Here is a 72,089-nt window from a genome sequence, read left to right as displayed (position 1 = left end):
GATGTTTCAAGGTCCTTTCTAGCCTCTTGGAATTTTTCTAAGTCTTGTGCACAGCTCAAAGTAGGGTTTAAAGGCCAATAATCGACCAAAATGGAGTTTACGGCCATTGAAGGGTCTACGGCCGTACACATGGGTTTACGGCCGTAAAACCATTTCGTGTTCATGATTTGGGTCGATTTGTAGTTGAAAAACCATTATTTACTAGTAGATATCAAACATAGATGGTAGTTACTTATTGTAAGAGGCTTGAAATGAGGTTTTTAGCCACCAAACACTAGTGTGTGTTCTTGGTGTTCTTGGTGAGAGATAAAATCTAGAACAATATGAAATTCATGAGATGAAACATGGATTCATCACTAGAAAAGGGATTAAAACACAATCAAAGTGAAGACTCACTTACATTTTTTATGGTTCTTGAGCAATTTCGAAAATTGTAGAGAGAGAAAGAGTAGAGAAAAGGTCCTTAGAGTGTGTAAATGGTGGAATGAAGGCCACTCATCCCTTATATAGGGGTGAGTTTACGGCCAAGGGGTGGGGTGGGGGTGTGTGACAACCGTCAAATTCAAGTCAAAGTCAAAGTCAACAGGTCAAATTCAAAGTCAACAAGTCAAAGTCAAGTCAACAAGTCAAACCGGTCAATCTTATATAGTACTTGTTTGATTAAAAGTTATTCTATGAAAATGTACATTTGTATGTCAAGAATTCGAGTGTCTCGGTGAATCTATGTGTTTATACGTGAAACCCTAAGTAGGGAGTTAAACGCATCAAAACACCACTATGGATCCTTTTGGGGACTTAAAATAATCATAAACGAAGCATAACGGGGTTCACGGACCTTGCTTTGCAAGATTATACGATTATAATGGCTAAAAATGAATCTCTCTCAAATCTCTCCCAAATCTCTCTCAACTTTTTATAGTCATCCGGCCATCCCGACCCTTAACTAGGCCAAAAACCGCTCAAATCGGGGAGTTATATCGAAAAACAGCTAAATAGGGTCGAACCTCTTAGGAACCGAACCCTTCTCTTAGAGCCAAAGCCTCTCAGAACCGAGCTTGTCAGAAGCGAGCATGTCAGAACCGAACGTCGCACTCTCGGACCGAACCTCGCAGACAGAAGCACCTTGGGCTCCTCTCTTCGCACCTTGGGCTCCTTCTCCCCTCCTCTCGGCTCCTTCCCTACTTTCGGTCCTCAGCACTTCCAAGAGCCGAACCTCGCAGGTCCGACCCATAATGTCCGGTTTTCGACTATTTTCGCCTCCTAAGCCCGTTTTTGACGGGGATTTTTCACCAAATTAATATTTTTACCATCTTAAACCCCAAAACTCGTATTTTATTTATTTCTCAAGAATTTATTAATTAAAAATCATTACTTTATATTAAGACGATATTTTAACCCATAAGTGGGTCAAGTGTGCCCACTTGCCTTCCATGTGTCACTTCCTCAATAGTCCAACCCTATCCACATCACACTAACCAAGGCAAACATCCCTTCAACCTTGGAAGTTGTTCCAGCAACATCTATATAAAGAAATCCCTAGAGGATTTCGTTGTTCACTTTGATCAAATCATTCACTTACACACTTCTCAAACCATCAAAAGAGCCTCTTTTTCCCTCTACTTCCAGCCACTTTTTGGATGTGTTCTTGAGCTATTACTTCACTTTTTGGTAAGTATTTCATCTCAACTCAAGTGTGACTCCATGTTTTCACAACACTCTTGAAACATCTACACACATTTTAACACCAAAAATCATTCTTAGGATCATCCAAGCCTCCACGTGTTCATCAAGTGTTCTTGACTTGATACTCCTCGTCTTCGACCTTCCACTCTTCACAGAATCATTCAAGGTGAGTTCATACCCCTACATTTTCTAGTTTTCTTTAGTTTTAAAGGGGGGAATACAAGTTGAAACACCAAAACATATTTGAAACTTAACTTGACAGCTTACAACAGAAAAGTTGTCACCTGTTCACGAACTGTTTTACCCAACTTAAACTTAATATTTTTCAAAACTGTTCAATATGAAAATAGTTCTGGTCTATACCTTTTAAATGACTACTTGCAGACCTCCATAAGATTTTCCTACAATTTATGGTTATTTTTACAAAACTGCCAATCACAGTAGCAACAAAATCGGACCAGGTTGTGAAGATGAAAATTTTCACACTGGTTTGAGACCACCAAAAATTATAGAAATATTTATGAACACAGTAGACTCTTTTTACAAACTCTCCGAGTTTACGGATTCAGTTTTCGACTTATGATGATTTCTCTATAAATATTCTAAAATAGTGACAGCTAAGAGTAAATCTGTTAAAACGAGTCTAAGAATTATTCACACCTTGTAACATGCTGAGCAAGGTGTGTAAGATTTTATACTTAGAATTTTCAATATCATTTTATTGAAATACAAAGCCATGCATAACAAGGTTTCATTTACAACATAAAACATTCTTGATAAACTACAATAGGTATAGTTTGGGCACCTCATTTAACAAAGAAACGGTAATACGATCGATTTACAAAACGAGTATTTCATTACAAACTACGTGAACATGTTAATGAATAAATTTGTGAGACATTCACCTTCAGAGTACTCTTAAGTACAATAGAAAATGCTTGTAGTTATAGCCAGAATCTCTTGTAGGGAGAGCGTGATAGTTGTGTATAGATCTATATTGGTTTTGACAACCCGCACCTAAGCTGCTTGCAACAGCTAGACCGGCAAGTCTGAGGTGACAAGTGTCATAACATTCCGACGCTTGAAGAACGTCGAATACGAGGTCTTCGAGTCTTAGCATGGTTATAACAATTCACATGGGGAATTAAAAAAACACACAGTTCACGGGAATTTAATGATTTCACAAAAAGGAGTTTTATTTAAATATAAAACCACACATAAGTATGACAAATTTACTAACATATACTAAGTCTTGGTTCAGTTAAGACTATAATAAACCTTTTAGAAAATATTGGATTTTGTGGAAACAAACTTGTAACAAACTTTAAGGAACAACATTCATTTTTCATTCATAAATTGCTTATGAACTCACCAGCTTTAATGCTGATACTCTTTCAAAAGCAACTTGTATTCTCAGGTATTCAGTAATACAGGTAACCACAAGATTTTTGAAGGCAAGACGCTAAGGCGCAAATTTCTTTTCAACTATTTTGACATCATATGTAATTTATTTGGAAACATGTATTTTTGTAACGTTGTAACCTTTTAAATTATATTTATGATGGTTGGATTTACTTTCTTTACTATGGTTATGATATTGAGCATAACGTCCTCCGCCCCGAACGTTTCCGCCGTTCCGGTTTGGGGGTGTGACAGATTGGTATCAGAGATTTGTTTATAGTGAACTAAGTATATCGAACCACGTAAGATATACAAACTATAAATACAACGGGACAAAATTCTCTGACATAGATTTTCTAAAATACTTTTAAAAATAAAAAATTAGTATTTTTATAAAAGTATTCTTACAATCGCACTCATTAGTTCAGTATCACAATGGCAATAACATAAAAGTATTGAGGCAAGTTGGACACCATGATCCAGCTTCGGGGTATGAATTCATATCTTGCATGAATATAGCCTGATCAACTATATTTAGCCAGGATATGACCAACATATGCCGAAGAAGAATCATGATGAGCAACAAGACTTCAACTTACCAACAACCTTGAGAACCAAACATAAAAATACTATAGGAGTATTTGTGATAACTAACGTTTATAGCAAAAATTGTCAAGACATCCTTTCTTATCCCTATTCTCGTACAACGCAATGGCAGGATTTCACTTGACGGGTGACCCCTATTTCCCCAACCAAGGGAATGCCGGTTGGATCGAGGAAGACCCCGAGGAGAATTCCGAAGAAGAGCCCATGGAGGATGAAGAACCCATGGAGGATGAAGAGCCCATAGAAGAGGAAGAGACAGTAGACGGTGAAGAGGAAGACGACTCAGATGAAACCGAATCTGAACCTGAAGTTTACGATCCACACCCTGCCCCTATCCCTCCGCAACACTTCCAAGACCCGACGCCCCAATGGGCCAAAACTATACATAGATGGAGCCGAGAGCAAGGCCAACGACCTCCCTACGGCATGGAACGAAGTTTCTACGACCTCAGCGGAGGAGGGTCAGCCGACCGAGCCTTCCCTATCATGGTTCACCGTGTCGCACGCCACGGAGAACAAACCAGGATAAACATCCGCCACCTCATGGAAATTGGAGCAACCAGCCAAGTGAACTCCGTTCGCATTCGCCGGTTGGATGATGACCACGATCGAACTCGAGACTGCACCGAAGTTCTTCGACGGGAAATGGCCGCAACCTGAGCTGAAGTGCAAGAACTCCGAGAACAATGAGCCACATTAGAAGGACGCCTGGCGGAGGCAGAGTGCCAAGCGGCAGAATCTAAAGCCGAATTGAGAGTGACCAGGAATTTCGTATCTTCACTGCGTGATCCTCAGGGCTTCAACCCCCGCAAGTAATGTTTGCACTGCTCGCTTCAGTTTAACCAAGCTTTGCGGATAAATATTACTATTACTTTCTAGTGTTTTATGTCCGATCTTGCGATTAAAGTGTTTACACTTCCGGGATCTGTTAGGTGGTCAAAAATTTTCCATACATTGATGTAGCATAGACCCCTCATAGGGTCAAATTTTCCCAATATTGTAAACTAAGTTATATCAATGAAATTGAGACGCTATTTACTTATTACATCAAATTCATAACATGGGTTATTTTCAGATTAAATTACCGGTGGCCAATTTATGATTGTTTGATGTATAAAGGTTATATATAATTAAGTCCATATCGACCTAGAAATGGTGGTTCCGCCTAGGATCCTATTCCTTGTTTGGTTGTGGGTCCAGGGCAGACCCATTAGATTCGAAAGTTTAATTATCCTTAATTATATATAATTATTATACTTCAAACGATCGATGGATGGGCCCGGTATGGATCCTATTATAGACATTTCGTGTGAATCAAAAACTATCAGCATTTATAAATCTATATTTCATTATCTATAGACCTCTATTATGAAAGGATTCATACAAAACCATTACAAGTCGGAATCATGATACATATAAAGAACTGCTAATGTTTTGTTTTAACTCTCGACTTGTGAGTGTTATCAAAGACTTATTGTCTTTTCATTCTTTATATGGCAGAAAATGCCAACTTGTAGAAATCCTAGACGCGGCTGTGCCACAGGAACTGCAGCGCCACCACCCCCTTAGTTCGACACGGTAATGTTCCAGGCGGCTGTAACAGCCGCAGTAGCAGCCGCAATATCCCAAATAAGCACCAACAATGCGGGTGGTGCAAGTAATGGCGCCACAAATTCTAACAACAGGGACAGTCAGGGACGCTCGAGAGAGTGTACCTACAAAGACTTTACTAATGCCAAGCCCAAAACTTTCAATGGGAGCAGAGGTGTCATAGCATTGTTGCAATGGTTCGAGAAAACCGAATCTGTCTTTGAAATATGTCCATGCCCTGAAGCAAACAAGGTCAAGTTTGCAGCATGCACATTCTCTGAAAGGGCACTCACCTGGTGGAATGGCCACGTCAAGACATTGACACTTCCGGTGGCGAACTCGATAACATGGGAAGACCTGAAAACCATGTTGATGAAGGAGTACTGCCTAAGGGGCGAGATACAAAAGTTGGAAGAGGAACTTTGGGGTCTCAAAATGACAGGCTCCGACATCTTGTCTTATACCTCAAGGTTTAGTGATGTAGCCATACTGTGTCCAGGGATGGTTCCGTCGGAAAGCAAGAAGGTGGAGAGATACATATGGGGACTATCTTCCCAGCTTCAAGGGAACGTATTGGCCTCAAGGCCAACTACCTTTGACAGTGCCAAAGAACTGGCACAGCAACTCATCGACCATAAAGCCAGCCAAGGCACTGTGACAACCACCTCCGAGCAAGCTAAAGGGGGAAACAACAAAAGGAAGTTCTGGAACAAGAAGAAGGGTCAATCTGCTCAAGACCCTGCCAAAAACCAACAAGTGGTTGCTGTGAACGCCGCCAAAACTACTGCCAACCCAACTCCGATAAAGCAATATGTCGGGAACCTACCAAAGTACAACAAGTGCAACTTTCACCACAACGGCGCATGCCATGAAATGCATTTCACCAACTGTAACAAAAAGGGGCACACCGTAGATTTTGTAAGGTTCCATTCCAACAAAACGCACAAGCTGCCAACGCCGGAGTAAGTCGAACCAGCTATGGTTGTGGAGAGGCAGGACACTTAAAGCGGAACTGCCCGAAGGCAAGAAACCCCAACCCGGGTAAAGTGGGCAGAGTTCTGGCGATAGGTCATGAGGAAGCAGTTGCAGACCCAACTGTGGTCACCGGTACGTTTCTCCTCAATAATACATACGCATGCATTCTTTTCGATAGTGGCGCGGAGAAAAGCTTCGTGAGCCATCAATTTAAACGCTTGCTTAAACAAAAACCACAAACACTAAAAGAAATATTCACCGTAGAAATGGCTAACGGAAAAACAGAGAACACTAACGACAGTTATACCGGGTGTACCCTCACCTTAAACAATCACACTTTCCAAATCGACTTTATGCCAGTCACCATAAAAAGCTTTGATGTCATCATTGGCATGGATTGGTTGTGCCCTCACCATGCTGAAATCCTATTTCACGAAAAGGCCGTTCGCCTTAATCTGCCAAGTGGCGAAACTCTCGTCGTCTATGGCGACAAGCCTAGCTCAAACTTTCAGATCATTTCGTGTGTCAAGGCACAAAAGTATCTCCGCAAGGAGTACCACGCCTTCCTAGCCCACGTCGTAGACGAGAAGCAAAAAGCGAAAAACATAAAGACATTTCGTAGGTCTGTAACTTCCCTGACGTATTCCCGGAAGATCTTCCCAGAGTGCCCCCTGCTAGACAAGTCGAATTCCGAATCGACATAATTCCTGGAGCAACCCCCGTAGCCAAATCGCCATACCGTCTAGCCCCAGCCGAAATGTAGGAATTTTCTAGTCAATTGAATGAACTACTAAGCAAAGGCTTCGTAAGGCCAAGCTTCTCGCCATGGGGAGCACCAGTCTTATTCGTCAAGAAGAAGGATGGAACGTTCCGTATGTGCATTGACTACCGTGAATTAAACAAACTCACCATTAAAAACTGATACCCTTTGCCTCGGATCGATGACCTCTTCGACCAGCTACAAGGAGCAAGTTTCTTCTCAAAGATTGACCTTAGATCAGGGTACCATCAACTACGAGTTCAAGAGGAGGATATTCCCAAGACAGCTTTCAGAATGCGCTATGGTCACTACGAGTTTGTAGTGATGCCTTTTGGCTTAACAAATGCACCCGCAATATTTATGGACCTGGTGACTAGGGTGTGTCGACCTTACTTAGACAAATTCGTGATTGTTTTCATCGATGATATACTAGTCTACTCCCGAAGTGAGGAAGAACACATTTGGCATTTACGTCAAGTCCTGGAGACACTGAGGGCGGAGAAATTGTACGCAAAATTCTCAAAGTGCGAGTTCTGGATTCGAGAAGTGGATTTCCTCGGACATGTAGTCAGCAAGGAAGGAATACATGTGGACTCTTCAAAGATCAAGGCAATTGAAAGTTGGGCAGTGCCAAGAACACCCACAGAGATCCGTCAATTTTTAGGGCTCGCCGGTTACTATCAAAGATTCATCCAAAACTTCTCCAAAATCGCAAAACCACTCACCACCTTGACTAAAAAAGGAGTGACCTTCGTCTGGGGGGATAAGCAAGAGGCTGCGTTCCAAACGCTGAAATGAGCCCTGTGCAGTGCTCCGATCTTGTCCCTACCAGAAGGAACAAAGGACTTTGTGGTTTATTGCGATGCATCAAACCAAGGACTGGGATGTGTGTTAATGTAACGAGGAAAGGACATTGCCTACGCCTCAAGACAGCTGAAGACCCACAAGGTAAACTATACGACGCATGATCTCGAACTGGGAGTGGTAGTTTTCGCCCTAAAAATCTGGAGGCATTACCTCTAAAGCACCAAGTGCACTATCTTCATTGATCACAAAAGCCTTCAGCATATCCTCAATCAAAAAGAACTCAACATGAGACAAATACAATGGGTAGAATTGCTAAACAATTACGAATGCGAGTTTCGTTATCACCCAGGAAAAGCCAACGTGGTTGCAGACGCTTTAAGCAGAAAGGAATACACTGGCCGCCGAGTAAAGGCATTAACCATGACCATCCATTCACACCTATCCACACAAATCAAGGAGGCACAAGAAGAAGCCTTCAAACCAGAGAACGTGGCAGGTGAAGCGTTGAGAGGAATGGACAAAAATCTTGAAGTCAGGGATGACGGAGTTCGTTGTCTCATGAACCGGATGTGGACACCGAAATGTGGTGGATTCAGGGACATTGTCATGAAAAATCTCACAAAACTCGTTACTCAGTGCATCCCGGCTCAGACAAGATGTATTTAGACCTCAAGAAGCAATATTGGTGGCCGAACATGAAAGCCGAAATAGCTACCTTTGTGGGCAAGTGCCTGACTTGCGCCAAGGTTAAGGTGGAGTATCTGAAGCCCTCAGGACTACTTCAACAGCCAGTGATACCCGAATGGAAGTGGGAGCGGATTACAATGGATTTCATTACCAAGTTACGTAAGACAGCGGGTAGACTTGACACCATTTGGGTAATTGTCAACAGATTAACCAAATCCGCTCACTTCCTACCAATAAAGGAAACCGACAAAATGGAGAAACTGACAAGGATCTACATTAAAGAAGTTGTGCGATTCACGTCATGATTCTCGCAGTTACTGTAGAAAGCTATGGGAACTAGGTTGGACATGAGTACAGCCTACCATCCATAGACCGACGGGCAGAGTGAAAGGACCATTCAAACGTTAGAGGACATGCTAAGAGCTTGTGTGATGGACTTTGGTAAATCTTAGGATGCTCATTTACCCCTTATCGAATTCTCATACAATAATAGTTATCACACTAGCATCAAAGTGATGGGTTTACAGCATTCTAACACTTCCTAAGTGTCCATGCAACCCTAATAACCTTGGATCTATGTTTATCTAAATACATGCAAAAATTTGGTTTCCAAGGTTCATAATCCTATCTAGCATACATGGGGAACTTTAATCCTAAAAGAATAGCTAGAAATACATACCTTGTAGTTGATTTTGATTCCTTGAAACCTTGAGAGCCTAACACCCCAAGTGTGATGCCTCAAATGCTTCACACAACACCAAATGCTTTTGGAATGACTTTTGAGAGAATACAAACACTCTAAAAATCGGCCTAGCCCTCACTTCTCTTTAGGTAGCCGATTTTGGTGGAGAAAGTGTTACTTATATAGTGTTGACACATCTAGGGTTACACCATGTAAACCCTAATGTGTCATGACTCTTCATTTCCATGACCCATGGGTTTGTAACTCCCACGGAGCATCCATGGAGCATACAATGGGTTTAACCCAAATTGATAATCCATGGAGCCTTTTAGCCCACTATACAAGTTATGGATGATTTACATAATCAACCCATATATTTAATTAGTTATCTTTTGATCAATTACTTAATTCCAAATTAATTCTTGATCAATACTAATTAAGTAATACTAATAATATATTAGAACTTATAATATATTAACAAACCACAAGTGTTATTTCTCTCATTTAGTCTATCCAAATGCATGGTGCCATGCAACCCAAATGGACCATGCCGGGTCGGGTCAAGTACATACCAGAAATAGTTATGGACTTAGACACCTTATCCAACAGTCTCCCACTTGGATAAGTCTAATAACTATAACTACAAGTATGACTTCCGGAACCGATCAGCAATCGTAGCTCTTTCAAGGTCTCTCGGAACTGAGAAGATGATGATACGCCATTTAAGATAAGTGATCATATAATCCTCTGTTCTAGATATCAGCCGGTCAAATACATGGAACAATGTCTTACTTATTGTCCAGCGGTTTGTTTCCCGATTTCCGATTTGTTTGACAAAGAACTTAATTGAACACATCAACTTAGTTCTGACTGGGCCCGATACATAGGTCAAAACAAAATCATCGAGGGGCCCAGATATCAGCTTCTAATCCAAGAAGGAACATATAAACTTCGACTCATATATTTGTTCTACTACTCATTGAATTATACACAAGAGCACGTTTTATAGCATCGAGTTACCGATGCGTTTACGTACAATCAATGCATAACCAACTCATAAGTAACAAATCATATCTCTAGGTTTGAAGACTTATATGATATTACCGTCTCACAATCACTCGAGATGAATTCCATTAAGTGATTCCAGTGAGCGTGGGTTGAGTCCAATGCTCAGAACTTATGAGCACTCATGATTGTTGTAGCCATGTCCAACAACTTAGACCTCTGCAACCAATCATGACAGTCTTGATTCATACCTACTTCCGACATATGACCGACTGTGGAGGTTCGAATAATATGATATACCAAACATAATTATTCTGGAAGTCAAAACATGCAAAAGAAATATAGTAAACGATCGACAAGAGATAGCAACACTTTACTCTTAAATAAAACGCCTTTTATTCATCATCTAATGTCAATTACACTTTACAAATTTCGAGGTTATCTAACTACTAAATCTAATATCATCCTTCAGCCCTATGCTCCGAGCTTGCTGGAGATGCTTAACCCGAGTCAGTCCCTTCGTGAGGGGATCTGCTGGATTCTCATCCGATGATACCCTCTTTGCCACGAGGAGTCCTTCTTCTATTCGATGTCTGATGAAATGGTATTTTCTGTCTATGTGTCTGGATCTCCCGTGATCCCTTGGTTCCTTGGCTAAGGCAACGACACTTTCACTATCACAGAAAATTTCCATTGGCTCCTTAATAGCTGGTACAACTCCAAGGTCTCCAATGAAGTTCTTCATCCATATCACCTCCTTTGGTGCCTCGCTCGCTGCTATATACTCTGATTAGCAAGTTGAATCAGCCACTGTTTCTTGCTTGGAACTCTTCGAATAAATTGCTCCTCCGTTTAAGGTAAAGAACCAGCCTGACTGAGAGCGGAAATTATCCCTATCAGTCTGAAAGCTAGTATCACTATACCCTACAACTCTCAAGTCATCACTCCCAGCGAGGGTAAGGACCCAGTCCTTAGTCCTCCGTAGGTACTTGAGGATATTCTTAACCGCAGTCCAGTGTGCCTTGCCAGGGTTCCCCTGATACCTGCTAACCATGCTCAAGGCAAAGGCTACATCAGGTCGAGTACACGTCATAGCATACATGATCGATCCTACAGCGGACGCATAAGGTATTCGAATCATTTCTGCTATCTCAGCCTCAGTACTAGGGCTTTGTGTCTTACTCAATCTGGTGTTACTCTGGATGGGTAACTCTCCTTTCTTCGAGTCCTGGATGCCGAATCTCTTTAGCACCTTATCCAAGTAGGTACTCTGACTAAGTCCAATTAGTCTTTTACTCTTGTCTCTCAAGACCCTTATCCCTAGAATATAGGCAGCTTCTCCTAGGTCCTTCATAGAGAAACACTTCCCAAGCCAAGACTTAACTTCCTGCAGAGTTGGGATGTCATTTCCTATGAGTATTATGTCATGCACATACAATACCAAAAAGCTAACTATACTCCCACTAGCCTTGACATATACACAGGATTCATCTTCACTCCTAGAAAAGCCAAATTCTTTGACCTTCTCATCAAAGCAAAGATTCCATCTGCGAGGTGCTTGCTTTAATCCATAAATGGATTTATCAAGCTTACACACTCTATTAGGGTACTCTATATTGACAAAACCCTCTGGCTGACTCATGTAAACATCCTCAGCCAACTTTCCATTAAGGAAAGCGGTTTTGATATCCATTTGCCATATTTCATAGTCATGAAATGCATCTATGGCTAACAGAACCCTAATAGACTTAATCTTGGCCACTGGAGAAAAAGTCTCATCATAATCAACTCTCGGAGTTTGTGAGAAACCCTTTGCAACCAGTCGTGCCTTATAAGTGTGTACATTACCATCCATGTCGGTCTTCTTCTTGAAGATCCAATTGCACCATACAGTCTTACGACCTGGTACATTCTCAACCAAGTTCCAAACTTGATTGTCATACATGGACTGTATCTCGCTGTCCATTGCCTCTTTCCATTTGGCTTACTCAGGGCCTGCCATGGCTTCCGCGTAACTGTTAGGTTCATCCAGACGTATCAGTGTCTCATCACTGATAAGTGTATCACCTTCCGCAGTAATATGGAATCCATAGTAATGCTCAGGTGCATTCCTAACCCTTGTGGATCGCCTCAGAGGTACATACTTGTCAATTGGCTCAACAGGAGTTTCCTCCTCAAGTTGAGCACTAGGGTTTGAAGTTCCTTCACCACTTGACTCTTGAATTTCTTCAAGTTCAACTTGCCTCCCACTGTTTCCTTGGCTTATGAACTCTCTCTCTCGAAAGCCAGCCCTCCTAGCTACAAAGACCACATTTTCACTAGGTCTGTAGAAGATGTAACCAAAGGATTTTTGTGGGTAGCCGATGAAAATACACCTCTCACTTCGAGGTTCGAGCTTATCATGAGTCTCGCGTCTCACGAAAGCCTCGCAACCCCAAATCTTGATGTGGTCTAGTTTGGGTACTTTACCAGTCCACATCTCATGAGGAGTTTTGGCAACTTTCTTTATAGGGACCATATTAAGGATATGGGCGACAGTCTCTAAGGCATACCCCCAAAATGAGATTGGTAGCGAAGCTCGACTCATCATGGAACGAACCATATCCAAAAAGGTTCGATTACGCCTCTCAGCTACACCATTCAACTGCGGTGTCCTGGGAAGTGTCAAGTGTGAGACAATCCTACATTCCCTAAGATAGTCGAGGAACTCTAAACTAAGATACTCACCACCTCGATCAGATCGAAGCATCTTAATGTTCCTGCCCAATTGATTCTCGACTTCCTGTTTAAATTCTTTAAACCTTTCAAAAGTCTCTGACTTATGCTTGATTAAGTAGACATATCCATATCTACTTTAATCATCAGTAAAAGTCAAATAATAATGATTAGCATCCCTTGTGGCATGTTTGAAGGGTCCACACACATCCGTGTGTACGAGATCCAACAAAAATTCACCCCTCTCACAAGAACTTGTGAAGGGTGACTTTGTCATTTTTCCAAGTAAGCATGATTCACAACTATCATCTGACCTTAGGTCAAATGACTCCAACACTCCATCCTTTTGGAGTTGGCCTATGCGTTTCTTGCTTATATGTCCAAGACGACAATGCCATAATGACGCTTTATCCAAGTTATTATCATTAATAGAATCAATACACAATACATTATTTCCTAAGTTATCAACCATAGATACAGTTTCATACACACCATCACAAGGTAATGCTTTAAAATAAAGAACATTATTAAAGAACGCATTAATCGAACCAACTTCATTATCAAATGAAAAGGTAAAACCTTGTTTATACAATGCATGAAAGGAAATAATATTTCTTGCCATTTCTGGCGAATAACAACATTTATTCAAATCTAAATTAAACCCACTGCTTAGCGATAAAGTATAAACTCCAATCTTGGTGACAGGTAAAGCTTTCCTATTCCCCATGATTAAGTTTATTCTTCCATGCTCCACATTCTCACTTCTTCTTAGTCCCTGCAAATCAGAACAGATATGAATACCGCAACCGGTATCAAGGACCCAAGAGTTAGAATGGGGTGAGTTATTAGATAAGATGGTGTAAATACCTACATGGTTGGGTTTAACTTTCCCATCCTTCACATCTTGCTGGTACTTTGGGCAGTTCCGCTTCCAATGAGACTTTTCATGACAATAGAAGCATTCAGTCTCTTTTGGTTCAGAAGAAGGAGTAACGAAACCTCTCTTGGTTCCACTTGAAGAAGAGCCATCAAGGGTCCTAGCCTTGGTACCCTTTGAAGAGCTCTTTCTCTTCTTCCCTCTACCTTTCCCGATTGCCAAGACAGGGGCGGAGTTTGGAGTAGGAGTGTTAACAACCGACTTACCTTTAAGACCTGTTTCTGCAGTCTTGAGGAGTCCCTGAAGTTTGCTGAGTGTGACCTCTTCCTTATTCATGTGATATGTCATGCGGAATTGATCATAGCACGATGTTAAGGAGTGAAAAACGATATCTATTCCAAAGGCATGTTTCAATCTCGAGTGTGCCCTCCAAGTTTTGTGACTGGGATACCGAAGATCACAAAACGAGGTGTGAAGTAACCATGCAAATCACTTGGTACCCTTAAATTTTATCACTCAATTGATGTGCCGACAAACCACACACGCTCCACCGATACTATGATAAACCTTAAGTCATCCTTTACCTACCTTGTCAAGTCAAAGTTAGTGTGCCGGTTAACCACACACGCTCCACCAACGACTTAAACAAAGTGTAAAGTGTAATTTCATGGATTAGCACCTTATTCACATTTTTCCTAAAGTAACTAAGATTGGGAATTTAATAAAAGCATTTAGTTACATTATAATATTCATCATACTTTTAATGAGAATTTATAAGTCCTTGTCCTACCCGTTCGGCTAACGACCCTCCACCGATCAAGGAAGCGGTGGGTGAGAGTGGACACCCATTAAGTTGTCATTTTATAGGCAACAACCTTATACCCCCTTATAGACCGGCTTCGTGAATGAGGCGTACTAGCGGTAAGACGACTTGATCTTATACATATATATATTATTAACTTATAATATTATAAAGTATAAGGGTTGATTTTTAACTTTTAAAAATCTATGGGTTGGAACTAAAGTTTATTAAGTGACTTTACTTGTTCCAAAACTTGAGGGCAAGTTTTGTAACTTTACAAAACTTTTCACATTCATAACTTATGAGTCATTAAAATGAAGACTCTTCATTTTATAACTTATGTGTTCTTTTAATGGCTTTTAACACAAAGAGACTTTTGGTTATCAATAACTTGAGGACAAGTTATGGACTCCATTAAAACACATAAAGATCATGAATTAATCATATAAACAAGTAACTCCTATGATCTATCAACAACTCATAAGAACATGAACATTCATATCAAAATTTCAAGAACATATCAACACATATAATCATGAAAAATTGATATTAGCCATTGTAAATGGATTAGAACAACCATTACACCATCTAAAACAAGTTTTATAACACCAAAACAGTTTAGGGTAATGTTTCTAGTCCATTTCCAGCAGCACAAATCGAATTTCTGCATTCTGCATGGCCAACTCGTCGAGTACATGAACAAACTCGCCGAGTTGGTTGCATTTTCACTTCGACTCGTTGAGTCCTCCCCATGGACTCGTTGAGTCCTCCCCATGGACTCGTCGAGTCCCCAGTGCAGACAGCAAAAAATCGATTTTTCAACACTATTTGCATCAAGTATTCACAAACAAGCCTAGGCTCTGATACCACTGATGGGTTTAGAGCATTCTAACACTTCCTAAGTGTACATGCAACCCTAATAACCTTGGATCTATGTTTGTCTAAATACATGCAAAAATTTAGTTTCCAAGGTTCATAATCCTATCTAGCATACATGGGGAACTTTAATCCTAAAAGAATAGCTAGAAATACATACCTTGTAGTTGATTTTGATTCCTTGAAACCTTTAGAGCCTAGCACCCCAAGTGTGATGCCTCCAATGCTTCACACAACACCAAATTCTTTTGGAATGACTTTTAAGAGAATACAAACACTCTAAAAATCAGACTAGCCCTCACTTCTCTTTGTGTAGCCGATTTTGGTGGAGAAAGTGTTACTTATATAGTGTTGACACATCTAGGGTTACACCATGTAAACCCTAATGTGTCATGACTCTTCATTTCCATGACCCATGGGTTTGTAACTCCCATGGAGCATCCATGGAGCATCCAATGGGTTTAACCCAACTTGATAATCCATGGAGCCTTTTAGCCCACTATACAAGTTATGGATGATTTACATAATCAACCCATATATTTAATTAGTTATCTTTTGATCACTTAATTAATTCCAAATTAATTCTTGATCAATGCTAATTAAGTAATACTATTAATATACTAGAACTTATAATATATTAACAAACCACAAGTGTTATTTCTCTCATTTAGTCTATCCAAATGCATGGTGCCATGCAACCCAAATAGACCATGACGGGTCGGGTCAAGTACATACCAAAAATAGTTATGGACTTAGACACCTTATCCAATATAAAGTTGCTCCGTTCGAAGCCCTCTACGGCCGTAAGTGCAGATCACCCCTGTGTTGGCCTGAGGTGGGCGATACGCAACTAGCAAAAGGTAAATTTCCTAACAACATAATCACTGGCCCAAAGACCATAAGGGAAACAACAGAAAAGATCGTCCAAATTCGTGAACGGATAAAGGCTTCGCAGGACCGACAAAAGATTTATGTGGATAAGAGACGGAAGCCTTTGGAGTTCCAAGTTGGGGATCGAGTGCTACTGAAAGTATCACCTTGGAAGGGATTAATACGTTTTTGAAAACATGGGAAATTTAATCCAAGGTATATCGGACCATTCGAAATCCTCGCCAGGATTGGCCCGGTGGCATACAAACTACGATTACCACAGGAACTCAACAACGTTCATCCTACCTTTCATGTGTCGAACTTAAAGAAATGCTTGTCTGATGAGACTCTTGTCATTCCTTTGGAAGAAATTCAGATCAATGAGAACCTCCACTTCTTAGAGGAACCTGTTGAAATCATGGATTGAGAGGTCAAATCGAAGAAACAAAACCGCATCCCCATCGTAAAGGTCCGCTGGAACGCCAAGCGAGGACCCAAATTTACATGGGAACGTGAGGATCAAATGAAGCAAAAGTATCCACATCTATTCCCCAACCCTTAAAGTCCCTCTCAAAATGCAAATTTCGGGACAAAATTCCTTCTAACGGGGGGAAAATGTGACAACCGTCAAATTCAAGTCAAAGTCAAAGTCAACAAGTCAAAGTCAAGTCAACAAGTCAAACCGGTCAATCTTATATAGTATTTGTTTGATTAAAAGTTATTCTGTGAAAATGTACATTTGTATGTCAAGAATAAAAGTGTCTCGGTGAATCTATGTGTTTATCAATGTGAAACCCTAAGGAGGGAGTTAAATGCATCAAAACACGACTATAGACCCTTTTGGGGACTTAAAATAATCATAAACGAAGTATAACGGGGTTCACGGACCTTGCATTGCAAGATTATACGATAATAATGGCTAAAAATGAATCTCTCTCAACTTTTTATAGTCATTCGGGTCATCCCGACCCTTAACTAGGCCAAAAACCGCTCAAATCGGGGAGTTATATCGAAAAACATCTAAATAGGGCCGAACCTCTTAGGAACCGAACCTTTCTCTTAGAGTCGAAGCCTCTCAGAACCGAGCTTGTCAGAAGCGAGCATATCAGAACCGAACGTCGCACTCTCGGACCGAACCTCACAGACATAAGCCGAGCTTCGCTTTCGGTTCCCCCTCCTCACACCTTCGGTTCCCCTCTTCGTACCTTCGTCTCCTCCTTCCCTCCTCTCGGTTCCTTCCCTACTTTCGGTCGTCAGCACTTCCAAGAGCCGAACCTCGCAGGTCCGGCCCATAATGTCCGGTTTTCGACTACTTTCGCCTCCTAAGCCCGTTTTTGATGGGGATTTTTCACCAAATTCATATTTTTACCATCATAAACCCCAAAACTCGTATTTTATTTATTTCTCAAGGATTTATTAATTAAAAATTATTATTTTATATTAAGAGGATATTTTACGCCATAAGTGGGTCAAGTGTGCCCACTTGCCTTCCATGTGTCACTTCCTCAATAGTCCAACCCTATTGACGTCACACTAACCAAAGCAAACATCCCTTCAACCTTTCATGTTGTTCTAGCAACATCTATATAAAGAAATCCCTGGAGGATTTCTTTGTTCACTTTGATCAAATCCTTCACTTACACACTTCTCAAACCATCAAAAGAGCCTCTTTTTTCTCTCTACTTCCAGCCACTTTTTGGAAGTGTTCTTGAGCTATTACTTCACTTTTTGGTAAGTATTTCATCTCAACTCAAGTGTGACTCCATGTTTTCACAACACTCTTGAATCATCTACACACATTTTAACACCAAAAATCGTTCTTAGGATCATCCAAGCCTCCGCGTGTTCATCAAGTGTTCATGACTTGATACTCCTCGTCTTCGACCTTCCACTCTTCAAAGAATCACACAAGGTGAGTTCATACACCTAAAGTTTCTAGTTTTCTTTATTTTTCATGGGGGGGGGGGGGGAATACAAGTTAAAACACCAAAACATATTGGAAACTTAACTTGACAGCTTACAACATAAACGTTGTGACCTGTTCACGAACTGTTTTACCCAACATAAACTTAATATTTTTCAAAACTGTTCGATATGAAAATAGTTCAGGTCTATACCTTTAAAATGACTACTTGCACATTTCCATACGATTTTCCTACAATTAATGGTGATTTTTACAAAACTGCCTATCATAGTAGCAACAAAATCGAACCACGTTATGAAGATGAGCATTTTCACACTGGTTTGAGACCACCAAAACATATAGAAAAATTTATGAACGTAGTAGACTCTTTTTCCAAACTCTACGAGTTTATGGATTCAGTTTTCGACTTACAATGATTTCTCTATAAATATTCTAAAACAGTGACAGCTAAAAATAAATCTGTTAAAACGAGTCTAAGAGTTATTCACACCTTGTAACATGCTGAGCAAGGTGTGTAAGATTTTATACTTAGAATTTTCAATATCATTTTATTGAAATACAAATCCATGCATAACAAGGTTTCATTTACAATATAAAACTTTCTTGATAAACTATAATAGGTATAGTTTGGGCACCTCGTTTAGCAAAGAAACGGTAATACGATCGATTTACAAAACGAGTATTTCATTACAAACTACGTGAACATGTTAATGAATAAATTTGTGAGACATTCACTTCGGAGTACTCTTAAGTACAACAGAAAAGTCTTGTAGTTATAGGCAGAATCTCTTTTAGGGAGAGCGTGATAGTTGTGTATAGATCTATATTGGGTTTGACAGCCCGCAACTAAGCTGCTTGCAACAGCTAGACCGACAGGTCTGAGGTGACAAGTGTCATAACATTCCGACGCTTGAAGAACGTCGAGTACGAGGTCTTCGAGTCTTAGCATGGTTATAACAACTCACATGGGGAATTAACAAAACACACAGTTCACGGGAACCAACTTGGTTATTGCCTTTAGTCCTCAAGTATTTGAGTCCTTTTGGATTCTTATCAAGTTCCTGAGTCCCTAAGGACTCTTTAATCCGTAAATGGCTTCCAAGTTGACTAAGAGTTAATTCCTCTTTGTTATGTTTTAGATTATGTTTAAAATATTTCCAAGAAGGAGGCAGTTTGTCAATGATCAGAGCCAAATAAGTGGCTTCATCCATTTTCAAATTGTGTTGAGCAAACTGTCCCACGATCCATAACATTTCAATGAAATGTTCCAAAATAGTACTGAAGTCAATCTTCTTATAACCCACAAAGTTACTGACTAGAAACGTTTTGCTTGAAGCATCTTCAGTCATGTACAAGGATTCAAGAGAATCCTATATTTCTTTTGCAGTTTCAACATTTTGATAGATATCAAACAGAGAATCAGAAATACCATGGAGAATATGACCACGACAGATGTAGTCATCATTATCCCACTTAGATCATCTCTTTGTTGCCTCTAAAGTTTCATCTTCAGCAAATCCTGGCATGGGTGTACTCAAGACATACACCACTTAAGAGTAGTAAAGAGAAAGTTCATCTGATTCTTCGATCTATGAAAATCTAGCCCTTCAAACTTGTTCAATTTGTCTAACCTGTTTGTCATGTCCTTCACAGAATCACCACTTGCCATGATCAACAGATACTTTAATCTTTCTTAGTAATTTGAGGTATAGAAAGGATGCGAAATTCTGAGCATTGTGATATAACTTTCAAATTAAAGTAGTTGGTAGTACTCCTAATCTTTAATCAAATAAGACTCAGGATATAAGAGGAATAACAGAGAATATAATTGCTATGAATTTCGTGAGTACCAGAAAATGAGAGCAAAACTGATATATGATCTCCGTCTGAAAACTATCATACGGAAGTCTCAAACATTCATAAAACTACCAAAACTGACACAAAAAATTGGTATCTGATAAGGGTCAAACCAAGGGTCAATTCTCTGAAAAAACTGAATTTCTGATGCATTTTTAATATAGCAACATAACATATAAAAAACATTTCCATGCTGCCCCTTGGACCCACCAAGGCCTGCCGCCCTTTGGACCCCCGTTCGTTCAAGGGCTTCGCCCATAAATGACAGTGAAAACATGATCAAACTTAAACAAGTGTGCATTCCACACGTCCCTTACTTGTTTAATGTTTATCAAGTTCATTTTCGATCAACAAATTACTCCATCTACACTTAAATAACATTGATGATAACAAATCACCAACAAACCTCCCACATTTAAGTGTAATCTTGATTAACTTAAAACAAAATCTAACAACAACTAACTAATGCATAAATGAAATGTCATGATTATTGAATTTCTCATTAGTATATTATTCTTTCCAAATATTTGAATACTAGGGTATCACTAAGGATTGAACCCTTTCTATTCATAGTAAATACATGAAAATAATACTCACAACAATTTACATTCCCACAAGTTCTATCATGACACTATGTTTTACTAGCTTGTGTCCCATCCTACAATAAGCATATCAAAGCCAATTCCTAACTTCTTAAAGCAGCTAAACTTCATGCTTATATAGGTAGTCCTTTTATTCTTGCACCTACAAATGCAATTTTTCAAAAGAAACTATTAAGAATATAAATGCAACCTCCTTTACTTGCAGTACTGAACACATACCTTGGGATGAGGATAATAACATGTTCCAACTGGCATCAATATAACCTTCCAAAACAGATGGAAATCCACTATAAGTTAAACCACAATGCATGGCCCCTTTTAAGTACTTGATTACTCTACTCAGAGCCTGCCAATGATGTGTACTAGGATTACTAGTATATCTATTAAGCCTTCCCATAACATATGTTATATGAGGCCTATTACTAATCATGGCATACATTCGACAACCAATATCCCTTTAATATTCAATTTTTGACACTAGAGATCCTTTATTAGGTAGAAGCTTGAGACTAGGATCTATAGGGTGCTAACAGGAGAACAATTGGAAAAGTTAATGTTTTTCAATATCTTCTCAATGTAATAAGAATGAGAAATTGAAATCCCATTATTTCCTTGTTTAATTCTTATACCAAGAGTTACCTCAGCCTCCCCTGAATCTTTCATTTCAAAACTAGATGATAAGAATTTATTGGTTTTATCAACTACTTCTAAATCAATACCAGAAATCAACATATCATCCACTTATAGAAAAATTATAAATCCTTTACTAGAAGTATTAAATATGCTACATACACACTTGTCATCGTGGTTTAATCCAAAACCACTAGACAAGACAACATCATCAAACTTTTAATGCCATTGTTTTGGTTCTTGTTTCAGACCAGATAATGATTTCTTTACCTTTCACACGTTTTCTTCATTTCCAGGTATCACAAACCCTTTAGGTTGTTTCATATATACTTCCTCATCCAAGTCACCATTGAAGAATGCAGTTTTCATATCCATTTGGTGAATCACAAGATTATGTATAGCTACAAGAGCTAATAATAATCTAATAGTAAAAATTATGGAAACATGAGCATAAGTATCAAAGATATCAATGCCTTCATTTTTTCTAAAGCCTTGCATAACCAATCCCACTTTATGATTATCAATTGTTCCATCCACCTTCATTTTTGTTTTGAGGATCCATTTACATCCTAATGCCATGCAACGAGGAGGTAAATCAGATAATACCTAAGTATTGATATCCATGATAGAATCAATATCATCTTAAATTACCTCTTTCCATAAATGAACATCCCTAGAAGCCATAGCTTCACTAAAAGTCTTTGGTTCCTCCTAAATATCAAAACAGTATTGATGTTGAGACACAGTCTCATCCCTTGTCCCTTCAACTAAATATAGTTGAAAATCAGATATAAAAGATTTTGCTTTTCTAGCTCCAGTACTCTTTCTAAGTTCAGGCACAAAACTTCTATTACCGGAAACGTCTTCAGCTTAAGTTTTGTTCTTGCTGAAAGATTGTCGAATCATGTCCCTTAGTCTAGGTATAAATGTAAATCTTTCTTCATCGAAGATAACATCTATGGACTCTATAATAGTTTTCACATATACATAGTCGTTAGATTTTAAAACATAGAATCTACATGCTTTTGAATGCTCAACATATCCAATAAAAATACAATTTGTAGCTCTTTCACCCAATGTTTTCCTTTTGGGTTCAGCGAGCCTGACAACTGCTCGAGAACCCTAATCATTGAGATAACTCAAATTTGGTACCTTTTTACACAAAAGTTCATAAGGAGTATTCTTACTCCTTTTGTTTAGAGTTCTATTCAAAATATAACATGCAGTTAACATAGCCTCACCCCAGAAACCTTCACTTCAACCTGAATAGGACAACATGGAATTAAGCATTTCTTTTAAAGCCCTAACTTTCAGCTACACCATTTTGTTGTGTTGTATAAGGAGCCATGGTTTAAAGTATTATTCCAGTTGATTCAAAATAAACTGGATCATAATAGTCACCACCTCTATCAGTATGTAAAACTTTTATTAATTCACTTTTATAAAGTTCAACTTCTTGTTTATAAATTAAATTTATCAAGAGCGACATCTTTGGAATGTAGCAAATAGAAAAAACAATATCTAGATGCATCATCAATAAAAGAAACAACATACTTTTTGTTTCCAATGGAAGGTGTTGCATGGAAATCACATAAATCACTATGTATATGTTCCAACACCTTGCTTTCCCTAAAAACATGTTTAAAAGGTTGTCTTGTGATTTTTGTTAACATGCATGTTTTACAATTTTTCATTGTTTATATCAAAAGTAGGAATTAAACTCATTTTTGACATGTATTTTAATCTCTTGTAATGAAAGTGTCCTAGTCTAGCCTGCCATAAAGATGATTTACTAAAGTTATTGCTAGTACTAGAAGAATATATTCAAATAGAATTATCATAACTAGGATAATGAATATTATCCTAACCATTCCATTACATGCATATCCAAAACCCATAAAAGAACCATGTCTTGACTAGATATACTTGTCACTTTGTAATACTTGTTTGTAACCACAATTATTTAAAAAAATTTCAGACAGAAGGTTCTTTCGAATCCCAAATACAAATTAAACATTGTTCAGACACAAACAGTTTCCAGAAGTAAAGTAAATTAAAACAAATCCTAAACCCTTGATTGGTTCAGTCGTAACATTTCCCATTTTCACCACATATCCATCTTTAATAGGTTGACCTTCCTTTAACCAAAAGATCTTTGCATATATGGCTTGTTGCTCCCGAATCAATCCACCAAGAAACATCATCTTGCACATAAAAGTCTTTAGAAATCACAAAAATATAATTCTGAACATATTTAGAATTCTGCATGAAAATAGAAATTTGACGTTGTTGCTTTTCCGTATCCTTGGATCCAGTAGGTCCAACACCATCTTTGTTCACTTTACGAAGATGACAATATTTCTTGAAGTGACCCAATTTGTTACAATTCCAACAAACCAACTTAGACTTCTTGTTGGAAGACTTTTCATCCTTTTCTTTAAACTTCCTCTTTCCATTAGACTTCGTAGGATTCTTTGAACTTTTTCCTTCCACCATGTTCATAAAAGAAGAACCAACTTCATTTTTGCCTTTAGTCCTTAAGGACTTGAGTCATTTTGGATTGCTATCAAGTTCTTGAGTCCTCATGGACTCTTCAATATGTAAATGGCTTCTAAGTTGATTCAGATGTTATTTCCTATTTGCTATATTTCAGATTATGTTTAAAATCTTTCCAAGAAGGGGGCAGTTTGTCAATGATCACAACCACAAAAATACATACATCCATTTTCAGATTGTCTTAAGCATGCTGTCCTAGGATACGTAACATTTCATAGAATTTTTCTATAACAGGCCTGTAGTCATTCATCTTGTAACATATAAAGTTACTGACTAAAAACTTTTTCCTTAAAGCATCTTCAGTCATGTACTTGGATTCAAGAGGATCCCAAAGTTCTTTTTCAGTTTCAACATTTTGATAGATGTCAAACAGGGAATGAGCCATACGACTGAAAATATGACCATGACAATGTAGTCATCATTGTCCCACTTAGATCTTCTCCTAGTTGCCACCAAAGTTTCATCTTCAATGAATTCTGACTTGGGTGTAATCAAGACATACAAAACTTTTAGAGTAATAAGGAGAAAGTGCATCTTCTTCTTCCGTGTCTGAAAATCTTTCCCTTCAAACTTGTCCAATTTGTCAAACTTGTTTGTCACGTCCTTCGCCAAATCACCACTTGGTGGTACTCCCAATCTTTAGTCGGATAAGACTTAGAATATGAGAGCAAGAAAGAGAATGTAATTGTTAGGAATTTCCTGAGTACCAGAAAGTGAGACCAAAAACTAATTTATGATCTTTGTCTGAAAAATGTCATATGACAGTTTCAAACCATCTTAAAACTACCAAAATTGACACCAAAAATGGGTATTTGATGAGGGTCAAACCAAGGGTCAGTTCTCTAAAAAACAGAATTTCTGATGCATTTTTAGTATAGCAACATAACCTATATAAATAATTTATATGATGCTCCTTGGACCTTGTCAAGGGCTACCACCCCTTGGACGCCGTTCCTAGGAGCTCTACCCCCGAACCTTCGTTCGTTCAGGGCTTCGCCCCTCAATGACAATGTATTTTGAAAACTTGATCAAACTTAAACAAGTTTGTGCTCCACACATCCCTTACTTGTTTAATATTTATCAAGATCATTTTTGGTCAACAAATTAATCATTCTATGCTTAAATAACATTTTTTATAACAAATCACCAACATTACATGGTATTTACACATGGCCCATAATCATATATATTACCATGTAAGTTGGTGACACATCGAGATTAAATTCATGTATATCAGATTTCTATAGACCATTAAATTGTGTAAAAAAAATTTACATAATTCTATATGCTATCAGATGGTTGGAGATACAAACCACCTTTTAAGGAAAACTTGAATTCCAGGCACTACCATCCATGCTTAGTAGCACATGATCATATTTAATCCTTGTCCACATCAGACTTACCATTATCTTTCAACATGGGCTCAAATATATCCAAACTATTTAAAACAATAGTTACATCATAGTAACTACACTTCACATAAGATTTTTGTAAAATGAATAACTATTTTATACTTTTCTAATTTTTCATAGCAGATTGGATAGAATCACTACCACCAAATATATCAGGTAGTAGGCTTTTACCATTGTTCTAATAAGTGAATTACAACATAATTGAAAACCTAGTATTATATATCATACAAAATTCAAAAAGTTAAAAAATTAGGGAAACATACTCACATTCTATCTTTCATTTGTGCCAAAAGACGTGAATACCATCTCCATTCTTATCACCGAAAAGGTTTGTGGGGTCTTATCCAGTCTACACATGTCATGTGTAACAAACAAGCACATCCTAACCATAGCTAAAGAGTCATGTAGAAAGTAACTGTGGAAAATAAAGAGACGTATATAAACTAAGTTTGAAATATAACAAGCCTCTCAAAACTGACCAAGATTTTCTTGATTCCTTTTAGTCTTGTCATTATTTAGAACCTCGAATGACTGGAGGTTATACAATAACTGAGCAATCTAAATGTTCTCAGACTGGAATTGAGCTTCCATCTAAAACCTGCACATAAGTTCCATTTTTTAATATTTAAAAAAAATGAGAGAAGAGAAAATGAACATCAATATTCAAATCAGATTTTAATTTGTAATCTATTGTCATACAAAAAAGTAACATAAATTAAGTAGAAGCTAGATTTCTAAGTTTAGGGGTTAACAAAAAAAAAAAAACTTCAAGAAAAACCCCAGGTTATAGAGCTAAGGATATTACATCATGGGTTAACGCCTCATTTACAATCCTAGATGTTCACATTCCAATGAGGTACAGGTGCCTTCAGATAATGTAAAAATGCAAATATGGTTCATCGGTTCATCGTTCTAAATTTAACTAAATATTAAAAAATTTAAAAAAAATACTGAAAAAAGTGCAGCCAAACCACAACGAAAAAGAGGATCAATATATTGACCTTCATTGTTGTTATTGTTCTAAGGCTAGTATGATCATTTCAATAATCAGGTTCTTTCAAACACTAATACAAATCAAAACAAAACAATATTATATCAAAAAGTAGAAGCAAATCATCTGAAATTAGTGCAACTTAAATACTCAAAATAACAAAATCATAATTTAACCATTTTGTCATTGATAAGTATTATACATAAATCAAACCAAAAATATAATAATCATGAAATTTGGAAACATAAGTGAAATATCTCAGAGAAACTATCCCAACAGTAACTAAAAGTCATTTACAACTTGAGAACCCATAAACATATTGGGGTATAGTTGTCGGATATGGGGGTTTAGTGGTTGCACTACAAGAACATAAAAGTAAGGAGGAAGAAGCACATTGTTCAGATATATCTTTTACCTCGCAAATACATGATCAAGTAAGAAGGGGGCAAGTGAAAACTTGAATCGATGCAAACCAACAAGCACCTGTTTGCAAAAAAAAATCTTGAACGACACATGTTCTTGTACCTTGCTTTCATTTTTTAGCATTTTGTTGATCAAACATGGAAATAAAACAAAACCCTAAAATGAGAAAAGAAAGAGAATGATCAGTGATCAAAACTCCTAGGTGTGTGCATCTGATATATCGACTTTGAGGCATTGGAAGCTTAAAAAATTAGAGAATGTAGGTTTTAGTCTTTTTCGAGGGTTATGCTGATGGAAGCATAGTCACATAATTTGTGGTACGCTTTGGTACGGGTACGGGTACGCGGTACACAATTCGCTATGTCCCTGAAACGAGGGGGGTAGACTCATTTCGGTACGCTTCGGGACGCTCCGGTACGATGTACCAAATATTGTACCAAATTTCAAAACATATTAGATAAACTTAAAACTTGCAATCAAACAAACATTAAAAGTTCAAAACAGATTACATCAAAAGTCAAAACAAAACACATAAACTTAAACATAAAACTCAAACATGTTACTTAATCCACTACTCCACCCTTTGTTTTTTTCCATTACCATTATCTTCGTCTTCCTCGAGATCTTCCCATTCTATGTCTTCTAGCTTTGATCCTTCCAATTCTGTAGATTCGGGATCCATATCCCACTTTTTGTGTGGCCGTTCTTTATATTCTTCAGTAAACCTTGAACTCAAACGAATATTTGAATGTACAAAAACAAGTTTGTCAGCCGTTTTACAGCTTAGTCGGTTTCTCTTCCCACTGTGAATATATGAATAAGTGCTCCAGTTTCTTTCGGCTAAAGAGCTACTTATAGGTTGTGACTATACTTTTTTTGCCACATCAGCTAACTCCCGTGTTTCCGCGCCATAAGTAGACCACCAGTCAATTGCTTCCATAGTAACCGCATCCATTTGAGCCGCCGACAGTGAATAACGACCCTTCTTCATGTTAAACGTGGCAAATTGTTCTCGCAACAATCGTTCTTCGTCTCTGTTTTCAGAAATGCGATTAAATGCTTCCATTACACCTTGTATAACTTCTTAATCAAGGTTTGGCGCCTTTCTACGAGTTCCACCCGGTGCTAATGTTTCAAAATAGAGGCTATCGTAAAACTGTGGAGTTAAAGCGAATCCTAAACAGTGTAACGGGATGCTCATTTTCTCCCACCTGTTCAATACAATTTGTTGCACTTGAGGGAAATACGATGCATACATATTTTCCTTCATCACATCTTGTATTTCCCCCAACATATTATCCATCTTTTCATAAATTTCTCACATTTTCAGGCCTTCACCGTCGTAAAATTTGATCAACCGATAAATTGGCTTCGTGATACGTAAAATATTTTCAACTTCGACCCAAAAGTCATCATCTCTTATATGATTAGCAATAAGTTATCCAGTTGTTCTAGTGTGTTCATCCCCGTGTTTCACCCAATCTCTCCACGAATTACGAGCAATTGTTGTAAATAGTGCCTCTCTACAAATGAATAACCTCTTCAACAAAACATAGTGAGAAGCAAATCGGGTTTTTGCAACCTTTAAAAGCTCCAACTTTGAAGTCTCCCTAAAAATGGACAAAGCTTGTCCATGATTCAGAAAATACTTGACAATCGCTTTCCCCTTTTTATATGTGTCCTGTAACCAAATAAACTCGCTTGCAAAATCTTTAAAAACCAGGTTTAAGGTATGAACACAACATGGCGACCAGAAAATATGTTTGTACATATTTTCCACTTCCTTTCTAGCAGCTTTACAATTGGCGGCATTGTCCGTCACAACACTGAGAACATTACTTGGGCCGACGGAATCAATCGCTTGGCTTAGAAATTGAGCAATTGCTTTACCTGTTTTCTCCACTCCAGAAAATTCAGTGGCATACATAAACATGGAACCTCGATTGTTTACAGCAAGCACATTGAGCAATGGTTTATGTTTTATGTTTGACCACCCATCAGACACAATAGAAATAGCGTGGAATACCATGTTTCTTTAAACGGTATAAGGTCTTTCTCAACATCTCTAACACATTCGTTTAGTAAAACAGTTCTTGCTTTCTCACTTGATGGCGCTTTATAACCTTCGAGTGCCTTTCTTAATGCGTTTACCATGTCACGAAATTGAGGATTCCGCAAAACGTTAAATGGAATCCCATTAGCACATAAGGCCCTCATAATTTTCAAATCAACTGCACTTCTCTCCATTATTGCAAAAGATTGCTCTATCGATTTCTTAGAGCTCAAAGTTGGTTTTTTTGTTAAAGCAGAACTTCTTAGGGATTTAAAACAGACTGTGATTGCTGTCCTCCATCATCTTCCTCACAGCTATTAGTTCCTCTTTTCTTTCCAAAAACCATGATACAATATTCTCTACTGTTACTATAATAGTATAATGACTATAATCGGTAATCGCTATTCAAGAATATCAATAACCAAACTATAAAATCTGAAATTAGATGTTCTGGAATACAATTGAATGAAAAATATGATGGAATGGAAGTCTAATATAGGCCTAATTACAGAATGTGAATTCAATTTTGAAGAGTCGCTACTTAATTGTTCAGTTACAAAAAATCGTTCGTGAGTCGATCGACTCTTGAAATTCTGACCGATGTTTCCAATTGACTACAGACGCGTATTGTAATCAGGAAAATCACGATCTCTATAGCTTCTGGTATGTTCGAATTGAAGATATGGATCGCCAATTTCTGGTTTTTAGTCGCGACCCGGAGCGTTCCTGGTACACGTTCGTACCGCGTTTTGGTACGAACGAACTGGATCGCAGATCGTGCTTCACCAAGCGATTTCTGTGACTATGGATGGAAGATACAATGACAGATAGAATGGTGAACCATGAACCTTACACCCTGTTCCCGAGTTCAACTTAAGGAGAGAAAAGAAAGGAAATGAGTGGAAATGAGAAGAAAGTAAAAAAAAATTAGTGTTTCTGAGTTTCATTAAAGGAAGGAAATGGAATGATCGTTTTCCCTCCTAACTTTCATTCTGATTTGAAAGGATTTGGAAAAAAGAACAAAGTGATTAAATTTTCTTCCACTTCTCTCCAACTCGGAAATACAAAAAAAAAAAAGTCTTTTTCTTATTGTTCTCTTCTTTTCACTCTTTACCTTCTTTTCTTTCTTTTCTTTTCTTTGTTTAAACTTCGGAACTAGGTGTTAGCATACCTAGAGCAAAAAAGTAATAAGTCCTAAGTTATAATTTCTAAACACTGAAAATGAAGAGAATTCAACATGAAGCTGACGAAGAAATAAGAAAGAGAAACACCCCATAAACTTTTCCAATTCCAGACCCGATTTTATGCTTCGACAATCGTTAATGAGATGGTTTTGGTTTAATTAGGAATCTACACATAACCTTCTATGACACCATTATAAAACACAACAGAGGAATGGTTAGAATGTAGGAATTTGTAAGAGGAGCATTGTCTCAAGAATTGAGGACTCATTCAGTTTTATTCATAAAAGAGGAGATCAATTCAAATTTCCTAAAAAACGGAGGAAGAGGCGGATACAAGGATGATCAATAGATAACATGTTAAAGATTTAAAGATACGTGATTTAAAATTTTAATATTATTTTATTCATAGTTTGTTGTACTTTGAGCTTAGAGATTTGAACGTCTTAAATAAATATTATTATTATACTAAATCTATTTTTAGAAATAGTTTGATTTCTTTTATAATGTTGTGTGTGTGTGTGTATATATATATATATATATATATATATATATATATATATATATAGGGCTGAGTTATTGTACAAAACAAAAAAAAATCATCTGAATTTGCGAACTCATAATCCACACATCATTTTTCAACACCAAAAAACATCAATCTTCTCCGAATGGTGCGTCTAAGCCATATCTAGACACAAAAAAAGATTTGAAATTTTTTATTTATTTTTGAAATTTGCATGTATGCAGAATCAGCAGCTGTACGGACTGCTGATGAGTACAACCAGCAGTTATATGGACTGCTGATTTGCAATTATTAGTCCATATGACTGCTGATTGTGCTCATCAGTTGTTATACAAAAAATTCAAAAAAAAAATTTGTCAAATCTTTTTTTAAGCATAGATATGGCTGTAGACACTACGTTTAGAGAATATTTGTGTTTTTATTGCTGAAAAATGATGAAACGATTATGAGTTCGCAAGTTCTCACAAATATTTTGGTTCTCAAAAGAACCTGGCTCTCTCTCTCTCTATCTATCTCTCTCTCTCTCTCTCTCTCTCTCTCTCTATATATATATATATATATATATATATATATATATATATATATATATATATATATATATATATATATATATATATATATATATATATATAGGGAGAGAGAGAGAGAGACATAGAAAAAAAGTTCAATAGAGAACCATTATTAATAAAGGAACCAAGGAACCAATCCAAAGCGTCAAAATTTAAAGCGATCAACGGCATAATGAAGGGTTGTGAACTTTTGTAATGGACGCACATGTACCTGATTATAACAAAACTCACTTCCTTTTTTTAATTTAATTTTTTAGGTAGTGTTTTTTATTAAAAAAAAAAAAACCGAATATACCATTGTTCGTGATTTTCCGTCCTCTTTCCATAGAGATCTATATTGATATATAAAAAACGATTTTTTTTTAAAAAAAAAAACTCACTTCATTTTCTTTGTTTGTTGAAAAGTATGTCTATTTTTTTATAGAAAAAAATTAATAAATATATCAAAATTCATACTTTTTGGTACTCTTTAAACATACATTCACATTGTGAACCTTCTCAGATTCACAGTATACTTAATAGTAAGTCAGATTCACAATGTGAATCTGAACTAATCAAGCTTTTTCACATTGTAAATGTTAAATATTTAAATATTTACTGTTTAGATTCACAATGTGAATTTACACTGATCGAGACATTTTTTTTGTTGGTGTTCATGTTTATTAATAGAGTACAAAAAATTAATATTTTTGGTATAATTAGTTTTTTTTATAAAAATAAACTTAAATATTGAAAAAACTAACAAAATGAAGTGGTTTTTTTGGGAAAAAAAATCATTTTTTTGTATATCAACATGGATCTCTATAGATAGATGACGAAAAATCAAGAACAATGGTATATTCAGTTTCTTTTTGTGATAAAAAAATGTGGCCTAAAAATTTTTTTAACGGAAAAAAGATGTGAGATTTTTGGTAAGGTGGTGGATTTTTTTGGTATAATCCGGTGTGTGTGCATCCAATGTACAAATGTACATCCATTTCCTTGGCCGTTGATCATCATGATTTCCGACGCTAACGATTGGTTCATTGCTTCATTCTTAATTGTGGTTCTCTATTGAACCTTATCATATATATATATATATATATATATATATATATATATATATATATATATATATATATATATATATATATATATATATATATATATATATCTGAAACCTTTTTAATCTCGTGCCTCCAAAACGAATTTCACCCGACTTATTTGATGCCACATCATCTACCAGGAAACCGACGCAATGAGCATTAACATTGAATCATATCCGTTGTGACGTATCGACATTCTGTTATGTCGTATCGGCTTTATCTTCCAAAATTCTTGATTCACACACACTTCCCTCTCCATTCATCCACCGTTATTCGCTCCCCATTACCACAACTCCAGCTTCCTCTTCAAGAAAACCTCCGAAAACAATCTTCACAGGAAAAAAAACTATACTTGTATTAATCTTCGTCTCTTGGGGATCGATTGAAATTCTTAGATTCCTTAACATAGGTTACAAAATAAAGTCGATGATGTATATAGTTCTTGGTCTTCGTAAGTTAACCAACACGTTGCCTTCTCTGCTTCGCACCAATTCAGGAAGACGATGCATCGAATCAACATACACTATGCTTTCTCTGTCGTCTTCGTTCCCTGCTTCCACACCTTTCTCTCCCCAATTTGTTGAGATTCATTCTTATGAGATCGTACTGTGCTCAAGCGGAATCCTCTTCTCTACTATCGTTCCTTTCTCTCTCCCCCTCCCCGTATTATGTCGTGAACTTTCTCTTCTGCTTCCATCGATGGCCCAAATCTTATGGTAAAATTTGTATACTTGATGATGTATCTACTTTCCCCATATGGTTTTGTGCAATAAGAGATTTCTTCCGGCGATACCTTCACATCTTTTCTTCGTTACCATCATCCCAAAACCGGTTTCCAAGATTCCCACTAAAAGTAGTCTGTCGTCTTTGTTTTGGAGTTTTTATTGTCTTCGTCTTCTTCGTCCGGGTAGGAGCCGAGAAACATAGGTATCATGTTCATCCCTTTTTCTTTTATTGTTAATTTTGATTTTGTTTATCTTTTTATAGATTTTCTATGTTCCATCTCTCTTTTATATGTTTCTTTATTTTACGTGTCTACTTATTCACATCTCTCTTTTATATGTTTCTTTATTTTACGTGTCTTTTAATTCACAAATATCTCATAAAGAAATAGTTATAGGCTACTAGCAACTAATCACAAGGTTATTGTGTACACTATTCAAAGCAAGATTAGGGAGTCCAATGCAATTAAAGTTGGACTTGTTCGAAATTACAAAGAGGCAACCAGTTTCCTCTGTTGCATATTTTCTATCCATATATAATGGTGTCAAGATCTGCTTAGTTTCACCAGAGTTTGTAAAAATGAAGGTACGCAATTAAACCTTATATCGATCCCTATAAATGTTTGTGTGTTCTATGTGTGACATTTGTTGTTGAAACCACACGCACAACACAACATAAATTAATAATGTAATAATAATTTAATCACTTTCGTTTAATTAAATAACACATCAGTTACCTTTTTGATGTTAATATTAGCACCAACTATGTTTATGACTGATGCAAGAGCTAAAAAAAGTTTTTAAAGTCCTAAATCTTTCTAACTCATACTTAACTATGTTTATCACCGTCCGAATTCAGATTCACACTGTGAAACTGAATAGATTTACACTGTAAATTTGACTAAAAAAAATATATTTTTTATCGAATTTGATATCATTGGAAAAATGATAAAAATTTATGAATTTCTGTATTTTGAGTTTTTTTTTCTTTTTTTGATAAAAGATAAGCTCTAAAAGTGGAAAAAAAAATATTGGTTCATTGGTTCCATGATTAATAATGATTATTTATTGAACCTCATCCTCTATATATATATATATATATATATATATATATATATATATATATATATATATATATATATATATATATATATATATATATATATATATATATATATATATAAGTAGTATCAAATGAGAACACCAAAAACGTTGAGTACGCGAGAACAAAGTATATTCATTTGTGATTCCGTGTATTCATTTTTGGAGAAATGATAAATTTTTACGCCTTTAATTTCAATTGAAGAGAAAAAACATATTCATATTGATTGTGCGTAAAAATTTATCATATCTCCACAAATGAATATATGTGATCACAAATGAATATACTTGTTCTCACGTTCTCAACCTTTTAGGTGTTCTCATTTGATCATTTCCATCTATATATATATATAGCTAGATGATAATATGGATGGAAAACTATTGTGTGGATGTGTGGACAATGTTATTCTATAATAATTACTAAGAAAATATGTTGTTTAGTAATGTGAATGCGTTCAACCTCACATAACTATTGTCATTTTCGTGGATTCTCACTAATTGTTATTCATTTTTGTTCTCACACGTCGTTTTTCACTCATTTTCATTCTCATAGAATATGAGTCGATAAGCATTTTAACAACATTCTAACAGAAGGAGAATATTAATAAAAATCTATAATAACCTTATAAAAGTTTAATTAGTGAGAATGTGTGATAATGACAATACTTATGTAAGATTGAATGTATTCACATTAACAAACAACATATTTTCATTATCATTCTCACAAAATAACGTTGTCCACACATCCGCACACTAGATGTCAATCCACATTTGAACCTCTCTCTCTCTCTCTATATATATATATATATATATATATATATATATATATATATATATATATATATATATATATGTGTGTGTGTGTGTGTGTGTGGGGGTTAGGTTCATGTGAGACGGTCTAATTTTGTGAGACCGTAAGACCACTTTTTTCTAGTGAAATATTCTAATATTCTAGTGTTAAAAAAACTTAAATTTGTGTAATATTCTAATATTCTACGCCAATAATTTGAACATATATACATTGAAATATTCTAAAACATATAATGTTAGAATATACTGCATATTGTATTTGTAACACCCAAAAATTTCAAACCAATTTAAACTTTTTATACATATCAAGTTCATCAAAAACATTACAACTTTGTTTTCAAAATATTGATTATCAGAGTTTTTCCCAGAAACATAAATATAATAGGAGGAGTTGTACGACCACGCCTTCGCCTTGTCGTGATCCTCTGATGTACCTGAAACAATGTACTGAAACTGTAAGCCCGAAAGCTTAGTGAGTTACCCCCAAAATACCGATACACATACAGTCTACATAACAATATCAACATTAACATATCATATCAATCAAAACAGGACAACATGCACTGGGTCCAAAGCTTTACAAGCTGGACTACCCCTGGGCCCTCAATACGAGTCTGGAATGCCTACCGGGCCCTCAGCTCGTATCTGGTATGCCATCGAGCCCTTAGTACGAGTCTGGAATGCCTACCGGGCCCTCAGCTCGTATCTGGAATGCTCCCGAGTCATCAGTATGAGTCTGGAATGCCTACCAGGCCCTCAGCTCATATCTTGAATACTCTCGGGTTTGTTGGCTACCGCACGGAGCAGTACAACCTCAACCCACCCCACGTAACATGTCGACATGTAACAGATAAATGCACATACAGGTAATCAATCAGTATCACAGGCAGTCCTACAGATCTACCCGACTAGCATCTCAACTGGCATACATTACTGACTCAACTCAACATATCAATAACTACTAGGATATCAAATCTAATGGGCCGGCCTTGGTGCCTTAGACCCCTTAGTATAGTGAGAATAACTCACCTCACAGATGTCCGCTCGGTAAATAATCAAAGCTCTCCGATTACTTGTCAAAGACTCCACCACCTATTACCATGATATGACATGCTCAGAAGTCCTTCACCTTATAAGGTGCTCCATAACCCACTAGTCAACCCCTGGTCATAGTCAAAGCCCCCAGTCAAGGTCAACAGTACATGTTGACCTTAACACGCCGAGTACCCTTGGGTACTCGCCGAGTTCTCTGAAGCACATTCCAACTCCCCGAGTCATCGGGGTGACTCGTGTTGGATAAGGTGTCTAAGTCCATATCTTATTTGGTATATACTTGACCCGACCCGACATGGTCCATTTGGGTTGCACTTCACCCAAACGATTTATGGATAATTTTATGAGAATTGTATACTTACGATTTATTAATATATTATAAGTTATAATATATTAATATAAAGTCATGTTATTTAATTAGTTTTAATCTTGAATTAATTGTGAATTAATTTAGTGATTAAAAGGAAGACTAATTAAATCATGGGCTATTATATTTATATGGTGTGGGCTAATACTCATTTGTTAATGGGCTAAGCTTATATGGAAGTCCATGGATGATCCATGGAGCTTTTAACCCATGGATCCTTGGAAGAGGAAAAGACATGGGTTATTAGGGTTTCACCCTAACCATGCACACTATATAAACAAGCTTATGTTGCATGAAATAGCACCCCTAGAGTGTGTGTGTAAGGTGTGGCCGATTTCTAAGAGTGAGTATACTCTCTCATAAAGTTTTCCAAGTTTGCGGTGATTTGTGATTTCCATTCGAGGCATTCACATTATTGGTGCTTGGCTCTCAAACTCCAAGGAATCAACACTCATCAAAAGGTATGTAATTCATGTAGTTCCTTTTATGTTTAAAAGTTCCCCATGCCATGCTGGATAAGTTATAAACCTTGGAAAACAAATTTTGCATGTATTTAGACAAACATAGATCCAAGGTTTATTAGGGTTGCATGTACACGTAGGAAGTGTTAGAATGCTCAAAACCCAACAGTGGTATCAGAGCCTAGGCTTGTTTGTTTGATACTTGATGCAAAATAGTGGAAAAAAGTCATCTTTTTGCTGTCTGCCTGCTGAACTCGCCGAGTCCATAGGGCGACTCGCCGAGTTCATGTGTAAACTCATCCTACTCGCCGAGTAGGTTCGTGCACTCGACGAGTAGGAGCCTCAGAATGCAGATTTTCGACTTTTGCTGCTGGAAATGGACTAGAAACATTACCCTAAACTGTTTTGGTACTTGAAAACTTGTTTTAGTTGGTGTAATGGTTGTTCTAATCCATTTACAATAGCTTATATCAAAATTTCATGCCTTGTATGTGTTCATATAATCCTTGAAACTTTGATGATCATGTTCATGTTCTTATGAATTTAGAAGATGATAGGAATTATTTGCTGAATTGTTTAGGATTAATTCTTGATCATTTATGTGTTTTATGGAGACCATAATTTGTCCTCAAGTTATGGATATCCAAAGGTCACTTCTTTTAAACACACATTTAAACACATAAGTTACATAAAAATAAAGAGTCTTTATTTTTATGAACCTTTAATTCATAAGTTATGAAATGAAAAGTTTTGAATAGTTACAAAACTTGCCCTTAAGTTTTGGAATTTGTAAAGTTTCACACACTTTAATAAGCTTTAAATTCCAACCCTTAGAGTTTTAATAGTTAAAATTCAACACTTATACTATTTATAACATTAATGGTTAATTATTATATATATGTATAAGAATAAGTCGTTTTACCGTTAGTAGGCCTCATTCACGAAGTCGGTGTATAAGGGGGGTATAAGGTTGTTGCCTATAAAATGGCAGCTTAATGGGTGTCCACTCTCACCCACCGCTTCCTTGATCGGTGGAGGGTCGTTAGCCGAACGGGTAGGACAATGACTTTAAATCCTCATTAAAAGTATAATGATTATTATAAAGTAACTAAATATTTTAATTCCCAATCTTAGTTACTTTAGGAAAAATGTGAACATGGTGCTAGTCCATGGAATTCACACTTTGTACCTTACCAAGTCGTGGGTGGAGTGTGTGTGGTTAACCGGCACACTAACTTGGACTAGTAAGGATCACGAAGGGTAACTTAATGTTTGTCATAGATCAATGGAGCGTGTGTGGTTAACTGGCACATTGATTAGGTGATAATATTAAGGGTACCAAGTGAATTAGTATGGTTATTCACACCTTGTTTTGTGATCCTCGGCATCCCAGTCACAAAACTTGAAGGGCACAATCGAGATTGAAACATGCCATTGAAAAGTTCAATGAATCTCAAAAGAATCTAGGAATTTCAAATCCAATTAAAACCTAATAATTATTTCGTTTTTCATGGTGGAAATTGGTGAATCGTCATTCGCCTACCTTCAAATATTTTATAGCTTGGATTACGGCATCCCTCTTCCAAGTTATAAAATATTGTGTTGGGTCCTAGCCTTAATATTTCATATTGGGTGTTATATTAAGGATTTTGAATCAACTAACTTGATTATCTCCCATTATAGATGTCTGGTTCAGACAACTATGATCTTCCCAAATCTCTTGGAACAAGCTTTCCTCTTAAAGATGATGTCCCTCAACATCATGCTTCTCTTCCTCCACCTCCTCTATTTATTCTCCCTAACCCACAAGTTTAAGGTCACTCAAGCCCTATTGGCAAGCATAGTCTATGTGTGCTCACATCTTGGAGATAAAGTCACCATATTGACAAGCCGGGAGAGTTGGGTGTCAAAGTCTTGTGAAAGTTGGATGTTCAATCACTTTCTTGGTAACATAGTGAGTCCTTTTGGGACTACTATGAGACAGACTATGACATGGCCCTTAGTGATCTTATCTATTTGCTTGGTGCTGCGGAATCAGCAATGATTTGGAGCACTAGTAAAGCAAATTTTGAAGATCAACTTCCCAAACCTTAAATGGACATTGACAATGGTAGCATTGGATATCTAGAAAAGGATTTCTCTTCCCAATGGAAAGGGATCGACCATAGTCAACTCGGTTGACCAAATGGTAAAGAGAAAGGCTAAGTCTGAGATAGTCTCATGTTCCATTACCAAAAGGTCCATATGTTTTATTGCCAAAGGGAGGGACACTAATTGCGAAGCTGCCATATTTACCTAAAAGATCATAAGATTGATCAAATCAAGAAGTTTGACTCTACTTCAGTTAAAGTCCACTGTCTAACTCTACTAAGTTCCTATTTGGAGATTCTTATTACATAATGTGAATGGGTCACATGTTGATGTTTCTAAGAATCAAAGAAAAGATATGAAGCTTAAAGGAAGTATATGCTGATTCTGATTGCGAAGATGGGTTTAGATCGCATGGTTCGGTGATCAGAATTTTGAGCTATTGCTTGAGAATTATGATATATTACTTAGAGATAGATAACAACAAGGTTTTCATATGGATTGTAAGGATAAGTTTTTCCGCAAAGTTTTAAAATAATAAAAAAAGGGTTTTTAATTTTATTTATTTTAAAAATATCCTTACAATGGCATTTGTGAAAAATTGTTGCTTATATGTTTCCAGTAAGAGCAATATTGGAAAGTGGATTTGATTCTTTCATTTGTGGTAGTGTCTGAATTTACCAAATGAGGAAAGGTTCTTATCACCCAAGTTTCAATTGGACCGAGACTTGGAATCATACAAGCTGTATTGTATGATGGATGAGAATTTTCATCTTTGGAAAATTAAGACTAATTCCTTATGTGAACAAGGATAGGACTAAAGGGATCGAGTACACATGCTTGTGTACTGGTCAAGTCCACCACAAAGATTGATAACACTATTCGTCATGATTTGCTAAAGCTTAGTAAATATGGTTATACTTACAAGTTTAAGTATAATTCTGAAGCATTGAAAAGTTTTCATTGTGTGACAGAATGAATGGGAAAGAATCAAATTAGGCAGAAAGATAAAAGTTTCTCAAATCTGAAAAGATGGGAGAGTACTTTAGTATCGTGTTTTATGATCATCTTAATGATTGAGATACCATATCACAAATTCATACTCTAAGGACATCTTAGTGCATTGTTATGACTAAGAAGAGGGGTCATGAATTGTTGGAATGGTTAAAATCAAGAGAATGAGTCATACTTCGTTCCAAAACAATTCTTAGAGTTATACTCCAGGATTGTAACATTGAGTGACATAAAGTAAGGTTTGAAACACTTATCAAATGTAGTGTAAAATGTTTTCTACTTCTGTACATTTGAAATTGGTAAGTTGTGATGTCTTGGATAAGACAAAGACCAACTAAGAACCAATTGTGTGAAGTGTTTATCTTGATAAGAATCCGCACTGTCCCTTGAATATTTGTTTTGTCAAGGAATGGTCCTTGACTAGGGAAACTTATATATCAAGAGGACAGTGGGAGTCTTAAAGATCCTGAAAGGATTTCAAGATTTAATCAAGAGTAAAACCTGAGTTTTATCACTAGCACACGACTTAAGGTTTGCAACCTATTAAGTTGACATAATTCTTGTTTATGTGTCTGTTCCTATTAAGTTGACTATGCATGTGAATTCTGTTATTTCTAAACTATGTGCATAACAGCTTGGAAGCATTGGTGGGCCTTGAGCTACCAGGTGACAAGAAATAAAGATTTAACAAGTTCAATCCATGTAAGGCTGAAATTGTCGCTAACCTTGTCTTGTGATTATGGTTTTGACAAATTCACATGGATGGAAACTCATACACTATAAAATCTAAGTGTCATAAGGTTTCTTTCTGATTCATGAAAATGATGGTGAGGAAATGCTTTCACTAAAAGATTTTAAGTAGATAGCAATTGTGATGTTTGCATTCTCAAAGTCGTTAGTGGAGCGTGTGTGGTTAACCGGCACACTAACATGGACTTGTGAGAAATAGCAAAGGTCTAAACAATTAAGACTATGATTACGGCATCCCTTTTCATAGTTCTGGAAATTGTTTAGACACACATGTGAGCTATCTAAGAAAGGGTGTACGAATCTAAATTTCAGAAGTCCAACTGATTTCTGGAAATATGGCAGAGCTAGTGGGAGCATAAGTGTTATGCTAATAATCATCATGTTAGTGGGAGCATGATTATTATGTTTAGTGTTGCAAGTTAGCAATGTTAATTATAGAAAAACAAAAGTTTCAATTCGTAAAGTTGTAGGGGTTGAAAAGTTGTTTTGCTATAATTAAGGGAGAGGAAATTATACTTCATCTCAATTCTAGAAGCTTAGATTGAGTTTTAATCATCTTTAGTCAAGGATATATATATATATATATATATATATATATATATATATATATATATATATATATATATATATATATATATATATATATATGTACTTTATGTTGGAATGGTTCAACTTAAAGAAATTCTATATATATTGCGTTATCAAAATTCGATTATGATTACGGCATCCCTCTTCATAGTTAAATTTTGAAAAACATGGCAAATAAAAAATATTGTAGCAAAAGACTGGTCAAGTATCATGTCTTTATGTGAAACATCATGAATCGTGTCCCATATGCTTCGGATATAGGATCGATTGCATGTGCTATAATATTCACCCTTTCTAAATTTTCCAAATGCTTAGGGCATTAAGAAGGGAAAAGTCTAGAACGGGATATGACTAAAGTGATTAAGAAATTGTCGAGGACAGTCTGAGGTTCGCCAAAGATTGGTTGCTCAGGGACAGTTGGAAGTATGATGTAAATTGTTGGAAATGACCATATTGACATATTCTGAAAAGAGGTAACTCTTGTTCGGAAATGATAGTCAAAATGGGACTATGGAAATGTCTCCATAGGTGGAAGTTATTCAATATGTGTAAGATTAGGAAAACCTTAATGCAAGAAGGATGTTCAAAGCAAGGTACTTTGAATATGAGACTTCATTTCCATAGAGTTGATCTCCTTTGGAATACTCTGTAATGACTGTTGACAAGTTTTGTGACTTTGTGCATAATCATTACAAGAGGAACATTGCATAAAAGTTTAAAATATAACAGTTTTTTGGTAAATGGTAGGAATTAGGAATTCTTACATTTACAATAAGGATTTGGGATTGTGAAATGAGCATCATTGGAATCATGTTCAATTGATCTATTTCGCAAAAGTAAAGATCATAGACAAACATAGTGTGCATACTTGGAGTATGGCATAACTATTGTTTAGAAAACAAAGTGTACATGCTAGGAGCATGGGACAACTGTTGTTTTATTCAAGTATTAAGTTGATTATTTGAAACATTAAACAATGAATAATGTGTAATCAATATGGTGATAAATAAAAGGTGGTTCTATTTATATTCAAAAGGGTTCTGAGACCATATTAGATTCGATTATTATTGTGTTTCACTTTGCATGTTTTGACTTCCAGAATAGCTAGGTTATTCTTTCCGAATGACTAAGTTATTTAAACACTCCACAGTCGTTCATATGTTGGAAGTAGGTATGAATTAAGACTGTCATGAATCGAGTTTGTAGATGGCTAAATGTGTTTAGTCATAGCAATGGTTGCTACAACATTCATGAGTGCTCATAAGTTATGAGTATTGGAATTAACCCACGCTCACTTGTATCACTTCATGGAATTTATCTCGAGTGATCGTGAGACGGTAATATCAATAAGTCTGCAAACCTAGAGATATGAGTTGTTACCTATGAGTTGGTTGTGCATTGATTGCACGTAAACGCATCAGTAACTTGATGTCATAAAACGTGCCTTTGTGTACAATTCAACAAGTAGTAGAACAAGCATATGAGTCGAGTTTATCTGTTCCTTCTAGAAATAGAAGCGATATGTGGGCCCCTCGATGATTTTGTTTTGACCCATCTACTGGGCCCGGTCAGAACTAAATTAATGTGTTCAGTTAAGTTCTTTGTCAAACAAATCGGAAATCGAGAAACAACTGCCAGACAATAAGTAAGACATTGTTCCATGTATTTGTCCGGCTGATATCATGAGAACAGAGGACTATATGATCACTTATCTAAAATGGCGCTTCATAGTTCAACAGAGTTTTCGAGAGCTCCGATTGCCGGTTGGTTCCTGAAGTGATATAGGCAAATACAGTTATTAGACTTATCCAAGTAGGAGACTGTTGGATAAGGTGTCTAAGTCCATAACTTATTTGGTATATACTTGACCCGACCTGGCATGGTCCATTTGGGTTGCACTTCACCCAAACGATTTATGGATAATTTTATGAGAATTGTATACTTACGATTTATTAATATATTATAATTTATAATATATTAATATAAAGTCATGTTATTTAATTAGTTTTAATCTTGAATTAATTGTGAATTAATTTAGTGATTAAAAGGAAGACTAATTAAATCATGGGCTATTATATTTATATGGTGTGGGCTAATACTCATTTGTTAATGGGCTAAGCTTATATGGAAGTCCATGGATGATCCATGGAGGTTTTAACCCATGGATCCTTGGAAGAGGAAAAGACATGGGTTATTAGGGTTTCACCCTAACCATGCACACTATATAAACAACCTTATGTTGCATGAAATAACACCCCTAGAGTGTGTGTGTAAGGTGTGGCCGATTTCTAAGAGTGAGCATACTCTCTCATAAAGTTTTCCTAGTTTGCGGTGATTTGTGATTTCCATTTGAGGCATTCACATTATTGGTGCTTGGCTCTCAAACTCCAAGGAATCAACACTCATCAAAAGGTATGTAATTCATCTAGTTCCTTTTATGTTTAAAACTTCCCCATGCCATGCTAGATAAGTTATAAACCTTGGAAAACAAATTTTGCATGTATTTAGACAAACATAGATCCAAGGTTTATTAGGGTTGCATGTACACTTAGGAAGTGTTAGAATGCTGAAAAGCCAACAACTCGTCGAGTTCCTTCGAATCTCGATCAATCCTTAAGGCCACCCGTCGAGTTCCCTCCTTGAACTCGACAGATATACATGCAAACGTGTCCTGGTTAAAACTCCTCTGACTCACCGAGTTGTTCTTCAACTCGTCGAGTCTTATGGCAATCTTCATCGGACTCGCCGAGTTGTTCTTCTAACTCGTCGAGTTCACGACTATCTTCATGTGACTCGCCGAGTCAACTTTGCGACTCGCCGAGTCCATTCAGTCATTTTATCATGAAAACAACTTTTAAGCCATGGCAAGGCCCCAAATTGCAGATCCAACGTCCTTAGGCCTGCTTATCATGTAAAGTTGCAAACTTACGTGCATGCAAGGCTCCAATGTCTCAAAAAGCCCAAACTATGCTTGAAATGTGGTTTTACACATAGGGAGGGGCTCAAACTTGCCAAAACTAATAACTTTATGGTCCCTTAATCCTCAGAGAGTTCAGATCTGAAGTTAAAACTTCAGATGTTGGCTCATACTCTAGAAATGACTTTATAACCCAACCAAGAACCCTAATCTCCAACCAAGGAGGTCTAGAACGAAATAGAAGGAGGATAACAGCTTGATACCTTCCCAAGAGATGACAAATGGAGTAGATCCGGATTCCCCCAAGGTCCTTGCTTCAACCACTTGCTTCCCAAGCTCTTTTCACCAAAATCCTCATCCAAGGCTTCAAACACACAATGCACACACACACATGTATTAGGGTTTGATAAGAGACTGCAAAGAGGCTGAAAGAGGTTTGTGTTCCCTTAAATAGGGTGCACAACCCCGGGATTTAGGGTTTCAGCTGCCAGCTCCTACTCCCCGAGTCCCAATATGGACTCGTCGAGTAGGTCACTTAACCCGCGGTCCTTCCCGCTGCTACTCGACGAGTAGATCAACCAACTCGTCGAGTAGGGCTTAACCCAATAACTCATATTTAGACAATACCTGAGAATCGGGGTGTTACAACTCTCCCCCACTTGAACTAGACTTTGCCCTCGAAGTCCGCTGGAATAAACAATCTCGGGTAGTGCTCGCGCATCTCCGCCTCCGGCTCCCATGTCCACTCGGATCCCTTTCGATGTTCCCACTCCACCTTCACTAAAGGTATTTCCTTGTTCCGCAGAATCTTCTTCTTCCTTTCTAAAATAGCCACAGGCCTCTCCACATAGTTCAGGCGCTCATCGACCTGAATGTCATCCAACGATACCACTGCCTCCTGGTCCATAATGCATTTTCGCAATTGCGACACATGAAACGTGCTGTGGATCCGGGTAAGCTCCTCCGGAAGCTCTAGCCTATAAGCCACCCTGCCAACCCTGGCAATAATCCTGAACGGTCCAATGTAACGGGGACCCAATTTTCCCCTCTTCCTGAAGCGGATCACACCCTTCCAGGGTGAGACCTTCAGAAGAACCATGTCCCCCAAATGAAATTCCAGCTCAGATCGGCATCGGTCGGCATAAATTTTCTGCCGACTCTGAGCTGTCTATAGTCGCTGCTTGATCTGATGAATCTTCTCTGTAGTCTACAAGACCACCTCTGTCCGACCCATCACCCTGTGACCCACCTCGCCCCAACAAACCGGGGTGCGACACCTCCGCCCGTACAACAGCTCGAATGGCGGGGCGCCATGACTAGAATGATAGCTGTTGTTGTAGGCGAACTCTGCAAGCGGTAGGTGAGAATCCCAACTCCCACCGAAGTGGAAGGCTGTGCTGAAGTGTAATCGCGTGCCCAGCTCCTCGTGAAACTTTTGCCAAAAGCAGGAGGTAAACCTGACATCCCGATCAGAGACAATGGAAACGGGAATCCCATGGCGAGACACGATCTCGCGAACATACACTTCGGCCAGTTTCTCGGCCGACGAACTCTCCCGTATGGCCAAGAAATGGGCACTCTTGGTTAATCGATCCACGATGACCCAAATGACATCAAACCCCTTCACCGTCTTTGGCATCTTTATGATAAAGTCGATCGTGATCTGCTCCCATTTCCACATGGGAATCTCCAGGGGCTGCAGCTTGCCATGTGGCCGCTGATGCTCGATCTCGACCATCCTACAGGTCAAGCACCTCTCGATGTACCAAGCAATCTCGCGCTTCATACACGGCCACAAATAGCTCAAACTCAAATCCCGGTACATCTTGGTGGCCCCTGGGTGAATAGAGAAGTGAGACTTATGAGCCTCCTCCATAACCATCTGCCTAACCCCTCCAAACATTGGAACCCAAACCCGACCGCATCGGGTCAGTAATCCCCGACTGCCCTGCACGAACCTGGCGTCCTCACCCTTGATCCTCTCCAGCTTTAAATTTTCTGGTCGCATGCCCTCTATCTGGGCATCTCTGATCAAACTCACAAGCGGGGAATCCACTGCTATCCTCTTACATGTCGCGGGGGTGGAAGACCCAACCGACTTGTGGCTCAAAGCATCCGCAACCACATTCGCTTTACCAGGGTGGTAAAGGATCTCGCAATCGTAGTCCTTGACTACGTCCAGCCACCTGCGCTGCCTCATGTTCAGGTTCGGCTGATCCATGATATGTATCAAGCTCTTGTGATCCGTATAAATGGTACAGCGGACCCCATAAAGGTAATGTCTCCATATCTTGAGGGCAAACACCACCGCCCCCAGCTCCAAGTCATGCATAGGGTATCTCGTCTCATGCGGCTTCAGCTGCCGCGATGCGTAGGCTATCACTCGTCCTCTCTGGATGAGGACCACCCCTAGACCTGTGATGGATGCATCACAGAATACCAAAAAATCTTCAACCCCCTCCGGGAGTGACAAGATTGGTGCCTCACACAAACGCTGACGGAGGGTCTTAAACCTCTTCTGCTGCTCGGGGCCCCACCGGAAATCCACCCGTTTCCTCGTCAGACGAGTGAGGGGTACTGCAATCTTGGAGAAATCCCGAATGAATCTTCGGTAGTATCCTGCTAATCCCAGAAAGCTCCTAATATCCGAGGGAGATTTCGGAACCTCCGACTGCATAACCGCCTCGATTTTGGCCGGGTCGACCAAAATCCCCTCCTGGTTAACGAGATGTCCGAGGAACTGGACCTCTCGTAACCAAAACTCACCCTTCGAGAACTTGGCATACAGCCGTTCCTGCCTTAGGACTCCCAACAGCTCTCACAAATGCTCCTAATGCTGCTCTCGAGTCTTGGAATACACCAAGATATCATCTATAAACACTATGACCGAGCGATCAAGCATCAGTCTACAGACCCGATTCATCATATCCATAAATACTGCTGGCGTGTTGGTGAGCCCAAACGGCATCACCACGAACTCATAATGTCCATAACGAGTTCAGAACGCGGTCTTCTCCACGTCTTCCTCTCTGACCCTGACCTGGTGATACCCAGATCTCAAATCTATCTTGGAAAACCAAGATGCGCCCTGCAGCTGATCGAAGAGATCGTCTATCCTCGGGAGTGGGTAACGGTTCTTTACCGTTAGCTTGTTCAACTCCCGATAATCAATGCACATCCGGTACGAACCGTCCTTCTTCCGGACAAAGAGAATCGGCGCTCCCCATGGAGAACTGCTAGGTCGGATGAACTGTTTGCCTAACAGTTCCTGCAGCTGTGATGACAGCTCCTGCATCTCTGGTGGCGCTAATCGGTATGACGCCTTATTGATAGGGGCCGCACCTGGCACCAGGTCGATCCTAAACTCGACCTGCCTCTCCGGAGGTATCCCTGGCAACTCTTCCGGAAAGACATCTGCAAATTCCCTAACCACTGGTACATCGGAAATCGAATTCTGGTCCCTGACTCGCCTATCTACCACGTACGCTAGATAACTCGTACACCCATGCTGAATGTACTGTCGGGCCCTAGCAGCTGAACAAAAACCTGAGCCTACTCTGGTTCCCTCACCATCTATAATCAGTTCTCCCCCACTTGGGGTTCGAACTACCACTCGCTGGCCCTCGCAATCAATCATAGCACCAAACTTACTGAGCCAATCCATGCCCACAATCACGCATACCTCCCCCACGGGAATCGGGATTAAGTCTATCGAAAAAGACACCCCGAAAATCTCCAAGTCACATCCTCGATAAACTGAAGAAGCAGAAACCTCGTGTTCGTTGGCGATAGATAATCGTAACGGACACCCCAACTCGCCCACAGGCGTACTGAACTCCCTACTAAACGACCGAGACACGAAGGACCTACTCACCCCCGAGTCAAATAAGACCAAAGCGGGCAAAGAGTTCACCAAAAACGTACCTAATCACGGGTACAACAGATAAGCATATAACAGATAAATAAAACAAGATGAGGATAGAAACATACCAGCAACCACATCTGGTGCTGCTCTAGCCTCCTCCGTCGTAAGCTGGAAAGCACGGCCCTGAGCCTTCGGAGGCTCTGTCCTGACTGGTCTCCCATCTGTGATCCTCAAGGTAGCCGGTGCTGCAGCCTGCACCGGCTTGGCGGCAAGTAGTGGACAGTTGGCCTTCATGTGGCCGACCTGGTTGTAGTGATTACATAACCTCATACCCTGGACTGGGGCAGCCTAGCGACAATCTCTCGCGTAATGCCCCTCATTGCCACACTTGTGGCACCCACTACCAGCCCGACATACACCAGAATGTCCTTTCCCACACTTCCCACATGTGCGGCCCTGTTGACCCCCGGTCCTAGCATCGACGGTCTTAGGCCGCTTCGGCGCCGGCTGTGACAGTACCGGGGCCGACCGCTGCTCCCTTAGCTGCAGCTCAATCTCCAACTTTCGCCGTCTGGCGGCCTCCTGCAACTCCAGAAGAGTATCACATCGTTGGGTAGCTACAAACTGCCGGATATCAGTCTTGAGCATACACAGATAACGGGTCATCTGAGATTGCTCGGAAGCAAACTCTGGGCAGAACATCGCCCGCTCAGTGAACATACGGGTGATCTCCGTCACCGACTCTCCATCCTGCCTCAAACTCAGAAACTCCTATGCCAAACGTTCCCGCTCAACCCTCGGAATTTAACGAGCGTGGAACATATCCTTGAACTGCTCCCAAGTAACACCAGCTCTCTGATCATCAGTGTAAGCCCCAGTCGCAAGTCTCCACCAGTCCTTGGCTCCGGACCTAAGCAGGTTCAGAGCACACCTGACCTTTTGGTCAGTAGGACACGAGCATGTGAAGAAACACCCCTCCACATCTGAAATCCATCTCATAGCCTTGATGGGATCCTGTGTCCCATCAAAAGTAGGGGGCTTCGTGTTGTCGAAGTCCCGATACTGAAAACCCCTACCAACTCCTCCCCTGCCGTAGATACAGCTGATGCAGCTGGTGCGGCGGCTATCTCTGCGAGGGCTGCATACCGTTCATCAAAATACTCCACCATGGCGGTCTTAATCGACCCGAACATCTCTGACAACTCGGCCCGGAACAATGCAGCAACCTCATCGTGCAGGATCACTCAGATCCTGTCATCCATCTCATCTGGCCTCATCTGCCCGATCGTCTCGGGTGCTGTCAGCTCCCCCTGTCCGCCCTCTCCTGATCCTGATCCTGATCCCGAACCGGATCCAGTCACAAAGCGCCTGGTCACCACCATTCTGAAACATAACACAAGGCATCAGATAACTCATACCTATAACTGGGGACCAACCCCTGACAAAACCCTAGGGTTTGTGACTTCCTTGTTACGCGTATGGGTCATATGCTTTCAGTAGTACGGGCCCATACTACCTTCCACACCTACCCATATTTGTCCCAAATATCATCACAAAGCCCTAACGACACACATAGTCACGTCGAGCACTCAAACTTCACCCCTAAAAGAAGGCTAAGTGCCTCGAAGTCGGCGGACACCTCCCAAACAACCTATCCATCCGCGAAACTTCCACCAACCCTGCAGCACTAGTGTATGCTAGCCATACATAATGCTGGACCCTATAAACTTTCGAATATTCAATCCTACCCTAAGCTCCCAATCAAACAAGAACAGAACATAAGGCCAAACCAAACATTCTCAGCCTATAAGATCTTAGTTATGTATAACCGGGATGCCTACACTAGATAACTACAGTAATGATGTCAATTTCATATAAGAGAAACCCTAGGCTAGCAGGCATCATGTAATAAGGGAATTTTACCATGCAATTCCTGATGATCCCTAGCCTAGTACTAGCATGTTGTTCTAACATATCACATAATCAAATAACTGTGTGGTATTTTGGGGTCTACTTACTGTCTCCGGCTGATCGTACACTCCGCATCCTCATTTAATTATTTTGAAAACCATTTGAAAACCATTTTGAAAATCTTACCTTGATTTGAGACTGGATTCACACGAATGTTCCTCCAATTCACTCAAACCAAGGCTCTGATACCAACTTGTAACACCCAAAAATTTCAAACCAATTTAAACTTTTCATACATATGAAGTTCATCAAAAACATTACAACTTTGTTTTCAAAATATTGATTATCAGAGTTTTTCCCAGAAACATAAATATAATAGGAGGAGCTGTACGATCATGCCTTCGCCTTGCCGCGATCCTCTGATGTACCTCAAATAATGAACTGAAACTGTAAGCCCGAAAGCTTAGTGAGTTACCCCCAAAATACCGATACACATACAGTCTACATAACAATATCAACATTAACATATCATATCAATCAAAACAGGACAACATGCACTGGGTCCATAGCTTTACAAGCTGGAATACCCCTGGGCCCTCAGTACGAGTCTGGAATGCCTACCGGGCCCTCAGCTCGTATCTGGTATGCCATCGAGCCCTCAGTACGAGTCTGGAATGCCTACCCGGCCCTCAGCTCGTATCTGGAATGCTCCCGAGTCCTCAGTATGAGTCTGGAATGCCTACCGGGCCCTCAGCTCATATCTGGAATACTCTCGGGTTTGTTGGCTACCGCACGGAGCAGTAAAACCTCAACCCACCCAATATAACATGTCGACATGTAACAGATAAATGCACATACAGGTAATCAATCAGTATCACAGGCAGTCCTACAGATCTACCCGACTAGCATCTCAACTGGCATATATTACTGACTCAACTCAACATATCAATAACTACTAGGATATAAAATCCAAATGGGCCGGCCTTGGTGCCTTAGACCCCTTATTATAGTGAGAATAACTCACCTCGCAGATCTCCGCTCGGTAAATAATCAAAGCTCTCCGCTTACTTGTCAAAGACTCCACCACCTATTACCATGATATGACATGCTCATAAGTCCTTCACCTTATAAGGTGCTCCACAACCCACTAGTCAACCCCTGGTCATAGTCAAAGCCCCCAGTCAAGGTCAACAGTCCATGTTGACCTTAACTCGCCGAGTACCCTTGGGTACTCGCCGATTTCTCTGAAGCACATTCCAACTCATCGAGTCCATTCAGTCATTTTATCATGCAGACAACTTTTAAGCCATGGCAAGGCCCCAAATTGCAGATCCAGCCTCCTTAGGCCTGCTTATCACGTAAAGTTGCAAACTTTACGTGCATGCAAGGCTCCAATGTCTCAAAAAGCCCAAACTATGCTTGAAATGGGGTTTTACACATAGGGAGGGGCTCAAACTTGCCAAAACTAATAACTTTATGGTCCCTTAATCCTCAGAGAGTTCAGATCTGAAGTTACAACTTCAGATCTTGGCTCATACTCTAGAAATGACTTTATAACCCAACCAAGAACCCTAATCTCCAACCAAGGAGGTCTAGAACGAAATAGAAGGAGGATAACAGCTTGATACCTTCCCAAGAGATGACAAATGGAGTAGATCCGGATTCCCCCAAGGTCCTTGCTTCATCCACTTGCTTCCCAAGCTCTTTTCACCAAAATCCTCATCCAAGGCTTCAAACACACAATGCACACACACACACACACACATATTAGGGTTTGATAAGAGACTGCAAAGAGGCTGAAAGAGGTTTGCGTTCCCTTAAATACGGTGCACAACCCCGGGATTTAGGGTTTCAGCTGCCAGCTCCTACTCGTCGAGTCCCAATATGGACTCGTCGAGTAGGTCACTTAACCCGCGATCCTTCCCGCTGCTACTCGACGACTAGATCAACCGACTCGTCGAGTAGGGCTTAACCCAATAACTCATATTTAGACAATACCTGAGAATCGGTGCGTTACAGTATTTTTACGAACAATAGAGTATTATAATATTTCACTAAAAAAATTTGGTCTTATGGTCTCACAAAATTATGTTCGTCTCAAATAAACTTATATATATATATATATATATATATATATATATATATATATATATATATATATATATATATATATATATATATATATATATATATATATATATATTAGTGGAGGTTGATTGTTGGATCATATTTGGATAAGCAGCATGCTGCGGTTACTTGGGATCTATTTTTGGATATGTTCCGTACCCGTTACGTCCTACGAGTTGAACGGGGGAGGCTAGCGTGGGAGTTCTTGGATCTACGTCAAGATTCAGAGTCGGTGACGGAGATCACTCGCATGTTTACTGAGAGGGAGATGTTTTGCCCCGAGTTTGCTTCGGAGTAGGCTTATATGACCAGATATCTGAGTATGCTCAAGACGGACATCAGGCAGTTCGTGCCCACGCAGACATGTGATACCTTGCTAGAGTTGCAGGAGGTTGCCAGGCGGCGTGAGCTTGAGATTGAGTTATAGTTGCGAGAGCTGAGGCAGGCCCCGGTGCAGTCGCAGCCGGCGCCAAAGCGGTCCAAGACAGCTGATTCTAGGGTTGGAGGACCGGGCGGTCGTACTTGTGAGAAGTGTGGAAAGGGTCATACCGGAGTTTCTAAGTCCGGCGGTGCGTGCCGTATGTGCGGGAAGGAGGGGCATTATGCGAGGGATTGTCGCCAGTTGGCCCCGATTCAGGAGCATCAAAAATAAAATGTTCAAAGGTCTCAATTGGGTTGCATAAAGTAATAGACATCGTAACAAGGTTTTCAGAAATGTAAAGAACACAAAAATTCGAGTTATAACGAAGAATTAAGACCAATTGAAAATCTGCAGCAAAACAGGTAAATCACTGTTAAGCGTAAAACATGAAATCTCAATAAAATACTTTTATCCTTAGGTATCTAAATAAATGTCGTAGATATCATCAAACCGAGAACGTACATAAAAAAAACGTCGAAATCTGACTTCGTATGAAGAAGTTATGATTTTTCTAAGTTTCGGAGTAGCGGTAGACATCTAAAAACTCGAAATAATGATCAAGCAACAATTAGCCGACACAACCTAAACGAGAATTGAAGATCTCGATAATAGTAGTACAACGGTAAAAAGACAGACGAAATGCACGTCGCATGAAGAAGTTATGAATTTTTAACGGACTTTTCCTATCCTGGCCTGTTAAAAATATAATATTAAAAATAAAGTCCAAATTAGCCGACGGAGTCTAAACGAGAGTTGTAGAGTATATTCTCACCTACATGTGGATATAAAGAACGTCAACAACGGAGCTCGTATGCAAAAGTTGCGGAATTTCAAAGATCGGTGCACAAACTACAAGGCTGGTCCGAAGGGAACGCCCTACGTTCCGAGGGAACGCCCCGCGTTCGAAAGTATTGGGTCTTGGTTTGTCCACGTCGCCCCTGGTCACATCACTTGCTTCGTCCGAGGCTTCAGTCAGCAATGACGCACAGAGGACGCAGAACGCGCTGCGTATGAGAAGGGAACGCCCTGCACTCCAGAACGCCTAGCGTTCCTCGCAGGTACGCCCTGCGGCCTGCGTCTTAAGATTAGCCAGCCCGTATAAATAAGATACGAGGTTTCCCGGGGTTTGATTTCTTTTCTCTCAACTCTTTCACCATCAAACACCTCTTTAGCCCCTCCAAGCTACCTCGAAGCACTGATAACATCGCTAGCACACGACGCCCCCGAGATTTCCAAGAAATCGATTTTCTCCAGTTAAAGTGTTGCCCGAATTTAGTCTCGTCTTCATCAAAACGCCACTTCTACCAAGTAAGTTCATACCCCAATATTATCACGTCTTTTCTATGTTTTAAGGGGGGAGAGGGGAATACAAGTGAAACGCAAGAAAAACTTATGTTAAAATACAAATTGTTACATATAAGTTCTAATGTTTTACGTACATCTTATGTATAAATGTTAAATACGTAAAATAACGTTACTACTAACGTTATAGACTACTTTACATGAAAAGTTGGTAATACACCAAGGTTTATCATTCAAATGAAACACCTTTTTTGAAAAACTATAATAGGTATAGTTTATGAGATATTCAGAATAGTTTTACATATTATAAACAAAAGAGGAAATACTTATACTCACAAGAAAAATGGATTTTTCATACGTAAACCTGTTGATACTAAATTTTTTAAGATATCTGACTTCATCGAACCTTTCAGTTCGCATATTAAGTCCTGTTTTATAAGCCATAATCTCTTATAGGGAGAGTGTGATATTTGTGTATAGATATATCTGCCTAAACTGTTAGCTACAGTTAGACCGGCAGGTCTGGGGTGACAAACGTCATATCATTCCAACGCCTGAAGAACGTTGTTACAGGCAGTCTGGGTCAATAGCACGGTTATAAAAACTCACATGGAGTATTAATACATCTTGGTTTACGGGGCTGTTAAACGCCTTAGTGATTATATATATATATATATATATATATATATATATATATATATATATATATATATATATATATATATATATATATATATATATATATATATATATATATATATATCTACTTATACTATTTTAGGTATGGAAAATACTTATGCATTCCGGTTTTTGGAACTTTTAAAACAACCACTCAATTATGGAAAATATTGGATTTTCTAGAAACACACTCCAATTTCTTTATACTCAAAGGCATACTATTCCTACACAAAAATGTTTATGAACTCACCAACTTAATTGTTGACACTTTTTCAAAACTACTTGTATTTCGCAGGGATTCACTAATACAGGTAAACACCAGCTTTTGGGGAAGGGACGCTAAGGCGTCGGTTTCAAAACTTATTAAATCATCATATTGTAATTTATTTTGAAACATGTATCACATTCAACAATGTAACTTTTAAATTATATTTATGATGGTTGTGTTTACTTTCTTTACAAATACTCAACTGTTATGATACTACATGAAGTCATCCGCCCCCGAATGTTTCCGCCATTCTGGTTTGGGGGTGTGACGGATTGGTATCAGGGCATTGTTTATAGTGAACTAAGTATATCGAACCGCATAAGATATACAAGCTTTATCTGCAAAGGGACTAAAAACTCTCTGACAAAACGTTTTTCACAAACTATACTTTTAATAAACTAAAATGTTAGTTTTGTAAAAGTATAAGTACATGCATGCAATGGTCTAGTATCATAGTCAAAACTATACAAAAGTATTAAGACAAGTTGGACAGTATGATTAGGCCTCAGAATATGTAATCAGATCTAGGATGAATATAGCCTGATCAACTATATTTATCTGACATACGACCAACGTATGTCGGGGAATAGTCATAGTGAGGAACAAGTCGAAAACTTACCAAAGAAAACACTAGAATCAAACTTAAAAATTTAAAATACTATAGGAGTATTTTTTGTTGCTATAATTACTTATTTAAGAACAAAAAGGTCTTTGTTATTAGGTCAATAGTTGTTGAGTGGATACGCTAAGGTTATATGTGACTAGGGTGTCATAGACTCAGAATCTGTGATCTTTGCTTTACTTCCTGTTCCTTGTTTGGTTGTGGACTTAGAGTTAGGGTCACTTATTTGAAGGTCTATTCTATCTTGGTTACATATGGTTGGTATGCACTACGCAAGTATTGAAGTAACTAGTAAGGATCATCCAATAATTATCTAAGTAGTATGTCTATTATATGTTTCTTACATCTCTTTCCTCGCTTAGATTTCATGGCTGGATCCCATCTCCCCGGCGATGCGTACCTTCCTAACCAAGGTAATCATGGATGGACCGATGCAGAGACAGAAGAGAATCATGCAATTCCATTGGATGACAAGTTCGCAGAAAATTTCCCAGAAGATTCTAACTCCGAGCCAGAAGTCAATAATCTACTCATGGTAGCTCCTATTCTAAATCCTAACCATCGACCAGGATTTCAAGGCCCCATACCCCTGTGGGCAGCAAACTTGAACAGATGGAGTCACGAGCAGGGTCAACCCTTACCCTACAACGGAGACCGAAGTTTCTACAATCTGAGCGAGGGAGGCTCAGTAGACAGAATCATGCCTGTTCTGGTTCGCAGGGTTGCTCGTAATGAGGAACATGGAAGGGCAACCATCAACCTGGTCATGGAGGTTGATGCTGATGCGGGAGTCAATACAGTTCACATTCGCCATCTAGAGACTGGTCATGGAAGAACCCTGAACCAGAATGTGACCCTGCAGAGAGAACTAACTACAACCCAAGCTGAAGTCGTCAAAGAAAACTAAGTGTTCATGGTGTTGTTCTCGTAATCGACTATAGATGAGGATGTCGTCAAAGAAAACTAACATGAAGTGGCATAATATAGTGTGAAAGATGTCATTCATTGTCGCTTGGAAGGATTAAGGTGCATTTGAAAGGTCAAATGGCATGAACCGAAACTCGCAATGGCCGTCGACAGTCCGAAACGCTGTTTTATTGATATCCTCATCATGAACCCGGATTTGGTGGTAACCTGCCCGGAGGTCGAGTTTGGGAAAAACAAACATGTCGTGTAGTTGATCCAAGAGTTCATCCACGATTGATATGGGAAATCGATCCTGAATGGTGATGGCGTTAAGAGCACGATAGCCGACACAAAATCTCCATGTTCCATCTTTCTTTCTGATGAGTACGACCGGGGAAGAGAAAAGACTATTACTGGGGAGGATCAAGCCTTCCTGTAACATGGTGGAGATGAGATCGATCATGATATGTTTTTGGAAGTGTGGATACCGATACGCACGTTAACCGGAGGTGTGTTAGGTAAGAGAGGGATGCGGTGGTCGTGTCGGGGGCTAGGGGGAAGGGTTGTGGGTGTGGTAATAATATGTTGGTATTCTTGGAGTAGTGTTTGAATGATAGGGTTAGTCGTGGGTGTAGGTGACGGGTTTTGTGTAGTGGGTTCAAACAGAAGTGCATGCATAGAGGCAACATATTGCTTTTGTAAAAAATGTTGGATGAAACTTGCAGTGGCGGGGGTAGCGAGGGTTCCACTGTTGACCATAACAGAGAATGGTGAAATCTGTTGTTGGTTGTGCTTTTCGCCGGTGAGTGTAATTTGTTGTTGGTTGTGTTTGAACTTGATCTGGGGAATGGTGAAATCTGTTGTTAGAGGACCTAAAGATCCCAACCATTGTAAACCATGAATGACATCAGCACCATGCAATTGGAAGAACGAAAAATGGAATGGTTATGGTGGTTTCTTGTAGTTGTAAGGATACATTTTGACAGTAGATATGGGTTCCACTGTTGACCATAACAGAGAAAGTCAGAATTGGTTTGGTCGGTAGGTTGAGAACAGTAGTGATATGGGGTTGGACGATATTACGTGTATTGCCACAATCCACAAAAACGGTAATCGGTTGGCCTCCAATGTGGTCGGTAACACGCGGAGCACGTGGGGATGCTAACCCGAGTAGGGCTGCTGGAGATATAGACCAAAACTGGGAGATGGTATCATTGACTTATGTATCCTTGATTGAGTTGTCATTGGTGGTTGGCAACGTTTGATGCTTTTCAAGTGGATGGTTTTCGTCTGTCACAAGACTAGTGTTGCAGTTGGAGTTGTAATTATCAATCACCAAGAGGAATTGCGGTGGGTTGCACTTATGACCCGAGTGGTATTTAGCAGGACATCAGAAACAAAGTCTGATAACATGTCTTTTCTGCATGGTATCCGATGAGAGACCAGTGAAGGGAAGGCTTGCATTGGGTTGTGTTGGTGTGGGCAGAAGACCTATCGATGTTGCTAGTGGATTAGGAATGGTTGTATTGTTGGAGGTAATAGTGGTGGTACTAGGGGTAGTCGGATATGGTGACAGGCTATAGGATGGAACAAAATGGGAGCGAACTCGATTGTCACTGTGTTAGTCTTCGATTAACTTGGCTAAACCTGTTGCTTCTGACATTGTGGTGGGTTGTAGTATTGTTAGTTCTTGGCTAAACAGTTAAGGAGTGCATCGGGCGGTAACCCAGTGATTCAATTGCTCAGACGTTCAAATTTTGTTTGGTATGTTGATACTGTTGTTGTCTGTCGAAGCTTGAAAAAAGAGGCCTATTGGTAATCATATGTGGATGGACCAAATCGAGATTCCAAGGCTCTGGTGAAATTATCCCAGGTGGTAAGTAATTCAATGTTGAAAAGATACTTATACCAGCTTAGTTCATCTCCAGGTAGAAAGAAAGCGACCATTGTAAGTCATTCCAGAGGATTGATATTATAGAATGTGAAATACTGGTGCGCCTAAAATAACGAGTCGAATGGATTGGAGCCATCAAAAGTAACCAAGGTCAGCTTGGGTGGGCACATTTGTGTTGGTGGTGAGAGGTTTGGGTTGTTTACTGGTGGATGCTTTTTCTGGTTTGATTAGGGTTGTCAGGAGAGTATCGGTTTGCTCGTATTGGGCGGTTAGCTGCTTCATGATGATGTCGAGTTGGGACTGGGTGGTAGTTTGGTTGGTGGTGGAAGAAGTAACTGGTTTGGATATATTGTCGACCATGGCTGCCATGGAAGATTCGAGAGTGGGTAATGTATATATTGTAATATTTGTAATAGTTGTGGTACCAAACTGTAATATTTGTATCTATATACTTTGTACACATGAATAATATTTGTAATGTTTATAATAGTCGTGTTACTAAACTATAATATTTTTATGTATATACTTTGTACACAAGAATAATATGGGAAACAGATTTGGTCCATATCCTATTCAAATAGGGATGTTTTTCCCAGAAAAGGGTGGGGATAAGGTTTTTTGGTTTGCTAATTTAGATAAAATAATAATACTAATATTAAAATAATTAAAAAAAAATTAATATGAAAGGTCAAACTAGTCATTTCATAGGGATTGAATGGACTACCACTCACGGTATCATAGTGAGTGACCAAAGCCACAAAGATAAACTAGCAAAGGACCGTTGTTGCAAAAATTACAGCCTTTTGGACTTGATCCAAAGAAAACAACATAAATTGGAACTATTTTGCAGTCTTGTCTAATAAATAACAATAACTTCTCGTATCTGTGAGTAGTAGAGAATAACACTTAGAGAAGATAACCTGGTATTTTTTTTTTCCAGACACATGCAAAACCACATTGATAGTTAAGTTTGATGGTCCTGTAGAAACATAGTAAAGTTATGTGGCCGATATGTGAAATTTTGTAAAACATTGGTATCTTTGGTCTTATAATACATAAATATTATGACCTTACACATTTGATGATTATATTTTTAGAAGTAAAAAATACAACATGGTTTTGATGTGAAGATCTTAATTCATAACAATAATATGGTATAATTTTGATTTGATCTTCGGATAAACTAAATCTCCAAATCTTGTTCTTTAGGTTGTAGATTGTGTATTGAAGTTATTGTTAATTCAAGTTTCAGGCCAGAGACAGTGTTCATTGAAGAAATCGTGAAGGACATCCACCGTAGATTACATATACACTTACGGAGTGCTCAACCTCTATTTATTGGGATGGACTATCATATTAATTTCATCACTTCATGGTTGAAAGATGGATCCTCACATATGGCAGACATACTCACTATTTATGGCATAGGCGGGATCGGGAAGACATCTTTAGCCAAACATATATATGGGCTATATTGTCGTGAATTCCAGAGAAGCAGCTATATTGATGATATCACAAGGAAATGTGATGGAAATTTTAATGGTTTGCTTGATTTACAAGAACAACTCTTCGGTGACATTTCCAAAACAAGTTCAATAAGATTTCATGACGTGTCAATATACACCACAAAGATAGAGAATGTGCTAGCCCGTAAAAGGGTCTTTCTAGTCCTTGATGATATCACCACTCTTGATCAGTTGGATTCATTACTTGGAAGCAAAGGTTTTCATCCCGGAAGCAAAGTTATAATAATAACAAAGGACTCATGCTTGACAGAGAGTTGTGCACTTTTCAAAACAAACATTAAACCCAACCATGCAATGCATTTCCTTGAAGGATTAGATGAGATTCAATCACAACAACTTTTGTGTTCTCATGTATTTATGTTCAACTATCCTGTGGAAAAGTTGCCTCCAAAATTAGCAAGTGACAAATAGTTCAGGGGTTATTTCTGTAACTTATCATTTACTATTCATAGTTTGACTATGAATAGTAATATAAGTGTGAAATTGAAAATGAGAATGGACGGTGAGTTACATGTGGGGCGCCTAACTTCTTCTTCGCCTATAATTATGGACGGCTTTTTCTTTCCTTTTCATATGTTCTCTTTTGGCTATAAATAGCCTAAGCCAGAAGGCTTGAAAAAAAAAACCCACGAACCAAATCAAATATATATATATATATATATATATATATATATATATATATATATATATATATATATATATATATATATATATATATATATATATATATATGTATAGTAAAGCATTACACATATATATATATATATATATATATATATATATATATATATATTCTAATACACCACCGTATATTTTAGCTCTCCCACTCTATTTGTAATATTTTTCATAATCCCTATAAACACAGCAAATTATAGTGAATTGTTTCTCGGCTTCCTCCGCCCGTGGTTTTTTCCCGATTTGGGTTTCCACGTAAATTCCTGTGTCTCTATTCTATTTATTTTATTCGTATTACGTTGTGATTATTACGCTCTGATAATTTTTGATCCCATTCCGCATTGAGCTAATATTATTTAAGTCAATTTGGATCCGTCGTATTTTACAACAATTGGTATCAGAGCATCCAGGTTGTGATATTAGCTCGTTGGGATCATTTTATCAAGTAATTAATCATGTCTTCGGTAAAATACGATATTCCACTACTAGATCGTAACACCCGATTTCCGTTGTGGCAAGTAAAGATGAGAGACATTCTCATTCAGATGGATTTACACAAGGCGCTATTGGGTTTCAATAAGATGCCCGATACATGGACCGAAGAAGAAAAGGAGATGAAAGATCTGAAGGCTTTATGCCAAATTCGTTTGCACTTGTCAAACGATGTTTTGCAAGATGTTCTAAAAGAAACGTCAGCGGCTTCCTTATGGCTAAAGTTGGAGCAACTGTTGATGACCAAGAGCTTACCAAACAAGTTGCATTTGAAGCAACGGTTGTTCAATCTCAAGATGATTGAAGGAGGCTCTTTAGCTGAACATATATCCACATTTAAAGAGTTAGTAAATAACTTAGAGAATATGGATGTTCAGTATGAAGATGAAGACTTGGCTCTATTCTTACTATCGTCGTTGCCAGAATCCTATAGCCATTTTCGTGATACTATTATCTATAGCCGTGACACTCTAGTTTTAGATGAAGTCTATACAACTTTGGATTCCAAAGAGATGATGAAGCAAATTACTGGTGGTGGTTCAAGTGATGCTAAAGCCGAAGGTTTGAATGCCAGAGGAAGAACAACAGAGAGAAGTAGAACTTCTCAATCTTCCAACAGAACCAGATCCAAGTCAAAAGGCAAACGAAAGTTTTGCAAATATTGTCACAAGAAGGGACATGTGCTTGAAGAATGCTTCAAGTTGAAGAATAAAGAAAAAGAGAAGACGACAGCAAATGGTAAACAAGCTAGCACTTCGGGTGAAGCCGATGTAGCTGAGGTCGAAGGTATTGGAGAACTTTTGACAGTTTATTCAGATAAACTGGATTCCACTGGTGATTGGATACTCGACTCTGGTTGTACTTTTCATATGTGCCACAACAAAAGTTGGTTTTACACATTTGAAAAGGTTAACCAGGGCTATGTGTTGATGGGTAACAATACTACATGTCCAGTTCTTGGACATGGTTCAGTCAGGATCCGTATGTTTGACGGAGTTATTCGAACCATGGGGGATGTTAGATATGTTCCTGACCTCAGAAGAAACTTGTTATCTCTCAGTTCCTTTGACAAAAGAGGATACGAGTTTGCTGGTAAAGGTGGAGTTCTCAGGGTATTCAAAGACGGTTCCGACAAACTGAGAGCCAAACGAAAAACCTCAGATCTTTATTTTCTTGACGGGCAAACAATTTCGAGTGATGCTGCTGTTGTTTCAAAGTCTCTTTCTGATCCAGATCAGTCCCGTCTTTGGCACCTTCGACTCGGCCATATGAGTTTTCAAGGCATGTTAGAATTGAGTCGAAGAGGTTTACTTGGTCAACAAAAGATTGTTGATTTGGATTTCTGTGAAGACTGTGTATATGGCAAGGCAAAATGAGTAAGGTTTGCAAGTGGTATCCATACAACGAAAGGACCACTTGATTATGTTCACTCGGATTTGTGGGGACCGGCTCGAATTGCTTCAAAAGGTGGAGCTATTTATATGCTCACTATTATTGATGATTTCTCCAGGAAGGTGTGGTCTTTCTTCTTAAAAAATAAAGGAGACGTTTTCTCTACCTTCAGAAATTGGAAAGTTCAGGTTGAAAAGCAATCAGGTCTGGTGGTAAAGTATCTTCGTACGGATAATGGACTTGAGTTTTGCTCATAAGAGTTTAATGTCTATTGTCAAAAGGAAGGCATTACTCGACATCGCACAGTAGTCCATTCACCTCAACAAAATGGTGTAGCTGAAAGGATGAATCGCACCATTATGGAGAAGGTCCGGTGTATGCTTTCTAATTCCAAATTGCCAAAGTCTTTTTGGGCGGAGGCTGCTTCGACTGCTTGCTATGTTATCAACCGATCACCGTCACGAGCAATCGAGAAGAAAACTTCGTTTGAGTTATGGTCCGGTAAACCTGTCAATTATTCAGATTTAAATCCATTCGGATGTCCAGCGTATGGACGAGTTGACAATGGGAAGCTAGAACCAAGAGCAATCAAATGCGCTTTTCTTGGGTACAATCAAGGTGTAAAGGGTTACAAGTTATGGAGCTTTGATTTGAAGAAAATTATCATCTCAAGAGATGTTACTTTTGATGAGTCTGCTATAATTCAACCAGTTGCTGACTCTTCTAAAAGAACAGATGCATCAGATGTATCATCCGAAGCAAATAAAGAGAATGCTCAAATGGAGGTGGAGCTTCCTACTTCACCTACCACTAATCAGAGTACAAATCAGCATCAAGATTCTTCTTCGTCGGATGAGGATGCTGTTGGTGAAGATTCAACACTTTCACAACCACAAGCTACTACTCCAAGCATTGCAAGAGATAGACCGAGAAGGCAGATTATTCCTCCGAAGAGATATGCAGAATCTGATTTGGTTGCCTATGCTTTTATTGTTGCTGATAATATTGAGTCCGCAACGGAGCCTGCGAATTATGACGAGGCTCTCAAATCTGAAGACTCAAATGATTGGATGCTCGCTATGCAAAATGAGATGGAATCCTTGCAGCGAAACAGTACTTGGAATTTAGTTCCTATTCCGAAAGGGAAGAGACCAGTTAAATGCAAGTGGATCTACAAGCTCAAGGAACCTGTCAACCCAAATGATAAACCAAGATACAAAGCTCGGTTAGTAGCTAAAGGCTACAGTCAGATTCCTAGTATTGATTACACTGACATTTATTCCCCAGTTGTCAAACATACTTCCATTCGTGTGTTGTTGGGGTTGGTTGCTTCTAACGATTTTGAGTTAGAACAACTTGATGTCACTACAGCTTTCCTAAATGGTGAGCTTGAGGAAGAGATTTTTATGCAACAACCTGAAGGTTTTGTAGTTCCTGGAAAGGAGAACTACGTATGCAAGTTGAACAAATCTCTTTATGGCCTCAAGCAGTCTCCTAGACAATGGTACAAGAGGTTCGATTCTTTCATGACCAGTCACAAATTCAGCAGGTGCACCTATGATAGCTGCGTTTATTTTAAGAAATGTGACAATGGTTCAAAGATCTACTTACTCTTGTACGTGGATGACATGTTGATTGCAGCGAAAGATATGAAGGAGATTCAGAAGTTAAAAGACCAATTGAAAGCTGAATTTGAAATGAAGGACTTAGGAGCTGCCAAAAAGATTTTAGGTATGGAAATTATTCGTGACAGGAAGTCTAGGATCTTGCATCTTTCTCAGAAAAATTATATTGAGAAAGTCCTAAGACGCTTCAGTGTGCACGAAGCAAAGTCTGTCAACACACCTTTTGCAGCTCATTTCAAGCTATCATCCGCTTTGAGTCCTACTAATGAGACTGATATGGCTTACATGGCACGTGTTCCATACTCTAGTGCTGTTGGATCTTTGATGTATGCTATGATCTGCACGCGCCCTGATTTGGCTTATGCTGTTAGCATGGTTAGTAGATACATGGAGAACCCGGGGAAAGAACACTGGAAAGCAGTACAGTGGATTTTTCGTTATTTACGCGGTACGTCTTCTATGTGTTTAAGTTTTGGTAAATCTAACACTGGGGTGTTCGGATATGTTGATTCAGATTATGGCAAAGATTTGGATAAACGAAGATCAACTACAGGGTATGTGTTTACTCTAAATGGTTGTGTTGTTAGTTGGAAAGCCCAGTTACAGTCTACAGTTGCCCTGTCTGCTATCGAGGCAGAGTACATGGCGATTACAGAAGCAGTTAAGGAAGATATCTGGTTGAAGGGGTTATTTGGAGAACTCGATGATAGAATAAAGGTGACCACAGTTTTCTGTGACAACCAGAGTGCTATCTTCTTGAGTAAAGATCAAATGTTTCATGACCGAACAAAGCATATTGATATTTGTTATCATTTTGTGCAGGATATCATTGAAAAAGGTGATTGTGTTGTGGACAAGATTCATACAGATTATAATCCCGCTGATATGTTCACTAAAAGTCTTCCTATAGCCAAGTTCAAATTATGTTTGGACATGATGGGTGTTTCTGATCGTAGTTGAGCCTGAAGGCTCGTGGTGGAGGAAGTATTATTTATTTTTTCGGAAACAATTTTTCTCTATACAAAATTGCAGTTTTTTATGGAAGTTTTAGAGTTTGATGAGCTAAAGGTTTTGACTAATCGTAAAGCATGACTTGCTTAATTTTGATGTCAAGGTGGAGATTGTGGAAAAGTTGCCTCCAAAATTAGCAAGTGGCAAATAGTTCAGGGGTTATTTCCGTAACTTATCATTTACTATTCATAGTTTGACTATGAATAGTAATCTAATATGAAATTGAAAATGAAATTGGACGGAATGGAGGCGCAGACATTATTATATGTGTATAGTAATATGCAATATGAATTTGAAGATTGTAGGGCAGCTATTTTGTCTTGGACGGCATTTTTGTTTTCTTCTTTCATTTGTATTCTCCTCTTTGGCTATAAATAGCCAGAGAGATTTAACCCACGTATAACCCAACAATCAAAATATATATATATATATATATATATATATATATATATATATATATATATATATATATATATATATATATAGTAAAACATTACATATATATATATATATATATATATATATATATACTGATACACCACCATATATTTTAGCCCTCTCACTCTATTTGTAATCTCTTTCATAATCCCTGTAAACACTGCAAGTTATAGTGAATTGTTTCTCGGCTTCCTCCGCCCGTGGTTTTTTCCCGATTTGGGTTTCCACGTAAATTCCTGCGTCTTTATTCTATTTATTTTATTCGTATTTCGTTGTGATTATTACGCTTTGATAATTTTTGATCCCATTCCGCATTGAGCTAATATTATTTAAGTCTATTCGGATCCTTCGTATTTCACAACACAAAGAACTTGAAATCACTTGGTATGGCACCCTCAAAGGTAGAGAAATAGGTCCTTCTGTTTATGCCAATGTTGTTACCTTTGCACAATTCCAGTGAATCCATATCCCTAATCTGGATTCGAGATTTACCAAGACTACAACCATCTAGCCGCATTGTCTTAACACTCTTCAACATGCTTATGATTCTCGGAAGTTTTTCAATCTTCTTGCAGTAGCTGAGATCGATGAAGGCAAGGTCAACACATTTCTCAATTGATTCACAGACCTCAACCAAACTAATGCAATTTCTAACTATTAACCTCTCAAGTGCAGGAAGTTGCTCAAATTCACCAAGACTACGAAGTTGTTTACAGAAACTTAAATTAAGAATCTTCAATGATCCAAGTAGCTTATTTTCTTTTAAGCGTGCTCTATCCAACTGCAAAAAGAAATGAAATAAGTTAGAATAGTAGTGAATTTCATTAACTGAACGTGGAAGAATAATGAGTGAAGATAAGTTACCTTTTGCCTCTTCTCAAGCTGTGGATTACTATCACAACCGACAAATGATTCAATATTGCTATATGACATGTCAAGAGCAATCAAATTCATCATCGGTAAGTCTAAAGATATAGACCTCAAAGGAAACCCATGCATCCACAAGCCTCTTAATTCCTCAGGAAAGTTCTCATAAGACCCATTCATATGCACATAATTAAGTTGTAGTAGCATCAAATTATCCATGTTGGTAAATGCATCCGTTTTCAGCTCAAATGATGCACCCAGCTTCTCTTTCTCAATCATGCGCATGTCAAGAGCAAGGCCTAGAACATTTCCCTTTCCCTAAGAAGTAAGAAGCAATACATTGAAAATAAAAAAAAATCAGATAATACAAAATCCTTTGGACATGCACAATACTACAAGCATACATGGCCTCTTACATTTTTTTGTTTTAACACTCTAAATGACTCCTCATGACACCATAATCGACTTCGCTTCCATGGTTTGTCAAGTGACTCTTGACGTACTTCCCATCTTCCCATCTCTTGAATCAACTGATGCATCTTCAATTCGTTATTCAATCCTATACTTAGAAGGCATTTGTCAACGAGATCCGTGATCCCAGATCTTGTATTTATATCACATGCATTTAATATTATTTCGGTAACATCTTTATCTATTCCAACAAAAAACCAAGCAATGTGCTTAAACAACTCCTTATCATTGTTAGATGGCAAAGCATCGAAGCTCATTCTCAATACATTATTTATACGGGAATCTGTTTCTTTCATTAGACCTTCTATGCACCCTTCCCAGTAAGCTACATCTTGATTATGTAGAGACTTGCCCAAAACTTTAAGAGCTAATGGATGTCCTTGACAATACTTCACTAGCTTATCTGACACCTCTTCATAACCTGCCTTGGGATATGTTGTAAAATACGAAGGATCCGAATAGACTTAAATAATATTAGCTCAATGCGGAATGGGATCAAAAATTATCAAAGCGTAATAATCACAACGAAATACGAATAAAATAAATAGAATAGAGACACAGAAATTTACATGGAAACCCAAATCGGGAAAAAACCACGGGCGGAGGAAGCCGAGAAACAATTCACTATAACTTGCAGTGTTTATAGGGATTATGAAAGAAATTACAAATAGAGTGAGAGGGCTAAAATATATGGTGGTGTATCAGTATATATATATATATATATATATATATATATATATATATATATATATATATATATATATATATATATTTTGATTGTTGGGTTATACGTGGGTTAAATCTCTCTGGCTATTTATAGCCAAAGAGGAGAATACAAATGAAAGAAGAAAACAAAAATGCCGTCCAAGACAAAATTGTTGCGCCTACAATCTTCAAATTCATATTGCATATTACTATACACATATAATAATGTCTGCGCCTCCATTCCGTCCAATTTCATTTTCAATTTCATATTAGATTACTATTCATAGTCAAACTATGAATAGTAAATGATAAGTTACGGAAATAACCCCTGAACTATTTGCCACTTGCTAATTTTGGAGGCAACTTTTCCACAATCCCCACCTTGACATCAAAATTAAGCAAGTCATGCTTTACGATTAGTCAAAACCTTTAGCTCATCAAACTCTAAAACTTCCATAAAAAACTGCAATTTTGTATAGAGAAAAATTGTTTCCGAAAAAATAAATAATACTTCCTCCACCACGAGCCTTCAGGCTCAACTACGATCAGAAACACCCACCATGTCCAAACATAATTTGAACTTGGCTATAGGAAGACTTTTAGTGAACATATCAGCGGGATTATAATCTGTATGAATCTTGTCCACAACACAATCACCTTTTTCAATGATATCCCGCACAAAATGATAACGAATATCAATATGCTTTGTTCGGTCATGAAACATTTGATCTTTACTCAAGAAGATAGCACTCTGGTTGTCACAGAAAATTGTGGTCACCTTTATTCTATCATCGAGTTCTCCGAATAACCCCTTCAACCAGATATCTTCCTTAACTGCTTATGTAATCGCCATGTACTCTGCCTCGGTAGAAGACAGGGCAACTTTAGACTGTAACTGGGCTTTCCAACTAACAGCACAACCATTTAGTGTAAACACATACCCTGTAATTGATCTTCGTTTATCCAAATCTTTTCCATAATCTGAATCAACATATCCGAACACCCCAGTGTTAGATTTGCCAAAACGTAAACACATGGAAGACGTACCTCGTAAATAACGAAAAATCCACTATACTGCTTTCCAGTGTTCTTTCCCCGGGTTCGCCATGTATCTACTAACCATGCTAACAGCATAAGCCAAATCAGGGCGTGTGCAGATCATAGCATACATTAAAGATCCAACAGCACTAGAGTATGGAACACGTGCCATGTAAGCCATATCAGTCTCATTAGTAGGACTCAAAGCGGATGATAGCTTGAAATGAGCTGCAAAAGGTGTGTTGACAGACTTTGCTTCGTGCATATTGAAGCGTCTTAGGACTTTCTCAATATAACTTTGATGAGTAAGATGCAAGATCCTAGACTTCCTCTCACGAATAATTTCCATACCTAAAATCTTTTTGGCAGCTCCTAAGTCCTTCATTTCAAATTCAGCTTTCAACTGGTCTTTTAACTTCTGAATCTCCTTCATATCTTTTGCTGCAATCAACATGGCATCCACGTACAAGAGTAAGTAGATCTTTGAACCATTGTCACCTTTCTTGAAATAAACGCAGCTATCATAGGTGCACCTGCTGAATTTGTGACTGGTCATGAAAGAATCGAACCTCTTGTACCATTGTCTAGGAGACTGCTTGAGGCCATAAAGAGATTTGTTCAACTTGCATACGTAGTTCTCCTTTCCAGGAACTACAAAACCTTCAGGTTGTTGCATAAAAATCTCTTCCTCAAGCTCACCATTTAGGAAAGTTGTAGTGACATCAAGTTGTTCTAACTCAAAATCGTTAGAAGCAACCAACCCCAACAATACACGAATGGAAGTATGTTTGACAACTGGGGAATAAATGTCAGTGTAATCAATACCAGGAATCTGACTGTAGCCTTTAGCTACTAACCGAGCTTTGTATCTTGGTTTATCATTTGGGTTGACAGGTTCCTTGAGCTTATAGACCCACTTGCATTTAACTGGTCTCTTCCTTTTCGGAATAGGAACTAAATTCCAAGTATTGTTTCGTTGCAAGGATTCCATCTCATTTTGCATAGCGAGCATCCAATCATTTGAGTCTTCAGATTTGATAGCCTCGTCATAATTCGCAGGCTCCGTTGCATACTCAATATTATCAGCAACAATAAAAGCATAGGCAACCAAATCAGATTCAGCATACCTCTTCGGAGGAATAATCTGTCTTCTCGGTCTATCTCTTGCAATGCTTGGAGTAGTAGCTTGTGGTTGTGAAGGTGTTGAATCTTCACCAACAACATGCTCATCCGACGAAGAAGAATCTTGATGCTGATTTGTACTCTGATTAATGGTAGGTGAAGTAGGAAGCTCCACCTCCATTTGAGCATACTCTTTATTTGCTTCGGATGATACATCTGATGCATCTGTTCTTTTAGAAGAGTCAGCAACTGGTTGAATCATAGCAGACTCATCAAAAGTAACATCTCTTGAGATGATAATTTTCTTCAAATCAAAGCTCCATAACTTGTAACCCTTTACACCTTGATTGTACCCAAGAAAAACGCATTTGATTGCTCTTGGTTCTAGCTTCCCATTGTCAACTCGTGCATACGCTGGACATCCGAATGGTTTTAAATCTGAATAATTGGCAGGCTTACCGGACCATAACTCAAACGGAGTTTTCTTCTCGATTGCTCGTGACGGTGATCGGTTGATAACATAGCAAGCAGTCTAAGCAGCCTCCGCCCAAAAAGACTTTGGCAATTTGGAATTAGAAAGCATACACCGGACCTTCTCCATAATGGTGTGATTCATTCTTTCAGCTACACCATTTTGTTGAGGTGAATGGACTATTGTGCGATGTCGAGTAATGCCTTCCTTTTGACAATAGACATTAAACTCTTCTGAGCAAAACTCAAGTCCATTATCCGTACGAAGATACTTTACCACCAGACCTGATTGCTTTTCAACCTGAACTTTCCAATTTCTGAAGGTATAGAAAACGTCTCCTTTATGTTTTAAGAAGAAAGACCACACCTTCCTGGAGAAATCATCAATAATAGTGAGCATATAAATAGCTCCACCTTTTGAAGCAACTCGAGCCGGTCCCCACAAATCCGAGTGAACATAATCAAGTGGTCCTTTCGTTGTATGGATACCACTTGCAAACCTCACTCGTTTTGCCTTGCCATATACACAGTCTTCACAGAAATCCAAATCAACAATCTTTTGTTGACCAAGTAAACCTCTTCGACTCAATTCTGACATGCCTTGAAAACTCATATGGCCGAGTCGAAGGTGCCAAAGACGGGACTGATCTGGATCAGAAAGAGACTTTGAAACAACAGCAGCATCACTCGAAATTGTTTGCCCGTCAAGAAAGTAAAGATCTGAGGTTTTTCGTTTGGCTCTCATTTTGTCGGAGCCGTCTTTGAATACCCTGAGAACTCCACCTTTACCAGCAAACTCGTATCCCCTTTTGTCAAAGGAACTGAGAGATAACAAGTTTCTTCTGAGGTCAGGAACATATCTAACATCCCCCATGGTTCGAATAACTCCGTCAAACATACGGATCCTGACTGAACCATGTCCAAGAACTGGACATGTAGTATTGTTACCCATAAACACATAGCCCTGGTTAACCTTTTCAAATGTGTAAAACCAACTTTTGTTGTGACACATATGAAAAGTACAACCAGAGTCGAGTATCCAATCACCAGTGGAATCCAGTTTATCTGAATAAACTGTCAAAAGTTCTCCAATACCTTCCACCTCAGCTACATCGGCTTCACCCGAAGTGCTTGCTTGTTTACCATTTGCTGCCGTCTTCTCTTTTTCTTTATTCTTCAACTTGAAGCATTCTTCAAGCACATGTCCCTTCTTGTGACAATAGTTGCAAAACTTTCGTTTGCCTTTTGATTTGGATCTGGTTCTGTTGGAAGATTGAGAAGTTCTACTTCTCTCTGTTGTTCTTCCTCTGGCATTCAAACCTTCGGCTTTAGCATCACTTGAACCACCACCAGTAATATGCTTCATCTTCTCTTTGGAATCCAAAGCTGTATAGACTTCATCTAAAACTAAAGTGTCACGGCTATAGATAATAGTATCACGAAAATGGCTATAGGATTCTGGCAACGACGACAGTAAGAATAAAGCCAAGTCTTCATCTTCATACTGAACATCCATATTCTCTAAGTTATTTACTAACTCTTTAAATGTGGATATATGTTCAGTTAAAGAGCCTCCTTCAATCATCTTGAGATTGAACAACCGTTGCTTCAAATGCAACTTGTTTGGTAAGCTCTTGGTCATCAACAGTTGCTCCAACTTTAGCCATAAAGAAGCCGCTGACGTTTCTTTTAGAACATCTTGCAAAACATCGTTTGACAAGTGCAAACGAATCTGGGATAAAGCCTTCAGATCTTTCATCTCCTTTTCTTCTTCGGTCCATGTATCGGGCATCTTATTGAACCCCAAAAGCGCCTTGTGTAAATCCATCTGAATGAGAATGTCTCTCATCTTTACTTGCCACAACGGAAATCGTGTGTTACGATCCAGTAGTGGAATATCGTATTTTACCGAAGACATGATTAATTACTTGATAAAATGATCCCAATGAGCTAATATTACAACCCGGATGCTCTGATACCAATTGTTGTGAAATACGAAGGATCCGAATAGACTTAAATAATATTAGCTCAATGCGGAATGGGATCAAAAATTATCAAAGCGTAATAATCACAACGAAATACGAATAAAATAAATAGAATAGAGACACAGGAATTTACGTGGAAACCCAAATCGGGAAAAAACCACGGGCGGAGGAAGCCGAGAAACAATTCACTATAATTTGCAGTGTTTACAGGGATTATGAAAGAGATTACAAATAGAGTGAGAGGGCTAAAATATATGGTGGTGT

Source organism: Lactuca virosa, chromosome 1 (assembly GCF_052849685.1).
Source record: "Lactuca virosa cultivar CGN04683 chromosome 1, Lactuca_virosa_CGN04683_v6, whole genome shotgun sequence".
NCBI lineage: Eukaryota > Viridiplantae > Streptophyta > Magnoliopsida > Asterales > Asteraceae > Lactuca > Lactuca virosa.
This window is presented reverse-complemented; position numbering follows the sequence as displayed.